The sequence below is a fragment of the Eubalaena glacialis genome, chromosome 1 (assembly GCF_028564815.1).
Source record: "Eubalaena glacialis isolate mEubGla1 chromosome 1, mEubGla1.1.hap2.+ XY, whole genome shotgun sequence".
Lineage (NCBI taxonomy): Eukaryota > Metazoa > Chordata > Mammalia > Artiodactyla > Balaenidae > Eubalaena > Eubalaena glacialis.
Window position 1 is genome coordinate 38,044,127 of NC_083716.1, and position 53,541 is coordinate 38,097,667.

A 53,541-nucleotide genomic window follows, 5' to 3' on the forward strand; every position below is an offset into this window, starting at 1 on the left:
AACTAGGAAAAAAAGCGGGGGGAGTGAGAGGGTTGAGGCTGGACAAGAGGAAGTGGGGCGTATAGGGAATGTGTTCCAGGCAGAGGCCCCGAGACGGGAGAGGATGCTGCATGTGCAGAAAAGAGAACACAAAGAATTGAACCCACACATAGACTTCAGAAGTACTACTATACTTGACTATAATTTTCCAAAGTAGAGTTCATAACATTTTCTCTGTGAAATGTCTGTCTTGAAATCAGACACCGATTACAAGCTATTAAGGCAACGCTGAGTGAGAACTTTGTTCTCTCTGATTCACTTGCCATTCCCGAGCATTTTCTCTTACAGGTTAATTCAATTCTTCATCTCAATTTCAGAAATGTATCTGGGAAACAAACACCCTAAAACCACCATCTCTCACTCTAATTTTTTCCTGATGGCTCCAGCTATTCCCCGTCTTCTGTTTTTTTTTTTTTTAATTTGTTTATTTAGTTTTGGCTGTGTTGGGTCTTCGTTTCTGTACGAGGGCTTTCTCTAGTTGCAGCAAGCGGGGGCCACTCTTCATCGCGGTGCGCGGGCCTCTCACTGTCGCGGCCTCTTGTTGCGGAGCACAGGCTCCAGACGCGCAGGCTCAATAGTTGTGGCGCACGGGCTTAGTTGCTCCGCGGCATGTGGGATCTTCCCGGACCAGGGCTCGAACCCGTGTCTCCTGCATTGGCAGGCAGATTCTCAACCACTGAGCCACCAGGGAAGCCCCAGACTGTTCTTTATGTGGCAACTTCATGTCCCTTAAAGATGGAAGGGAATACAAATGATTACCATTTGCCTGATTGGTTTTGTAACATGTTAACTTCAAGGAAAACAGATGATGACACAGGCTTCTCTGTAGCGTAGTTCATGACAGTTTTCAGGGGCCTAAAGCTCAGGGGTCCTTAAGCAGGTTTCCTCTTGTTGGAGAAAAAGCACTGTAGTCACACCAAATCAAAAGATGTCCTTTTCACATTCTCCTATTCCTCCTAGATCATGTCTTCTATTTCTTCCCCTCCACATTCAGTTTTTGAACCTTATTCCTCAGTCCTTTCCTTGGATCACTTCTTTCCTCCCCTGCTTTAGATCTCTCTGCATCTCCTACAATCTAAAACTCCTTAAGAAATGGCCTAAAATCATTTAACTTCAACCTTCCTTTACGAAATGGCATCACCTACTCAGACAAAAATATATTAAGCAGGCGAATCGTATCCTCCAAATTTAGAACTAGCCCTCATTCTTAAAAACAGAAAAAGTTGTGATTTCAGATGGATGTTCTGATGTAATCTTCTTGTGAATTCATACACCACTGCATTTAATGAAAAGCAAAAGTAGTATTTTAGAGCGCTATTACTGTGGCTCTAGTTGGTTGCAGCCCAAATAGTTGACCATCCTTGACAAAATAAAATTCTGCTTCTGAACTTGGTTCTAGTGAACTTGATAAAGGCCTGGGACTGGTCACCCACAATAAGAATGTGATGAGAGTGGGTTCTAGAAACCTCAGGTGCCTTCATCATATCACCTCTGATTTTATTATTAAAAGTTGGCTTTAAAAGAATTAACTTAATAATGTATTGCTCTGTCAAAACTACAATGAGATATCACATCACACCTACTAGGATGGCTATAATAATAAAAAAATAATGTGTTGGCAAGGATGTGAAGAAATTGGAGCTTTGTACATTGTTGGTGGGAATATAAAATGGTTTAGCTGCTGTGGAAAAGGTAAGCATAGAACTACCATGTGACCCTGCAATTCTACCGCTAAATATATACCCAGCAGAATTGAAAACATATACTGAAACAAGTACACGTTTGCACTTGTACAAACTTGTACAAACAAATAAGTACATGCATGCTTATAGCAGTGCTATTCACAATAGCCAAAAGGTGGAAACAACCCAAATGTCCATTGATGGATGAATGGATAAACAAATTGTGGTATACACATACAATGGATGAAAAGGCATGCACTGATATATATGTTAAAACATGGATAGACCTGTAAAAGTTTACGTTAAGTGAAAGAAGCCAGACTCAAAAGTTCACATATTTTATGATTTCAATTATATGAAATCTCTAGAATAGAAAAACCCATAGAAATAGAATGCAGATTGATGATTGCCAGGGGTTGGGGGAGGGGAATGGGGATAAATGGCTTGATGGGTAAGGGGTTTCACTTTGGAGAGATGGAAATGTTTTGGAACAAGATAGAGGTGATGGTTGTGCAACACTGTGAATGTACTAAATGTCACTGAATTGTTCACTTTAAAATGGTTAATTTTATGTTATGTGAATTTCACCCCAATAAATTACTTTTTAATAAAAAAATTAAAATTATGTATTGCCCTGGAAAAAATGTCAGTAAGTACAAATCTTTATTGCTGAAAAAAACCTGCAACATCAGTTAATTCACACACCTCATTTCTGTAGGTAATGAAACCTTGCCCGAAGTCAAGAATAGAGTAAATTTCTTCTGGTTGTTTGTTTTTCTTGTTCATCAGCCTTTATATTAGGAGGACACAAAATGGAGCTTATTTTTTGAACAACCTATAAATGCTTTTTCTTGAAAAATTGAAGAGAGGAATTTTAAACATCCTCTTGGGACTCAAGAATACAGATTCACCACTCATTACATTGATACATCTGGGACCCACCCAGACAATGACTAATTTGAGTAAACAATTTTAGTTTTTCACAGTCAACTCTGGTTAACTCGATGCAGATGAATAGTTAATCCTCCTTGATAGAGGTAAAACAAGACAAAACTAAACTATTTGTCTCCATTTGGTTTTAGAATGTCTTTTGGTCTAGATAATGCCCAAGACATTGACTTCAAACAAATTAAGTAAAGCCGGTCTGCGGTCTACAGTATTCTAATTCTACCATCTCTCCCCCAGGGTCCTTCTCCATTTTCCTGTTTTCTCTCCCTCATCCTCTGCATCTCCCCAGACTAACTAATGTTTTTGTCAGCTGCCCCCAAGAAAAATATATTCTTGCCTTGTGAAGAGCCAAGATGCTAGAAAAGGAAACAAGTTTCTTAAAAAAACAGAGAAGAGTTCTTTGCATATTGGTGTCTTCACAATAAATAACAAGCTAAAGTCTTCTAAGAATAAGGAGCTGAAAGTTTACCTTTCTTCTTTTATCTCTGCCAAATACATGACACTTCTCAAGCATCCTTTTCACAGAAGACATTCGCTTGCTAGAAAATTCTGCAAGACATGCTGGAAGAGAAACATCTGCTTTCCACATCTGGGACAACTGTAGCTGGTTTTGCAACAGAAATTTCGATATAAGTCCAAACCATTGTAATAAGGCAGTTTCCAGCACGACCAAAGTGGGTGCAGCAGGGCATGAACTGGGGGGAAAATACTGAACCAGTTCTAGGATGTGGCCTTAACTGATACTGTATCTCAAATATAATGCCATTTTTTCCACAAGTAAAATTCTACTAAAAAGAAACCAAGAATAACTTCAGTAGCTGAGAATAATCCACAGACATCCTGCTTTGCTCCAAGGTCTGTGGAGAAGAGAATGATTTCTGCATGACAACAAAGAAAGTCATTTCCATACCATCTCTGAGAAAAAAAGAAAACAAATTCAGTAAATATTTTTTGAGTATTATATTAGTTTGCTAGGGTGGCCATAACAAAATACCACAGACTGGTTGGCTTAAACAACAGAAATTTATTTTCTCACAGTTCTGGAGGCTGGAAGTAAGAGATCAAGGTGTTGGCAGATTTGGTTTCTTCTGAGGCCTCTCTCCCCGTAGACGGCCATCTTCTCCCTGTGTCATCACAGGGTCTTCCCTCTGTGTCTGTGTCCTGATCTCTTCTTCTTGTAAGGACACCAGTCACATTGGATTAGGGCCCCCTCTAGTGGCCAAATTTTAACTCAATTACTTCTCTAAAGGTTCTTTCTCCAAATACATTCACATTCTGAGGTACTGGGGGTTGGGACTTCAACACGTGAATTCTGGGGGGGACACAACTCAGCCCATAACAAGCACATACCAGGTGCCAGGCACTGAGTACAAACAGACTAGCATTCAAAACCAAAGGAAAATATGTTAAAAAAAAAAAAAACCAAAGGAAATTCTCAATACTCTGTAATGACCTATATGGGAAAAGAATCTAAAAAAGAGTGGATATATATATATATATGTATAACTGATACACTTTGCTGTACAGCAGAAACTAACACAACATCGTAAATCAGCTATAGTCCAATAAAAATTAAAAAAAAAAATACAAAGGAAGCTCAGGCGTAATTGGTTCATTTTCTACAGAAGCACAAATCTGAAAAGAAATGAACTATCTTTGCCTTCGAAGGTAAGGAAGTGGCAAATGGGGCTCTGGAATGGATTCATATTCAAAACAGGGAGCTGCACTGCCTGCTGGGAATGAGATCTTCCAGAGGAAGCTCTTCCAGGGAACGTCTATGGTCGCACACCCACCCACTCATGCACACACACACACACTCACACTCATACAGGCCTCCACGGTGACTCACGTGGGCTCTGCCCCCGGCCAGCCCAGCCCTCGGGGGCGTGGCCACATCCCTGATGGCTCCTCTTTCAGACACAGAGCATCAGGAACTCATTCTTCCACGCAGGGCGAGTCATAGGTTTGCAGCCTCCAGGAGTCCTTCAGCTCTGTGACAAGGTCCTCCTGGGAAGTCTGGTTAGTTGGGTTTGCACCTGGCAATAAGAAAACCATACGCCCTTCAAGAGCAGCTTTTCAAACTTTGTCTCAGGCCTGAGATTTTGCGTCCCCTTGCAAGGGAATAAAAATGCCAAGAATGCCCCACTCCTTTAAGGAATATGGTATATCTTTTTAATGAAAAATGAGTTCCCAGACTTCCCTGGTGGTACAGTGGTTAAGAATCCGCCTGCCAATGCAGGGGACACAGGTTCAAGCCCTGGTCTGGGAAGATCCCACATGCCGCGGAGCAACTGAGCCTGTGCATCACAACTACTGAGCCTGAGCTCTAGAGCCTGTGAGCCACAACTACTGAGCCCTCGTGCCACAACTACTGAAGCCCATGTGCCCTAGAGTCCGTGCTCCACAACAAGAGAAGCCACCGCAATGAGAAGCCCATGCACCGCAACGAAGAGTAGCCCCCGCTCGCCGCAACTAGAGAAAGCCCGCACACAGCAATGAAGACCCAACACAGCCAAAAATAAAATATGAATTAAAAAAAAAAAATGAGTTCCCTTCTAATTTGCTATTCAGAAGCGATATAATTGGCTCTGAATGCTCAGAGTAGCTCTTTCTATTCTCTCCAGAAATCTAAGAAGCCAAATGTTCTTGGCTTTCAATTGAGTCCTTTCTATCTCTAGGTACCATTCAATGGTCATAGTTTTTTCATCAGATACCTCTCATTGGACATCCTCTTGGTCTACTACTATATCTTTGGTTATCATTCATTTCTCAACTCTCCCTAGTCCCAACAGTCATTGTTACTTGAATAAATTACATAATCTTTTCCTGTGATCAAGTATGTCAGAATATCATGCTGTCCTTAAATGCTAAGACGTTGAGGACAGCATCACTCGGGGGAAAGTGGGCTGTCCGTGGAGCCAGGCTCGCAGAGTTAATATGCCCTTAGCTGTCGGAGACTATAGACTCAAGTCCCCATGCATTGGGCGAGCAAAGCTCTTGCTTCTGGAGTCTGGGACCTGAACTCTCCAAGCCTACAAGTTGTCATAGGCAAAAACAAGTCACTGAGCTGCCCACAGTAGGCTCTTTATGAATGAGAACTAGAGTAGAAGCTAGGTGACATGATACCTGTATTAGGGAAGAGACAAGTGGGGGAGGAATGTTATCTCGTCCAAGCACAGAGTGCAGGGAATATTCCTCCTAGGAATACAGAAATCCTTGAACTAAAAAGTGGATGCTAGTACGTGCAAACAAGATCATTTAGGCAACTCAGATATAATGCCAGGAGGAAAGCAATGTCTGGGAAAGCTGAGGTTGGCACACAAGACATTGGGAAGAGAGAAGATTAGATCGGATTAGCTTGACTTCCATTCTTCTCTCCTTTTATTTGGGCTACATTTTCTTCATAATGTTTTCCTACCAATTCAACTTGCCAACATACTCCATCAGTCCCCCATTCCTTCTATTAATCTATTATCTTTTGATCCAGGTAAATGCCTTTATTATCTGGGTACCAGTCACAAATTCCATTCCAAGCCTTGGTCATACTATAACTCTGTATTCATGATAACCTATTCAGTTTAAACATATTTTTCTTCCTATTCCCTGTGCCTTGGTTTATATAGATACTTTTAATTATGAATGTTCTTTCCAAATGATTTTATTTATTCTTTTTGGTTGAGAATTATCAGTATTTCCTATACCTCATTTCTTCTCCCTGTCATCCCTATTGACTTTCACAGAAATAGGCTTTACATTTCCATCTGAGCCTTTTTTTATTCCTCTCTCAAGTGTCTCTGCTTTTAGTCTTCTAAATCAAGTTAATGAATCATCGGCTATCTCAGGCCCTCTGACACCTGATCCCCGAGTAGAAGCTCAGGACTCTGGTCTCCTACACGAAGATTGACTACAGACTCTGAGCCAGGATTCGCTGACACTGAAAACACACGATGGGCTCAACTGTCTGCAGCCGTGTTTCTTCTCACATCCTTCTTCGACCACCACAGGGAAAAGTCTCAGAAACATATGGCCTGTCTTGGAAACCCCCTGGTACTCAGAATTTCTTATGTGGAACTACATTTTACAGGAATAAAAATAATACAGCAAAACATCTAAAGCTCTGAAAACACACGCAGAGACCTCTAAAAATACCAGACAGTATAACTTTTAAAAATTGTGAATCACTACGTTGTACACTTAGAACTTATATAATATTGTACACCCACTATACGTCAAAAAAAAGTTTAAGAATTCCAGACATATTGTTGTTTGTGGCACAATTTATTATCTGGTCATAGTATTTGGGCACATTAATAGGTATTGATTTAACTCCATTGTAACCTCTCTTGAGACAAAGCAACCCAAAAAGAAAGCTTCAAAATGTGCAAAAGTAATAAATATCAAACTTTCTGATCTAAAATGTATAAATATAAAATGTCAGTCATTTCTGGAAACATCTTAAGAAAATCCAGCAACCACAGGTCCATGGGTAAGTGTCTGGCGTGGACGGTGCTAATCTTCGGAACATATCACCTCAGATCCAGTACGATTATTTTTATGTCTTTTACCAACACATGTTTGCATATCTAGGAAAGAAAAAAATGGCTTTACCTCATGATGTTTAACATGATTCTCTTTAGGGAGGGAGTATGAATTTCCTAATTTTAAAATGTTTCTAATTTTAAAAATATTTCCACTCAGAACAAATACAATCATATGTATTCATTTTCGACAACAAGAAAATGTTTACAAAAGGTGCAAGTAATTTTCATTTTAAATAAATTCTAAGTTCAAAATACTGTTTCTCTGATGTCACAGCCAGGGAACAGCCAAGCAAACAGAAAAAGATGTACTCCAATAATGTTATTGGGGCTATTTGGGGCTATACAAAGCTAATCAAAAAAATAGGATTACAGTTTTCATTGAACTGTTATGAAAAACTAATTTGGCCATATCAAGCAGAAATAATTCAGGACACATTTAATATCATTTTCGTTAATAATCGTTTGCTTGCTGGAACCCTGGAGAAAACTGTTAATTGTTTAAGTATCACACAGATACGTAAATGGAAAGGAAACTTTATGTATAATCAACTCTGCTACAGAAATACTGCCATTCTTTTGTAAGTAAAATAGTAATGACAAGAAATCAGAAGAAAGTACAAAGATTGATTAATTTTATGAGGTAAGAAAATTCCAAACTAAGCAATAAAGTGTTTTATCCTATATTATATTGCTACTCTTTCTCTCCTTAAAAAAAAAAAAAGGAGGCTTATGTGTTTTATAACTGGAAGTCTCTACCTCTTAATCTCCTTCACCTATTTCACCTGCAAACCCCCTTCCCTCTGGCAACCACGCATTTGTTCTATTTATGACTCTGTTTTTTTTGTTTTGTTTTTTAGATTCCACATGTAAGTGAAATCATATGGTATTTGTCTTTCTCTGTCTGACTTATTTCACTTAACATAATACCCTCTAGATTCACCCACGTTGTTGCAAATGGCAAGATTTCATTTTTTTTATGGTTGAGTAATATTTCATTGTGTGTGTGTATGTATATATATATCTCACATCTTTTTAAGCCACAGGGGTGTAATATATAGCGTAAGAACTATGGTCAATAATATTTTAATAACTTAGTATGGGTACAGATGGTTACTAGACTTATCATGGTGATCATTTCATAAGGTATGAAAATGTCACTATATTGTATACCTGAAAGTAACATATTACATCAACTATATTTCAATCAAAAAAAAAAAAAAAAAAAGGAGGGGGTGAGAAATAAACACTATGTGCAAAAAATAACCAACATTGTCTACTCACACTGAACAGCCTGGGGTCCTTGGTGTGTGGATGAAAGCCCTTCTTTTTACAAGCGGAAACCTCAAGCATGCCAGCATTCGTGAGCCTGAAGATGCCGGTGCTAAGTTTCAGAGTGAAAAAAAAGGTACAAAAATTAAGGATCATTTGGGCTTTCCAGATGCTTTAATTTGAATGGCACAAGCATACATACTCTTCAAACGGAATGGAGAAAGAAACGACAAACTAAAAATTTTACAGTGATTTTTTTAAACCAGTGTTGTGCTGACAGCCTAGAGGAAGACTGGAAAGACCAATGCTACTGCCAAGTGCCTGAACTGCTGTGTGAGACCTTGGGAGAAAAGCTGAGACCCCACAGGAGGAAATTACAGGTGATGGATATTTCTAATTTCTCTAATACATGCATATCTCATTTTACTGTACTTCACTTTATTGCACTTCGAAGATACTGCATTTTTACAAACTGAAGGTTTGTGGCAACTCTGCGTTGAGCAAGTCTACTGGAGCCATTTTCCAGCATTTGCTCACTTCACGTCTCTTTGTCACATTTTGGTAATTCTCACAGTATTGCAAACTTTTCCATTATTATATTTGTTATGGGAAAGTGTGATCAGTGATCTATGACTCGCTGAAGACTCAGATGATAATTCGCATTTCTGAGCAATAAAGTTGTTTTTTTGTTTTTTTTTTACTTATTTATTTTTGGCTGTGTTGGGTCTTCGTTTCTGTGCGAGGGTTTTCTGTACTTGTGGCAAGCGGGGGCCACTCTTCATCGCGGTGCGCGGGCCTCTCACTGTCGCGGCCTCTCTTGTTGCGGAGCACAGGCTCCAGACGCGCAGGCTCGGTAGTTGTGGCTCACGGGCCCAGTTGCTCCGCGGCACGTGGGATCTTCCCGGACCAGGGCTCGAACCCGTGTCCCCTGCATTGGCAGGTGGATTCTTAACCATGGCGCCACCAGGGAAGCCCAATAAAGTATTTTTAAATTAAGGTATATGTACATTGTTTTTTTAGACATAATGCTACTGCACACTTAATAGTCTGCAATGTAAACATAACTTTTATATGCACTGGGGAACCAAAACATTCATGTGACTCACTTTATTGTGTCAGTTGCTTTACTGTGGTGATCTGGAACTGAACCTGCAATATTTCTGAGAAATAAATAGTATTTATAGCTGCAGGAAATATTTACTGAGTGCTGGCTGTGGTGCCAGGCACTATGCTAAGCCCTTTATGTAGACTGTCATCTAGTTTCACCTTCACGTCAATCTGTGATGGGTAAGTGTCACGGATGAAGAGACTGAGGCTCACAGTGGTCAGGTATCAAACCGGGATTCCAATATCTGTTTGTCTGACTCCTCTGCTCATAATTGTGCTACGATAATCATTGTCCTCCAAATTTAGGAAGGTTTTGGAGATAAATAAGCTAAGGCTGGGAATTTTCTTTTTTTTTTTTTTTTTTGTTTTTGGCCGTACCATTCAGCATGTGGGATCTCAGTTCCCGGACCAGGGATCGAACCCGTGCCCCCTGCAGTGGAAGCGCAGAGTCCTAACCACTGAACTGCCAGGGAATTCCCCAAGGCTGGAAATTTTCTCACAGCAGTAATCATACAATAGAACTAAGATCTCAGACTGCAAACTGGAATAACATCTGCTTTATCCACTTCAAGGTCATGTAAAGAAGGAAAACCAGTAATTCTACCACGGAAAGGACCTTAAGAAGCAAAAGATGGCAGACCTACAAGTTATGGAAGCCAGCAGGCACCAGTCTCTTTTTCCCAAGGGCATGGTTTGCCTACTTATCCAAGTGCTACAACCTGGTGTGTGGACACACTTGAACCTAGCAGACCCAGACAAAGCCTTACTTGAACCCTCTCAATAGTCACACTTACTCTTTATGCTTCAGTGAACAGACAATGGCAATGGCCTCTGGCAACATGAGCTGATAAGAACAGTGAGTGTGGAGATCAACACTGGATAAGAACGCAGTTTGGGTTGGATGTGTCTATAAAAAGAAAAGAGGACACTCTTATTGGACAATCAATAGCTGAGTGCTGGCCAAAGTCAGAGCCCATGCCAAGAAAAAACTCTAGTTATTTGCTTTTTCTGTTTTACCATCATTAATCAAATGAGGATTCTGAAAATGTCTTGCTGACATAATCCTTCCCTTTATGCATCTATGGAACAACTACGACTTTGAGAAGAGGCTCTTGGGAGTGTTTATGTACTTTCTGCTTATTGGGAAACGTAAAACTGAAAATTTGCCAAAGCCTTTACATAGATCTTCCTTTAATCATCACAACTCATCTGGGAGATACTTAGTGTCTCAGTTTTACGTACAAGGATCCTGAGACTCCTTTAAGGGACTTGCTCGCAAGGAGCAGAACCGTGACTGGAAACCCAGAGATACTCATATACAACACCGTGGACATAAAAGGAAGAGTTCGCTGAATATTCCACACTATGCTGCTATCCCTTCATGGATCCCCATTCCCTACAGATGAGGGAACAGAGCTCTCCGAGGTGTTGAAGATGTTTGGGACTCATCTTGCATGACGGGAGGGAAGGGGAGACTATAAATTAAAAGAGCTGTCTTCCAGGTTTGGGGCTATATACAGACCTGTGTTTAGGAGAGACAAACACGTTCACCCCCATGATGTGTAATTCACAGCAAACCCCAACCACCCTTGAAAAAGGGATGCGACCACTTAAAGCATGTATCCAACATCCCCGTCATGCTGGGTCCTGGCTCCATCCCTCCCTAGTCGTAAGACACTGCAAAGATTCCATAACCTCCTCATGCCTATTTCAGCAATTGTAAAATAAGGATAATAATCATTTTCTTCATGGGATTGTTATGAAACTTAAATGAGACAATCCATGTAAAATTCTTAAAACAGTGCCTAGCACAGAGATAGATAGGAATCAAAATCATTAGCTTTTATGATTGCTGTTGTTATTGCTGTTTTTATTGTAATGTTGTCATTTTTTAAATTTAATTTTTATTTTATATCGGAATATAGTTGATTTACAATGTTGTGTTAGTTTCAGATGTACAACAAAGTGATTCAGTTATACATATACAGATATCCATTCTTTTTTCAAATTCTTTTCCTATATAGGTCATTACAGAATATTGAGGAGAGTTCCGTGTGCCATACAATAGGTCCTTGTTGATTATTTTTTATATAGTAGTATGTATGTTAATCCCAAACTCCAAATTTATCCCTCTCCCCCTTTCCTCTTTGGTAACCATAAGTTTGTTTTCTATGTCTGTGGGTCTATTTCTATTTTGTATATAAGTTCATTTGTATCATTTTCTTTTAGATTCCATGTATGTGATATCATATGATATTTGTCTTTCTCTGTCTGGCTTACTTCACTTAGTATGATAATGTCTAGGTTGCTGCAAATGGCATTATTTCATTCTTTTTTATGGCTGAGTAATATTCCATTGTATATATGTACCACATCTTCTTTATCTATTCATCTGTCGATGGACATTTAGGTTGCTTCCATGTCTTAGCTATTGTAAATAGTGCTGCAATGAACATTGGGGTGTATGTATCTTTTTGAATTATGGTTTTCTCCAGATATATGCCCAGGAGTGGGACTGCTAGATCATATGGTAGTTCTATTTTTAGTTTTTAAGGAGCCTCCATACTGTTCTCCATAGCGGTTGTACCAATTTACATTACCACCAATAGTGCAGGAGGGTTCCCTTTCTCCACACCCTCTCTAGTATTTACTGTTTGTAGACTTTCTGATGATGCCCATTCTGACTGGTATGAGGTGATACTGCATTGTAGTTTTGATTTGCATTTCTCTAATAATTAGCGATGTTACACATCTTTTCATGTGCTTTTGGCCATCTGTATGTCTTCTTTGGAGAAATGTCTATTTAGATCTTCTGCCCATTTTTTGATTAGGTTGCTTGTTTTCTTGATATTGAGCTACATGAGCTGTTTGTATATTTTAGAGATTAATCCCTTGTCAGTTGCTTAATTTGCAAATATTTTCTCCCATTCTGTGGGTTGTCTTTCCTTTTGTTTATGGTTTCCTTTGTTGTGCAAAAGCTTTTAAGTTTAATTAGGTCCCATTTGTTTATTATTTATTTATTTATTATCTTTTTTTTTTTTCATTACTCTAAGTGGTGGATCGAAAAAGATCTTGCTGTGATTTATGTCAGAGAGGGTTCTGCCTATGTTTTCCTCTAAGAGTTTTATAGTATCCCATCTTACATTTAGGTCTTTAATCCATATTGAGTTTATTTTTGTGTATGGCATTAGAGAGTGTTCTAATTTCATTCTTCTACATGTAGCTGTTTTACACTTTTGCCAGCATGTCTTATTGAAGAGACTGTCTAATGTTGTCATTATTAACTAGAGGGCATAGGCCCATAGAAACCCCTTCATGCCTTTACACATAACTATGATCTGTTGAAGAAATGCAAGATTTCAAAACCCCTTTCTACTTTATTTAATAAAATGAAGGTAAAATCCATTGATACCTATTTATAGAAAGATAAATGTTCGGCAGGGAAAAAATAACTATTGGTCTGCAAAGACCTAGATCAACTGAAGAATAGAAATTAACTTTTAAAGCCCAAATCTTTAGTGAGGGCATGAGTGGGAGGGTCTGACTGCCTGTTACCTGATTCAGTGAAGACCTTCTATTCATACATAGAGACTTCTATGCCTTGATGAAAAAGTAAGAAGTGTTCAAAGAAGCTCTAGTGCCATGGAGGCAGCAAGCAGATTGTCAAACAGACAAATCACTCTCCCTTCAACTTATTTCCAGACTGAATGCACACTGTTAAGACATTCTGTTGTTTGTTTTTGTTTTGTTTTCATTGTTTCTGTTTTGTGTCTTTGTGTTGCACCTTAAGATATTCTGAGTCCTTCATTTCTGCCAAGAGGGATCACTGCAGCTCCAATAAGGACAGCTCTCCCATGGGAGAATGGTGCTCCAATCCCATGCCCCCATTCTATGGAGATAAAAATGATGATGATGATGGTAATGACGATGATGACAACATCAGCAGCTGATGCCATTTATCACAATTGAATAACATGCCAGGCACTGAACTAATCACTTTTCCATGAATTAATTTTACAAGATGAGATGAGTGCTGTTATTATCCCCATTTTACCAGATGAGGAAACTGAGCTAAGCAGAAGAGTAAATAACATGCTGAAGGGCACAGAGCTAGTTAGGATGAGACGTCTAAATTGAAATCAGGATCCGTCTGATGCTGATTCAACCTTTCTTTGCTATGACCAATTTATATCTGAAAAATATTAGCTCTGGAATTTGTTGCTATTGTTGTGCCAATAAAAACCATAACAAAAAGTCATTACGACCACTGAAGTTTAGAAATACAACGTGTTACTGATGTCATTGAACCACAACAATCTGACATGGTAAAATTTAAAAAAACAAAGTCTTAGGATTCTAAAATTATGCTAAATTCATTATTTAAATGACTTCATTATTGCATACATTATAGGTACATGTCATAAGGGAAAATCTTTTGTTTCTGATCTGGGAAATGTTTTATGAGATAAACTAACACTGACTTTTCAACGTAAGTGTAATTTAACTGTCATTCTTTCTCAGTTTATGTTACAATTGCTTTGCTACAATTTGTTTTCCTTTAAAATGCATCCTTGTTACAGAAAATTACATTAAACTAAATAATGCCTTTAAAATTACCCAATTCCTAAGCAAACAGTAAGGCGCATACTGGTAAGGAAAACAAACAGACATACAGAAAATTTTTGCAAAGTCTTCATTATAAATAATTTCTTGTATTTGAGAGGTGGTTTATAGTTTTCAAAGGGCTTTCACATCCAGTATGTTGCTTACAGCTCACACAAATCCGGTGAGGGAGAGAAGGCATTCATTAGCCCTACTGGATCAATGAGGGAACCTGGAAACAGGACGCTAGGAGTCCTGATTGAAGGACTGTACAGGCACACAGTAATTTGCAGGTGGAGCTAGGACTGGTCTCCTCTGCCCTCCTGAATTACAAAACACCAAAAGCTTGGTGATTGTGTGTGTGTGTGTGTGTGTGTGTGTGTGTGTGTGTGTTGAGGTGTGGGTGAGGATGTGTGTCCTGCTCCTCCTCAATACTTCTCTATAAAGCAAGTAAAATAAAAAATGGCTCCTTCTCACTCTTCAGAGGCCCTTGGAGGTCCCTAGGATGTGCCCTGGAAATCCTGACTAGCATCTCATGCCGTGAGATGACTTGTTCCTACCCCAGGCCCAGATGTATGAGACTGAACGGAAAAATGTCCCCAGATAGATGAAACCATGGATAGGAAAAGTACAGTATCATCACCAAATATCATCAGCTACAATATTCTGAGTTCCTAGAAAAAATGTGCTAAGAAATTCACTGACATTATCTCACTATCACATGAAGTCCATTATTATGGTCCCCATTTTATAGATGATAAAGCTGATGCTCAGATTGCTTAAATAACTTGCCAACATTCCTATAGTGAATTCTTAGCAGAGCTGATATTTAAACTCATGTCTTTTGATTTGTAAGCCCTTTCCTGCTCCTATGGTGGCCTGGTAGATGTTGGAACCCAGTGTTTTTGGCCCTACTCCGTGGCTGTTTATACAGCAACACGTACATCCTTGGCCTGTAGGGGAGGTGAAGTGGAGGGTAAGGTCCCTATTTGATATGTACAAACACCTTTTTAAAAGAGACCTTTTCAGAAATTTTCTTAAAATAATTTACTTTAGACCCACAACCATGGGAAAGAGAATGTTAATAATTGTCTAATCATATTAGTTAAAAATCTGCCTAGGTCTCCATTAGACTACATAAAATGATCAAAACAAGTCAGCTGATTTCCAGATGTTTATCTCTCTTTCAACTTGGGACGGTAGGAAAAAGCATACTATAGCCCTCTCCAAATCTGGATTTGACAGATGTAGACACGGCCTAACATTGAAGAAAATGCTTTAAAACGATGACATTTATTACACTTGAAAATTTAAAAAATAAGAAACTATTTCTTAAGCTAAACTTCCTCCAGAAGGAAAACAGCCCGCCAAAAAAAATAAATAAACTGAAGCCCAAAAGGTGAAACGTACATGGATCCATCCCAGAGTGAGGAGATTGTGTTGATCCTGAACACTGAATAATTCTTCTACATTCTCCACGTCGCAGTAGTCTGGTCCCGCAGACTGTTTTGGCACGATTAAGTGGGTAATAGTAAATTCATTATGCGTCTGAAAAACAAATAGCAAAGAGAATAATAAGCATCTGACAGAAAAAAAAAGCCTGAGTAGGAAGTATAATGTTTTAACAAGACTAGAAAGTGCCCATCACTTACATCCTCCTCCTCCCACCCCAACCCATCACAATTCAAAAACAAAGTCCCATACTTGAACACGGATCATCTGCCAAAAATTTGAGAGTCAGTTGTTTGGAGCCTGAAACCCATTTTCACAATATAAAATGTATCATAAATAGGAATTAGCATCCTGGGCTGGTCCCTGGAAGTTTAGCTAATAAATAATGGTGTTTTATATTACATCTGCAAAGGAAAAAATCAGAACAAAACAGCAGCAGGTTTATTTGGCGGGGAGATGCTAATTAAATAATGTTGTGGTTTTATTGAAGGACATTTCTAAGGTTTGTGAAGGTTGATGGTCTTGTTTTTAGTTTATTAATTGTTATTTAATTTCGCGTGAAGATTTACGACTTTCTTCTACTATTGGGGGGGGGTGGAATTCAATGGGATTTTCCATAATTAAGGTAATGTTTTGGATTGGCAATTAGATAAAGAGAAAGGAAAAACAAATTGCCCCCCTTAGGTAAAAGATAAGAGTTGAAAGGAAGAGGGTTGTAAAGTAGTGATAGGATCCTCAGAAAAAAGAAGTTTGTGTGATGGGGAGCTGTCCTTCCTTGCACAGCACCATCTTGTCTCTAGTCTTAGGGCACTTCCGCAGACTGGGCCCTATTCCTTTGGCCCTGATTACAACAGTTCTCTCCATCCCAGCCCCTCCTGTCATGGCTAACTTTATGTATTCTAAACGTATGTGGTATAAACATCGGCTTTCAAGGAACCCCTTCTTGACGCTCCCAGACAGGGTTTCCCAGTTACACCTTCCCATGATACCCTGCACTTCCACTGAGAGCACCCAGCTCCATTTATAATTAATCATCTCTCTGGTTCTTTATAAGCATCATGTGGCAAAGACTGAGGCTGTTGTAGGCGACTGAATGCCTGTCTGATGAAGGAATGAAAGAAGAAGGAATCAATGAATGAGTGAATCAAACTAAGTACAACATGTGGTCTTGGGGAAGAAGCATCCATAGCATACTGCCCCCTGCAGGGCAAAGAAGGTGGCTGTGGGGAGGAGATGGCAGGTCACTCTCCTTTGCTTGTCTCCTCTGTTTCTTCTGCCCTGGGGGAAACGTGATGGTGCAACACTGGAATACAGTAGGAGAATGTGTGTTGAATGAAACATCTTATTCAGTTAAATAACAGTTCCCAGGTAAATGTTCAGGGATGAAAATGTGCCTGGACTTAGAAACATAAACTGATACCCCACAGAGGGTACAGAGGCACTTCCAAAGAAACATTGTTCCTCTTTCTTGAAGTAGGAAATTAAATGTATCTTCTCTCTTTTGTCTCCTTCTAGTTTGATATTGTCTTTCATCACTTATTTCTGATAAAATCTTCCATACTTCAATATGACCTGTGCTATAAGATTTCAGTTTGTTGAAACTACTGCCTTAAAGAAAACAACAAAACCCTAGTTTTATTCTGCATGTATCTGAAAAAGGGTGGCAAGATTATACCTACAACAGACAAAAGCAGGTTGAGTTAATTATAGGAATATACGTGAAACTAACAATTGCAACGGAAATGTGATTCAGAAAACCAGATGGTTCTGGAAACCTGAAAATCTGAAAGCCACCCTTTTTCTAAACAAAGATTTAACTTATGGTTTGATTAGTTCTTTACAATAAACTTTTATAGTATCTCTGAAATTTTACAATCCATTTTCTAGAAGGATAATCCATTAATAATGAGAGTAGTTTTATGAAATTAATCTATATTAATTTCATAATGTTTACGAATCTTAGGATGCTTTTGTTCTGCTCAGCTTATCACAAGAAAGCCAGCTCTACTGAAAGTATCCTGTGCAGAGAAGACATGAAACAAAGATCATACCAGTTTCCCACAGAGTATTCCACAGGTTTCGATTCCTCTCACTGTATTAGATTCTGCCAGGAGCAGAAATCTGTGGCAAAGATCTCTTGATAAAACAACGTATCTCAGTCCTTCAACCACTAAATCTAAGAAACAGAAAAGGGAGAAAAAACAAAAAGAACAAACCTTACATCCCATCCTTCAAAACTGTTTTTAGCAAGTGACTGCAGGTAAATATAAATTTTAAAAATGAAATAATCAGGTGCTCCACTTCCTGTATTTCATTTTAAAACTTGTAAAAGTGAACATTGACTAGAAGGAAGGTAAAATTACCCCTTGCTTATAAATTATTTATATACAAGTGGGAAGGTGCAAGCACTTGTACATCTTTGTGCCTTATATCAACTATTTACTTGTATGTGTGTGTTTTCTTTTGGCACAAAGGGCACAGGCTGCATAAAATACATCTCATATTCTATAAATAGTAGGATAAATCTTTTTTTGTGTTTGCCATGTGTTACTTACATCTTACGAAAGTTGGTGATCATTAGGTAAAAGCACCATGTTTTTGGAAATAACTGGCAGTAGAGTAATTTATAAAATGGTTGCTTATCATAACTCTTTCAAAATAAATGGAAATATAAACTCCACTTAACAGTGTCTGCTGGGACATTTTCCCGTTTGGTTTTGGAAAGCCGCCAGCACTGATGTAGCAGTCCAGGCAGCACTAACTTTGGGCAGAAACACATAACCCCTTTGGAGGTTAACACCCATGTGTACAGATCCTCCTGGGCCAGGGAAATGCTAAATATTTAAATTTAATGACTGAACAAGGTTCTGAACAAACAAGTTTTCCAGCATCTTCTTTCCTCGACAGTGTGTTTACCTTTAGGATTCAGTGCTTCTTGGTCAAAATACGTGAAAGGAAAAAAAAAATGCTCGGAATTTCTCTCTTTTAAAATCTCTGTACCACGATCAAATACAGTGCTGTTTATTATGGAGTCTCTGTTCTACCAGGGGGTAAATCACGTTTCCTGAATTCTGAGGTTACATATAGCAAAAGTCAGGTGATATTGTCATTCACACCACATCATGTAGGGGAACTACCACAACTAACAATAAAATGAGGATACCCCTCCCAGATGTCACAGAAATATGGTTCCATTAGAGGAGATTCCATGTCTTGTGGGGTGCATTTCCTCACTTACTCTGAACAGCACTTAGAGTTGCAGCTGGCTTTAAGGCCCTGTTTACGGGAGGTGAGTGGCCAGCGTAATTGGTTGCATCACTTTTATTAGGCTGATCTGCAAATACATTCAGCAAGGAATTGTTCTGGTGTGTGGAAAAGCAGGACAAAGCACTCCCATCAATCTGCTCTGACTGTGCTGGAGGTTCCTGGCTTCGCATCTGACTCCGGGCTAATTCTTGCTTCTTGAGCTGATCTTCGAAAAACAAGAACTGCTCCGATTCTAGCTGCTGCTGGCGCATCTGAGCGATCCGCTTCCTTTCTGCCTCTATCAATCTCTGATGCTCCAGTTTTTTGAGAATTTCAGCTTTATATTTGTTCTAAAAAAATGTGGTTGCCAGAAGAAAAGGTTAGTTTCCAAGGCAAAAGCATCAAACTGGGATTACACAGTTTCAATCTTCTAGCAGACGGAGAGACACAGCTAGATACTGCGCTATGCCCACAGGGACACTCCTGAGACTGCCAGGAGAATATATAACATCGTGGCAAAAGCCCCTTAATCTGATTACGGGAGCAGTTCTAAATCCACTCATATTTTACCAGAGGCAGGCCAGGACAATCAAGTTCCCTCCACCCTCCTGTGCTTTTAAATATTAGTAAATCAAAGTCAGGATTGTCTGCACAGCCTGACTGATCAGACCATATCTCAGAAATAGTTATATCACCCTGGACTGCATTGTCCAATATAGTAGCCACTAGCTACGTGTGACTATCTAAGTTTAATTAAAATGAAATGAAATTAGAAATTCAACTCCTCAGTTCTCACTAGCCACATTTGAAGTACCACAGGTTAGTGCCTCCCATATCACAGAGTGCCAAATAGAGCATTTCCATCATCATACAAAGTTCTGTGGGACAGTGTCACCCTAGAACCTTTTGCATTTGACTCTACAACTCATACTGCTGGAACTTTATGGAGAAGGGGGAATCACTAACAAATGGCTCTCAAAATGTGGTCCAATCAACTCTATCAGAACAAACTACTAGGAGTTTTGTTAAAAATGAAGATTCCCAAGCTCCCCAGTCTTAACAAAAATATCCAGGCATTACTAGGTCAGAGAATAAATCTTTAACAAGCTTCCCAAATAATTCTGATGAAAACTAGACTTTGGGAGCTACTATAAGGCAGGGGTGGGGTGGGGGACAGAGCTTACAGTGGTGTAAGTTTACAGCATATCAGCTTACACTTTGATATGCACTCTGGGTCTTGTTATAGGGCAGATTGGCCTTCGGCGGGTCTGGGGTGGGGCCTGAGAATCTGCATTCCAACAGGCTCCCAGGTATTGTGAGTGTTGCCTGTAGCAAAGGCTTATCAGTGTGTCTGTTCATCTCTCCAAGGCGTAAAGCCTGCCATTCTATCCCCCAAAGGTTTCTACATGTCATATACTTGGGATCCTACTGTGGACTATGAAGTAATTGGTGTCACCAAAGGCAAACCAGGTAACAACTGCTGAGGCTCCTCCTCCCAGAGAGCTCCTGAGGGGACCAGCGTGCACATGGCTGAGTAGGGAAGGGAACTTAACTGGGCTGTTGTTAAGTTAAATCCCTTCCTGCAGTTCTGTCCAAGCCGCCAAAATCACTTTTATCTTTTATAGTTCAAATCAAATCATCAGTATCCACACTGGAGGAAATCTTCTCATTTCAACCTTCCTTCTGTCACTCAGTGCAAACAACTCACTCAAACCTGCCTTCTAGCTATACCAAAGGAAGTAGAGAAGGCCTGTGACCACACTCCGAGGTAACAAGATTGGACTGAACTGAGAGTCAGTAAAAGTGACAACTTCCAAAGCACATAAACACATAGCCAAACAAAGAAGCAAAACAACCTTTATCATTATGCTGTAAACATTAAGAGATCAAGTGTTGAACTGGAGTATCTTATAGACTGACGGGTCAGCTTCTTCCTTCAATGGCCTTCAGTCTCAGACATCATTTTCATTTTCACTCTCTATTTAATAAGAATCCAGGAGCCATCACCCCTTGGTGATATGATTACATTTCACTCATATGGTTAGCCATTATTCCATCTAGATGTTATACTGATTATAATATTTAAGAATCAAATTCACATTTCCAAGGCATACATAATTAGACACATCAGAAACCATATACTGTTCTCCCTACCTCTCTTACTGTCTCCTTTCATTGCTAGAGAGCAGCCATCTGGCTCAAGATTACATTGGCAAGAGTCGGTCAAAAAGCTCTGTTTAAATCACTGTAAGAAGTCTATTTTCTAATGCTTCACTTTATTAGATGTTGTCAGGAAATAAAAATACCACATCCTTGGTGCAAGTGCTTTAAGCAGGATATCAACATGAATTTTTTACGGGTTTTATATCACTGTATTTTTAATTTTTAATTTGAATGCATATGACATTTGAAAAACTCATTAAAACGAAATTCAAAAAATATTTGCACAGAAAACAGTCATGCAATAAATGTACCCATTGAACTTACTTCGCTTTGCAAATATTCTTGGTATTCTACGTTATATTTCTTTAAAAGGTCCTTTTTCAATTCATCTGTCCTTGGGAATGCAATCTCCTTCAGTTTCTTTTAAAAATATATATATACATATTGATTAGTGGGATTTTCAGTATAGTCAGCTTTCAGATCATCAGCTGAGAAAGAAAAACAGCTGGTATGTGCATTAGAAATCAAGACACAAGTAACCAAAGATGATCGTGGAAAAATCAGTCTTTTCTAGGGCTCCAAAATATAACTTATCAGTAGAGAAAAGAAAAAATTATCCCCTTTGTAAGACCTTTATTGACTTCACTGGTTAGATAAGCATTTTGTTTAGTAGGTACCTCATTTTTAGGTAGTGGGTTTGTAACTGCACATTCCATGGTAGGTAAATTTTATGGCATCATAGTTAGAAGGGACCTCAGAGAACACCATGAGTAGGGATCCCTAGGCTTAACAGACTGTAAAAAGCAGCTGAGGTACTTTTTATAAAAATATAGATTCCCAGGCCTAACCCAAGACCTACTGAGACAACATGTTCAGAGAAGGGATTGGGATCTGGATCTCAAACAATTTCCCAGTGATTCATAATGCAGGAAAATCTGATACAGTCCAAGCACCCACCAGCCCCGCCTTTGTAGAGATGAGGAAACAAAGGCCTAGAGAGATTGAAAGGCTTGTCCAATGTCATACAACTAGCTAATGGCCTCATTAGGACTAAAACTCCTAACTCTAGCCAATCTTTTGTCATCCATCCATCCATCCATCCATCCATCCATCCATCCATCCATTTATTCAATCACAAACAGAAAATGTATATGCTTTTGGAGAATTCTTTCCCTACAAGTAAAAATAAGAATAACCCTAAATTAGAGTAAAAGAGTCACCTTGGCAGCCTAAGACCTTGGTTTCCATACAGAATTTTCTGAGTTTACATGAACAAGAGAATTGAGGGGAAATGCTACTCAAAGGCCTGATAATGAATGACCCTTCAGACAGTGTACAGAAATTTTAAAATGTAGATGACCATTTGACAAAAATTTGTGTTCTGCTTACAGGCACCCCCAGGCCTGACATAGCTGGTAAGAAAGCTTTTATTCTGTTATGTGGTAAAATATTTTTTGAGAGTAATTTAAAATTTCATACTGTGATTGACTTTGTATACATTGTTTTATCTTCCATCATATAAAATCAATCCAAACTACTTAAGACAAATAAATGGAAAACATTTTAAAAATGTTATCTAAAAGGATATGTTCTTAGCTAAAGATATTTGAAACTATATATGCAGCAAATGTTGATGGTAAATAAATACATTTCAACAACCTTCCTTTTCCTTTGGAATATTTCAGGCCAGTCACTAAACACTTTATTGTCTCATAGGCTAGTACTATAAGAAGAAAATGACTAGAACTTTGTGGCTGCCTTAATAATCAACACTGATATTCAAATAGGTTTTGGGTTCAGAATTGTATGGAATAATCAAAACCAGTCAAAATGACTGTCTCAAATAAGTATGGGGAAATAGACAACCATTCTCTCAATCTCTGGGAGGAATCATAAAATAATTCCTTCTTCACGTCTTAAGATGATTAAGTACATTCTTGATCTTTTTCTTCTTCTTTTTTTTTCTCGTTTCAAGTAGACATCCCACAGTAATGATGATTAAAGGTCTAGGAAGAGATCGAAACATCATAGCTAATGGAATGAATCTTTTGTGCTTAAACTCTTGAGAGGATGAGACAGAGGAGGAGAGGAAGGGGATGAATCAATAATGGATGCTTGTGGAACATTTGAACCCCCCGGGGGAGAGTCTATCCCACAATACCTTCATAATATCCTGCTTTTCGGGTACTGCACATTGCTGGTAATCTCGATGGTTAGGAAGCTTTTCTACAAACAAACTGCAGAAAAAGAAAACACGTCCTTAGCATTATATGACAGAAAAAGCTCAATGATGGCTTCTGATTTGAGAATGAGCCTCCTTTTCAAAAAGGACATTGTTAATAACATTATTTAACCTATATTCTTTCCATTTGCCTTTCCATCCAAGGTTGGCCCAAGTATGATTTTGGCATTACAGGGTAGTTAAGCTCAGCAAACTAAGCACTGAGGTTAAGAGGGTTAAAGTTGGGATGCTCCCTGAAGAGACCACATCACTTTGGTTTTTCTCGGGTCTTCGGCACTAAATCCCACTTGAGCATCATTTTACTTATGTGTAGTGCTGGCAACACTGAGGATCACGTGAAAATGTAAGAGTCTGGAAAGATGGATGTAACCCCTTCTCACCATTGAAAGACTCAAAGGGCCACTGATGAATCAGTAGTGCCATGGTGTCTACATTAAAAACTCTTAAATGAAAACTCATAACTCAGAGAAATGTCAGACAGAATCCTTAACGGATTAGGAGGTGCTAATTAAGAGTTAATTATTTTTCATCACCTTTTGAGGAACAAGGGACAATAAAAATGAAGGGAAATCAGTACAGCAAACCAGGTACATTGCTTCCAGGTAAAGTGAAGATATTGCTTCCACAAGGGCAGGAAATTCTGTTTTTGTTTTTGTTTTTTCCTTATTGATGTATTCTTAGCCTGTAGAATGGTGTCCCTCTCATAATGAATGTTCAATAAATATTTGTTAAATGAATGAAAAGCTCTTAGAGCAAATACTATTTTTGATCAATGAATATGCTATACCTTACAGCTACTGATGTTCTGTTGTTTACAAATCACACATACACTGATCATCTCATCTATAGAATACAGAGGAATGGTATTATAACTCTTATCTCTCAAATAAGAAAATTAAAGCCTAAAGAAACTACATAAGGTGTGTCAGTTGCCTAAGGCTTTTGCAAGGAGCATAAAGTCATAGACATTTAGAGTTGAAGAGACCTCAGAGATTTTCACCCATAAGTCTTTCATTTATATAGGTGAGGAACTGAACTCACAGAGGATAACTGAATTACCTATGGTCATATCGTTAATGACAGGAGAGAATTCAAATATTCTGATTACTCAGTAACTCAGAGAGTGTAGTGGCCCTTTACCACACTTACGTGTGTGTGTACAAAACTCAGAAGAAGGTGAAAAAAATATTATCCATTAGTAACTTATAGTTCAGAAACTAAAATGGAAAATGTGTGCTATCAATGACAGTTTATAACGTCCAATTTCATAGTTATTGCTTAACTTTATAGAAACTCGATTTTTCCCAGGTAGGATGAATGTTGCCAACCATTCTCTAAATTTCCAAGAAGTTAATTAACTTGAATAAAGTGCAGAGCCCACTTTGCACACCATATTAACTGCCTTTAATTTCGCCCATGGTAGAATCATGGATGCAGTATTTAAAACAGTTGATCTTTCAGCTTCTCGAATGTTCTCAGGTTAAGTCCCCAACTAAACTAATACAATTAATCAATGTGTGATTTCCAATTAAAACAAAAATAAGGGGTTCAGCTCAGATGAAATAATTTTTGGTAAGAGGAGATCCTCCCAATCAGTAAGCTGGCAAATTGGTATGGAAAACCCAAATCCCATTTCTTTTAGTTCAAACTAGGATAACTTACTAACAAATATCTATCTAATGTGAAGTGTGATATTTTTACATGGCTGTTTTGATGGAGCCACTTTCACTCAATATTTTGGAAGCTCTTTTATACATACAATTCTTACACAGCTAAATAATTGCCTTAAAAAAATACTAACCACAATGTGAAACCAACTACTACACTCTGTCCCGGAATCAGTTCCTTCCTAGGATCGTCAGTTTATCCCCTAGTCTCAACCTATCAAATTAAATATTTAAAATGTTAATGGCACGTTCCAGGTGTTGTAGATGGAGCTACAATATGATGTCTGCTTTCATAAAGCTTGCATTCCTGTGAAGGAAGAATGACACAAAACAAGAAATTTTATTTGTGAAGAGAGGGAAGGGGCATGCTGGTTACTGCGCGGGCCTGTTGAAAGGTGTCTGACATCCCTGAGCTTCGCCCCATCCCTGATCATTCATCCCTAAGACTCAGAGATGGTGTAAGGCCGCCTCTGAGTACATGACTTGGTAACTTAAAAACCTGGACATCTCATGCTTTGGGAGACTGTAAATTCAGTCTGAATATGAAAACATGCCGGCATCTAAGCTGTCTCACCAAAATACCATGTAAATATTTCCCCCAATTTTCTCATTTCGAAGACCTCCAAAATAAAACACTTACGTTATAAATTTATTATACAGAACAAAGGCATTTTCCAAGTTTCCTTCTTCCAAATACACGGACGCCATCCTCTCCATTTCTACTCCGGATCTAAAGTAGCGGCGCGGAGTGATATCTTCATTGATGGTGATATTACAGCCCAGCTTGCTGAGGGCGCGGACTCGCTCTTCCGGGCTGAGGGAAACATCCCTGTGGTCCGGCATCGCAGCTAACTTTTTCTGCAAAGTCGAATTTGAATCTCTGGTTATAAGAAGAAATGAACATGACTGAAATTATACATGTATTTTCTGTACTAAATACCTGACATCAATACCTAAGGAAAGTTTTTCATAAGAGTTAATATGATAAAAATAAGTCTTTTTGCTTAAACGTGTGGTCTACACACCAAAAAGACACACATCTCCAGGGTAAACATACACTCTTTTGGACTAAGACCTCTTATAGGTTTCAGCTACAATTATGTGGCAGTTCCTGGGTATGCAAATGTTTTAGGTCATTTTAGGTAAAATATCATTGATCCTTATATCCTCACGGAAGCAAGCCAAGAGATGAATTCCTACCAGGGTAGGGATCATGTCATTATACTTGAAGGGCCTCCAAGAGATGGCTTGGATTCGAAGTTACTGTCAGGATTCAATTCTATTCCAAAACACATCTGGTTTTATAAGTAGCTTTCAGGGCCTCCCTGTATCTTTACCAAGTGAATAAAACCCCACCAATAATTCCAGGAAAAACCTTTTCAAGCATATGGCCATTCCCCCCACCCCTTTTTTAACATAAAGACACTCTCAGAGCTTGACATAATAGTAACTACACCATTAATTAGTCCCTGACTGAGAAAATAATAATAATTACTAAAAGAAAGTCTGTGATATTAATACATTTGTATTTTATTAATAAAAACACCACCTATACACATCTGAAAAAACATGGAACATATACATTCAGGATAATTATTCAATTCTTCAATAAAAAGTCAGTGCTTCTATGTGGCACATATATACAATGGAATATTACTCAGCCATAAAAAGAAATGAAATGGAGGTATTTGTAATGAGGTGGATGGAGTTAGAGTCTGTCATACAGAGTGAAGTAAGTCAGAAAGAGAAAAACAAATACAGTATGCTAACACATATATATGGAATCTAAGGAAAAAAAAAAAAGGTCATGAAGAACCTAGTGGCAAGACGGGAATAAAGACACAGACCTACTAGAGAATGGACTTGAGGATATGGGGAAGGGGAGGGGTGAGATGTGACAGGGTGAGAGAGTGTCATGGACGTATATACACTACCAAATGTAAAATAGATAGTGGGAAGCAGCCGCATAGCACAGGGAGATCAGCTCGGTGCTTTGTGACCACCTAGAGGGGTGGGATAGGGAGGGTGGGAGGGAGGGAGATGCAAGAGGGAAGAGATATGCGAACATATGTATATGTATAACTGATTCACTTTGTTATAAAGCAGAAACTAACACACCATTGTAAAGCAATTATACTTCAATAAAGATGTTTAAAAAAAAAAAAAAAAGTCAGTGCTTCTGAAAGGTGAAAGAGCCAAATTTTTTCTGTTAAAGGCCATATAGCAAGTTTCTTACGTTCAGTGGGACATATAGTCTCCATGGCAGCTACTCAGCTCTGCTGGTGTGAAAGCAGCCATAAACCCCACGTAAACAAATAATCTTGTGTTCCAAAAATATTGCTATTTGACCACAGGTAAATGTTTCAATGACATCAGAAAAAAAAAAAATCTATGGAAATTAGGGCATTTTCTAAAGCAGACTTCTAGCCTCCTGTGTGCACAAAAGTAACTTGTCTGTTTTTTATTACTATACAGTCTACCCTGAATTATAATTATTTGTATACAAGTATTTTTGACTCCTTATGAACTCCATGAGGGAAAGGAATCATTTTACACTCATCTCTGTCCTCTGGAATGTAGTATATTCCCTGCAACACAGATGATAACCAATAAATGTATCAAATAAAGGAGGAAGAGAGACAGGGAGCAACATGATTATAGATTATCTTTTTATCTGAAGGAAAAAAATAAGATTTATTTTCCCTTTATGGGAATCGTGCTACCCTTCCTAAGTTTAAAATTGATTTCGGAGATAAACTGGGAAATAGCCTAAACTCTTCATCAATCTGTAGTGTTTCATTTGCATATGAACTTCTTAGATGCAAATAAATTTTCCAGATGAAAAAGCCTTAGTGTTCATTTTTACACTGACATGTCCACTAAAATTTTAATTATTCCTACATAATGTTCTAGAAAAACACACAAGGCACTCCATAAGGATGACTCCTTCCTCTGCAGAGGTGGAAATGGGTCAGCCTTTATTATCCCACGGTGCCTTGACAATATGGGGTCAGAAAGTGAAAAGTTCCTCCAATTTTCTGCTCCTCAAACATACTCTCAAAAGCAACTGAGCATCTGTGAAGGACTTTTTCCTCAGAGAGAGAACACTAACCTATTTCAGAGCAAGAACCAGGCCCTGTATTTCCTTATGTTCTGGTGCTAAGCTTTGTGTGTATAGGGCATTCAGTATATTGCTGCTCCCAGGGCTACAGGGGTAGTGAGTGGGTTTGGGAGGGTCATCAGGAGGAGGGGGAGGGTAATGACAGCTTTCATTTATCAAGCCCCAAGGACAGGCTGGCAACATTAAAACTACGGTTTCCAAAAGTTGTAAGGCACAAAGTACAAAAACAGGGCCATGGAGATTATATAATGTTCCTATATTCACATTCAGAGACTGATCTGGGACACACAATAAGCTCAAGGGATCCCAAGGCCCCTGTTATTTCCTCTCCAGCACGTTATTTCTTCTAAGATGTAGCTCAAGAAGGTGTGTACTATGTTGGCTGTAAGGGGAAAAGATGAAAAGGATGAGAGTTTCAAGTATTCACACATTTACACAAAGATCCCAAAGCAGCATCTAGGTGTTAAATATAAAATTATTTCCTTGGTCATTACCGCACAAGGTAAGCCTCTAATTTTTATCTGGGAAGAAGCTGAGGCACAAAGAAGTTGAAGTACCTGCTACAATGTCATCTGTGAAATTCTTCTCCCCGGTGTTGTGCTAAAGGACTACACTCCTGGAATCGAATCAGATAAATTAAAATCTCACACTTTCATGGAAAAAAAAGCATTATTTTTAATTCTAGCAAAGATGGTTTTATTAATCACTTCCTCAAAGGAGAGGACCACGCAGATGGATGAAAACGGCAAGTGCTCAACTTCCTGAAGTAATTGTGACTCATTTCCCATTCGGTGTGTTTCTGTTCTTCTTTTTGGGTTTTCGGACCACATGTAAAATATCGGTTGGCGCCACCTACCAGGGAATTCACCGTTAACGGCGGATCCATGTCGTCCTGTCTACACAATGATGGTGTTTATTGTTTCTTCTCAATCATTTCATCTGTTTCAAAGACAAAAAGCAGAGCTATGGTTATTTCTTGAGAACTCAAGTCTCAAATCCCAAATACCAGGCTTATTTCTGCCTCAGAAAAAATATGAACAAATTGAAATAACTTATTTAATCTGAGACTATTGGAAATCTCTTCCTGAAAATACAAAACTGCAGGTGGTTATAAGGTTTCTTGAAGCAGACTTTTAAAAAAGGAAGTGTGAAGAGAATTAGTTATTGCCTAGTACCCAGTATGAATCTGCTGGGTGTTATCTTACTTAGAACACTATGCAAGGTTATAAAGTGGATTTACTTGCTTCGAAAGGAGAAAGAAGGTCATTGTGATTGACAGCATGGACTCAGCCCTGGAGCCCATCTGGGCTTAAACTAAGTCTTACTGGCTGTGGTAGGTAGAATTCTAAGATGGTGCCCTGATTCCCGCCCCTTGGAATCCACAGGTTTATGTAAGCCCCGCCCCTTGGAATCCACAGGTTTATGTAAGCCCCTCCCCTTGAGTGTGGCCAAGACCTGTATCTGGCTTCTCATCTCAGCAGAACATAGCAAAGGTGATGGGAAATTACTCCCATGTTTATTATATTCTGTCATATGGCAAAGATGAAGAGATTCTGCAGATATATTAAGGCCCCTAATCATTTGAGGTTCAATTAATCAGAAGGGAGATTATCCTGAGTGGGAGACCTCTCCTGCCGACCTGAAAGACTCAGCCATCCTGAGCTCCACAGCAGTAGGGAGATGAATTCTGCCAAGAATGATGTGCTCTTGGAAGAGGACTCCAAGCCTCAGATCAGATCCTTACCCTGGTCGATGCCTCCAATGCTGCCTTGTGAGACCCCGAGCAGTGGACCTAGTTATGCTGTGCCTAGACTCCTGACCCACAAAACTGTGAGATAATAAATGTATGTTGTCTTAACACATGAAGCTTGGGGTGATTTACAATGCAGCAATAGAAAATGAATACTCTAGCTGGGCGACTACAGGTAAATATCTAGCCTTTCTGTGCACCTGAATAAAGGGGGAAAATAATAGTACCTATGTCATGTCGTTGTGGTAAGGATTAAATGACTTAGCACATAAAGTGCTTAGAACAGTTCCCAGCACATAGTCAATATCATATCAATGTCCGCTATTATTAGAATCTTGATTTTGCAGTTGAGGAAACTGAGGCTCAGGGTTGTTAAGTGAACGTACCCAAGTTCAAATAATCACTCAATAAATGTTAGTCTCCTTCCTTTGTATGCTAGTTTAGGTCGAGCTCTGCATGATCACTTCCCACTTCTAAATTTATGTTGGCTTTTATATTCCACTAATCACTTATGCGACGCTGAACACATATTTTCTCCTCAGTTCCTCATTCATGAAATGAGGGGGTTAAGCTACGCTCTTTCAAGTTACAACGTTCTGTGATTCTCGAAAACTTCAGAAGTAGATTATTCAATCCTTCCGTGCTATTTTCTGACCTGAATCCATGGCTGGAAAATCCTTCCAAGGAAAGTCACTTAGTGTGTTCTGATCTTTCCCCTTCATCCTCTCCAGTGATCCCTGGAGTACACATCAAGCTGTAGGCCTGCAGGTTGCAGAAATGCCCAAGAAAGAAAGGACCTACAGAGGGCCCCAGTCACAGTGTAGTTTTAAAATACAAATTAATCCTGGGACCACTGAATGTAGGCAATCCCTTTGGGGGAATTACCACTTCTTGGTGAGAATAAAACAGAAAAAAAAGACGTTAAAAGAGTTAAGGAGACAGAACAAAAAGGCTTATGGAAATTTGAGGCTGGATGGGGAGAGAAGAGGACAAGGAAATACTAGTTACTCATTGATTAGGGTCTCCTAAAAGCCAAGAATGAATTCTTTTAGGTGTTACTCAGATCCTTAAACAGAGCACAAATAATTTAAAAAGTTGGAAACATTAGCACAGCAGTTCTAAAATCATATAACCCTGAGACTTGTTTAAAATGCAGATTCCTGGAACTCAAAAGGATTCTGGATCCACTAGTTTTAAGCCCACCGATAGGCATTGTTAGGGTGTGGTGCAGGTGATTTTGATACATGAGACTTCCAAACAATGCTTTGAAAGACACTGCATCTGAGAATGTATCAAGCAGGATTCTTAGTTGCAAGCAAAGCCACCGACTCTTGAATCCACAGAATGATAATGGAAAGGTCACAAATTTCCAAGAAGGCCAGAGAAATTGGACTTGGAGGCTACATGCCCAGGAACATGACCCCAAATCACACAGCAGCACTGGTCACTGATGGGCGGGGGAGCCAGCGGCTTCCATCACCAACACCAGCTGCTGTCTGGGAAACCACCTGTGGAGGTGCCACATATTTTTTCATGTCACTAGTTTCTATTTCCAAATATGAGATGGAGGTGCCTGACTGGCAGAACCTAGGTCACATGCCTGCAGCCAGGCTGCAAAGATGGTTAAAAATGCAAATATCTAGCACTTCACACTTCCATAGGAGGCAAAGTGGGATGTGCCAGGTGAGAAAAGGTAGATTCAGGGCTGGGCGGCCAAAAACAACGGTAAGTGCACACAAAAATCAAACTTGTCCGCAATGAGCTTCTAGACGTATAAAATGCTTAATTCAATATATCTTGAACACCAGAATTTATTAAATTCCTATAGATGAAAACCAATAGTTAAATCTCTCTTTAACTCTATTAACTCCCACACACAAATTTATTTATAATTCAGAAACAGAAACCAACTCCCCTCAAATCTAATATGAAAGAAGTTTATACATTGGTCAGCCAAATGCTTTTTTTTGGACCATTAACTACTCAGTGGCAGTGGTCCTGCCTTAATTCCTTTATTTTTCAATCTGCAGTCCTAGCACTTATCCCCTGCAATATAAACAATTACCAGTGTCAGCAAAAACAGGTTATGTTCTCAAGACCAGTAGCTGTCAAAGTGTGATACAGCGTCCCCAAGGGGTCTGCAAGGTCAATATTATTTTCGTAATATTACTAAAACATTATTTGCTTTTTTTACCATCCATCTGTATAGTGGAGAGTTCCAAAGGGTACAAGTTAATGGCTATGCTCACTTGCATCTTCTTGTAAATGTCTGCTACAATTTTTAATATGGTAAATAAAAATAGATATAACCCACAGAAACAAAGCTTTTTAGTGCCCTTAGTAATTTTTAAGAGTGTAAAGTGGTCTCATGACCAAAAAATTTGAAAACCCGCTGCTCTAGGTCAACTACACAAACAAACAAAACAAAACCTCTCCATGCTACTTCAATCTAACCAGAAATATAGTGGGCCATAAGAATCTAAAAGATGAAAAAATAATGGTCAAGTATCACCTTCCATTTGTACTACTAAGGTCTTGCTAAAATAATTAGAAAACTGAGGTCACAATAAGAGATACCTTACCTCACAGAACCCAAGACCCACAAGAGCAAATGTGGCAGACTCCTATATAATCTGCAATACCCATTCTCTTTTTCTAATATAAAAATATAATTTTTTAGTTGATACATAGCCACCCACGTAAAACCTACATTTCCAGGCTTTCCCTGCCCTAAGGTGGCAACGCATCTATTAGTGTGTCTGAGCAGGGTGAGAGGAGGGGACAGGGGTGGGACATGAAATCAGAGAGGCAAGGAAGGTAAGGAGGACATAAGTCCTCCATAAGGACACAAGATCACCATACGGACTTTCACTTTTATTTGGAGTGAAATGGGGAGCTATTTAGGGCAATGAGCAAATGAGTGACATCAATGGCACTACAATTTAAAAAGTGACCTTGGGGTGCTGTTGAAAATGCACTTTGGGAAGCACGGGAGGAGTGGGAGATCAGTGGGGAGAGGTGATGACGGCTTGTGGAGTACAGAGAGCTGGAGACTGCAGTGGATCAGCAAATGTGATGTTCATTATTTTCTCCATTTCCAACCGGAGGAAAGGCAAATGACTTAAGTGCCATAATTATAAGCAAATGGTACTTAAAGGAAGGACGTAATCCATGTAACATTAATGACAGGAGAGCTGGCATGACACTGGCAGGGCCATCTTCTCCAAATCCTCACCCTTCAGCAACTGTCATGGGAAGACAGGCTGAAGACGACTTCAAGTGCTAAAGATAAAGATAAACATTGCAATTTGGAGGATCAGAAATATACTGAAACAAGACACCCAGAGGATGCCAAAGGCGCAGGGGAAGGACTCAACATCATGCAGGAATAAAATATAAAATCCCTTTTCAAAGTGGAGGCTCCAGGAGCACATAGTGCAAAGACAGCCTTTGGCTTCAGCTTGGGTATGAGTCCCGGCTTCATTATCTACTTGCTGGTCATCCTCACTGGACCCTTCCAGGCTCACTTCCCTCATTCACAACTGGGATCATCACCACTTCATCAATTCAGAGTGGTTTACAACTAATGAAAAACATTCAGCAGGAATGCCTGATTTAATCTCAATCTACTCCCTACTCTCTGCCCCCAGAAGAGCCCATATTATTGCAGCTTGATAACATCTGAACTACAGCTTTGTGACACCTTTAACCTGTAATATACCTCTTGAGAATTCTTTTGGCTGTAGAGCTCCTGTCTTCTTGCCTTTATCTCCAGACCCTTTTCCTCACTGTAGATTTGAAAGACACACCATTTTCCTCTTTAAACTGACCTTTTAAAGAGTAGGGATAGTATCCAATTTCTGTTCATCCTCGCACACAAGGGCCTGGGGAAACCGGGCGCAGAAAGGTATCAGAACCACATATTCACAACGAGCACACGGAAGCCAAGCCCCGTCCCAGCGGAGCAGCTAACAAGTAGCTCCTGGAACCATCTGAGCAGCTCCTGACTGTGCCCAGAGCGGGTGAGGCAAAAATCTAGTCTCATTCAAGAGTGACCTGGGATGGGGCAGGACCCTCTCCAAACTGGCACTTCTCAGCTCTGCGTTTTAACAGTTCACTCTCTCTACGCCCTCTCGGTGCTATAGCCCAACAGCAGGATCCTTCTGGGTTCTGGGTCCCAACTGGATGTCTCTATGTCTCAACTGCCCCCAAGGAAATGTGGAAGCAGCTCTATGATTCTGCCCTTTAAAACCAGCAGCAAGTAATGCCAAGAACAAAAGAGGACAATATCTAACCCGTTAACACAGTGTTTCTTTTGTGACCTTTTTAGCCTTAATTATTAATTCCCTTAATTTTCCTTCTCTTTCTTTTTCTTTTCTTAAATACTTTTTTTGGGGGGCGGGGGGGAGCTAAGCTCAGAATCCTGACTTACTTGCATACACAGAGCCAGATTTTCCAGAATACAAAGACTAACCAGGCAGGAAACAGTCTCCTGAAAGACTGGGCACACAGGACAGCCAGTGAGACCATCGCCCAAACGTGTCGTTTTCTCACTGGTACTCCTTTCAGGCTGAGTGCTGCAGGGAACTGGATAAGCAGGGGCGGCAGATGAGAGAGGCCAGGACACCTCATGCCACATGCTGTAGTCTCATTTCTAATTGGCCAAAAGCAGCCTTTCTTCTCCCCACTGGGTCAGAGTTCAGGTTTTCCTGGAAGAACATGGTGCAATTTACTTAGCTGGAGATAAAGGAAATGATCATAACCTAGACTGTGGGCTGCAGTGACCTAATCTGATTTAGATAAAAGGAGGTTAAAGGGTCACTCTCACGCCTTAAATGACAGAGGCAGAAAGGAGCATCTCCTGAGTCACAGGAGGCTTACAGATTGGGACCTGCTTCAGGAAAAAAAAAGGGACCTAAGCCCATCCTTGCTGTTCATTTGGAAGGATTCAGACGTTAAAACCAAAGATTATTTTTTATACTCAAGAGATTATTTTTATATAATATTTGTAAATCAGAAATTATCATCTGCTGTGACCCAGATGATAACATTATTTGTACTAAAATATTGATGAGATAAATATGAAACTTGATCCGAATATTAGAAATAGCTTTTATTGTCTTTTTTATATACTTGTAAGTACTACATGTGAGTACCTGCTAGGTATCAGGTATTTGTCTCTTATCCCTAGAAGGATATCCCAAGTTAAACATACCTCAGCAGTGTAGTTAAGATTAGATCAATCAGCAAGAATGCAGTTGCTACAGGAAAGATTATTAAATAAATCACCATGCCCAATATATGTTTCAAATTATTTTGAGGTAAGTCTAGGCTACTCTGAGGGCAATCAAGTCACACTTTGGGCCATAAAAGAATTAATTCTCATAGTGCAGTACAATTTTTATTCTGACACCAAGATGAGATGGTTGGGTACCCTTAACCCCGCAGCTCAGGGTTTGGGGCAGTATACGTGTAGGAGAAACCAGCTTCTACCACTTGTGAGGTGGGAGTGCTATGGTGTCTTATTTAACCCTTTTGTGTACTTTATCTTCATCTATTAAATGGGGGGAAATAACACCCTTCCAGAAGAACTCAGTGGAAGCTTACATGAGGTTAAAAAAAAACCCCACAAAAAAGAGAACTTCCTGGCGGTCCAGTGGTTAGGACTCCACGCTTCCACTGCAGGGGGCATCCACTTTCATCCCCAGCTGGGGAACTAAGATCCCGCATGCCACGCAGCATGACCAAATTAAATAAATAAAGATCATTAAAACACACACACACAAATTCTATTACAGTTCCTGGCATGCAGTAGAAAACTCAAAGAAAATCAGTCCCTTTTCACATCAAATGGTTAGAAAAGTAAGATGATGTAGGCTTCTATTATAAATAGCAGAGATGACTAATGTTTAACTACTTGCTTCATTGCAATTAGTCTTTGACAGTCGCTGTCAGTTGTCTATCCAACAGCCGCCCACTCTCCCCACCCCCGCTTCTTCCTGCCAGCAGGGCCCAGCCTCACTAGAGATATTCACTTTTCCAGACTCCCTGGCACTCAGGACTTCACTAGCTGGCAAGTGACCAAATCTTGGACAATGGGACCAGAAGGGAGAAATCTATTGGGAGGACTCTGAGATACTTTCATCTCTAATACAAAGAGATAGTCTGGAGAATATGTGCCTTTTCATCAGCTGGACATGTGTCTTCATGTAAGACTTGAAATGCAGCAGCCATCTTGCAACCCAGACGGGTCAAGCCTAAGACCCAGCTGGATGGCAGAGGTGGAGGGTGGAGGGAGCCTGGCTCCTTGCAGACACTGTTGAGCTGCTGAGCTTATCTTGAAACCATTCTCCTCTGAACTGTTATCGTGTAAGACATAAGTACCATTGTTTAAGGCACTCTTAGGATTCTGTAATCTGCTGCCTAATTGATACAGGATTCCTCCGGCCACATAAGGAAATGTTTACCTATGTGAATCCAATGGTGAAAGTGGTAATTCTGAATACTAATACTAATACTAATACTAATATTGAGAAGAAGGAGAAGGAGAAGAAGGAGAAGAAGAAGAAAAAGAAGAAGAAGAAGGGGAAGAATTTTGTGAGATTTAACAATTTTCGAAGGAAATATTTCTATCATAATATTATATTCTCCTTTGATTAAAATATAAATGTTATTTAACTCTTTCTTCATGATTCACAGTTTTATTTCAACGTACCTGCCAACAGCAATGCTTCCCTCCATTTCTAATTTGCTTTCATCTAGAAAATCACTTAAAAAACAACTTCTTTACTAAACTTCTCTGACTTCAGTCTTTCTCTCCTTTTAGTCTATCTTGATTACTGATAAAATAATTTAAATTTATTTGTAAAATAAAAGTTTAACTGGGCATGTGTCTGAAAGGATCTCCTGTGAATAAACTATATGCTGATTACAGTGACTGCTACATGATTTCTAATTTGGCTGCTGAAAAATCATTTTTCTTACCTTTTTTTTCCTCTACTGTCTTCTACATAAGAGCAAGTTGAGTTCTGGGCAGGTGAGGTAGGACTATGTATATCACCTTTAATTCAGCAAAAGAGCTATTGTAATAATAATTATATTATTATGATAATATAATATCATAATATTATAGTAATTGGTTACTAATTATATACTAACCAAAAGCTTTCCTTCCCTGGTTATCTGAAGTAATGCATTGACCTCCATTCTCAGCCCTCACAACAGCCTTATCAAATAGGAAGCAGTTAAGTCTGGAGATTAGACATGCAGCCGCCAGGGTCAGACCACATGGGTTCAAATTCTGACTCCAAGCAATAACTACAGAATCACAGCTACCCAGACTGCAAAGTGGGGTTGATAATAGTAACTAAGGAAAGACCTGTTGAGAAGGTGAAGTGAGAAAATGCTTGTGAAACCAAGAGCGCGATGCTTGGTGTCAGGAAGCACTCAGCAAATGATAATGACCATTATCTCCATTTTACAGGGGAGGAAACTTGAGCCTAGACTAGGCAAGCAACTTAAGTAAGTGGTGGAGCAAGGACTCAAGACTAGGTGTGTAAGATCCCAGAGTTCATACTCGTAGTCACACAGCGATACTGGCAATTAATATTTAATAGCTGATGGTGAAATCAGGGGAAGGTCAAATTCTTGGGCTTTGGACAAGAGTGATAGGATTTATTGCAGAAATGAGACTTCAGTCCAGCATTACATCTGTTTCATAGTCTTCTTCCTGCCAAAGAAATAAAAGGGCATCCGTTCCCTCCACTTGTTTCTTAGGCAGAGTGATTCGATGTCTGTGGACTGACCACCTGGAATATGTAGTTAAGAAATTCAAATGCATAATTATTCGACCAAGACACAGTTTAATTCAAAATATGTGCTGGTTTTTAATGTAAATTCTAAATTGTGGTACTCAAATTACTTGGCCATAAAAAAGAATGAAATAATTGCCTCTGTAGCAACATGGATGGACCTAGAGATTATCATACTGAGTGAAGTAAGCCAGACAAAGACAAATAATATATGATATCGCTTATATGTGGAATCTAAAAAATAATACAAATGAACTTATTTATAAAACAGAAACAGACTCACAGACATAGAAAACAAAGCTATGGTTACTGAAGGGGGAAGGAGGGGAGGGATAAATTAGGAGTACGGGATTAACAGATATATGCTACTATATATAAAATAGCTAAACAACATGTATTTACTGTATAGCACAGGGAACTATAGTCAATGTCTTGTAATAACCTATAATGGAAAAGAATTGGAAAAAAATATATATATGTATAACTGAATCAGTTTGCTGTACACCTGAAACTAACACAATATTGTAAATCAACTATACTTCAATAAAAAAATAAAATAAATTCTGGTATTCAAAAGGCATTTCATATGCTCATAAATATACTAATTTATGATTCTGTTGTACATTTTAAATGAGGTGATTCAATTAATATCTTCATAAAACAATTAGAAATTCATAAAACATTTGGAATATGAATTTGAAGTGTTGGGGAGAAATTCAGTTAATTTGCCAAGATAGATTCATATGAGATTAATTGTGTTATCTTGCTGTTGAAATACTAAAATTTCCTGGAAATTATGCATTCTAAAGATAAGCCACCCATAAGCCACTAAACTCCAATATCCACTTGAACATACTTCCCTTTTTATTGCAATTTGCTTTTAAGAAAATACTATCCAAGGGAACACTCTTGCACTGTTGGTGGGAATGTAAATTGATACAGCCACTATGGAGAACAGTATGGAGGTTCCTTAAAAGACTAAAAATAGAACTACCATATGACCCAGCAATCCCACTACTGGGCATATACCCTGAGAAAACCATAATTCAAAAAGAGTCATGTACCACAATGTTCATTGCAGCACTATTTACAATAGCCAGGACATGGAAGCAACCTAGGTGTCCATCGACAGATGAATGGATAAAGAAGATGTGGCACATATAAACAATGGAATATTGCTCAGCCATAAAGAGAAATGAAATTGAGTTATTTGTAGTGAGGTGGATGGACCTAGAGTCTGTCATACAGAGTGAAGTAAGTCAGAAAGAGAAAAACAAATACCGTATGCTAACACATATATATGGAATCTAAAAAACAAAAAAAAGGTTCTGAAGAACCTAGGGGCAGGACAGGAATAAAGATGCAGACGTAGAGAACGGACTTTAGAACATGGGGAGGGGGAAGGGTAAGATGGGATGAAGTGAAAGAGTGGCATGGACATATATACACTACCAAATGTAAAATAGCTAGTGGGAAGCAGCTGCATAGCACAGGGAGATCAGCTCGGTGCCTTGTGACCACCTAGAGGGGTGGGATAGGGAGGATGGGAGGGAGGGAGATGCAAGAGGGAGGGGATATGGGGATATGTGTATATGTATAGCTGATTCACTTTGTTATAAAGCAGAAACTAACACACCATTGTAAAGCAATTATACTCCAATAAAGATGTTAAAAAGAAAAGAAAATACTATCCACAAGTTATCTAATTCAATGAAGCATAATGAGTCAGAAATACATTTTTTAAATAACATCATCTTCTTGCCTGCCAGATGCCTGAAGCCCAGAGATGAGGTCAGTCCTTGGGCATTAATCAATTTTATTTAATTTTCATAAATTTCCTAAGGGCAGTGCTTGAAAGACATGAATTTAGTCCAGCACTCCTTTCAAAAGCAAAAGCTGTCCCAGAATACCTCTCATACACTGCTTCTCCAGTGTTCCTCAACCAAAGGAAATATTCTAACTGTTCAACATATTTCAATAGACAGCTGCAGTCACATTTTTGGTTTTGAACTAGACAATCTCTTCAACGAGGTGGACAAAATCAAAACAGGCTGTGTCCCTTCATAACTTTCCCTGGCAGGTTACTTTTAAATGTTTAAAGAGCCCCCTCCCTATACTGCCAAAGTCGTTAGCAAGTGGCCATCCACTGTTTCTCTTTGCTCACCCCACTCACTTCCTTATTTTCCTTCCCTGCAGCTTATACCCCTCTACTCTGATGTAAAGTTTCCTGTGAGTGTGGTTCCTGGGCCACCTGCACCATAATTACTCAGTGGAGGAGGAGGGTGGTTGTTAATACGAAACAGATTTCTATGCCCCATCAAGTCAGAATTTCTGCCAAGGGTGCCCCACAGAGCTCTATTTTTATCAAGCAGCCTAGGAGATCTTTATGCACATTGAAACTTGAGACTCACTGCATCAGATAAAACTGCTCTAAGACAGTTACAAATAACCCCCTAAATACCCGCCTTGATCAGCTGAACAGTACCTACTTTAGAACAAACTCCTGCTTTGCTCTAAATGAAGTAGAGGCATTTCCTTTTTCCTCCCACTTCCCTCACCTTGCACCTAACCTATTAATTTTCTGTCTTTTAACATACTTTTATTCCATGGGACACATTTCTTTCAAGGCTTCATTTAAGGCTTAATCTGAGCACTGTGTCTTCACTCCATCCACTTTCACCAGGATATCCGACTGTGATTTCTCACTCAATAGTTCCAAGGCTAATAACTACTGTATATCTTTCCCACAAGTATCAGCTCCAAGTAAATTCATTCATTCATTTATTTATTCAACATTATTTATGAAGCTCCTACTTCCAGCTAGGAACTAGTGAGCAAAGACACAGACGATATTGATCTTATGAAATTTACATTCTGCTAGAGGCAGGAGGTTGAGCACAGAGGTACTAAGATACTAAACAACTAACTGCACAAATATATCAGTAAAACTGCGGTAAGTGCTACAAATACAAAATACAACAGAGGTGGTTATGCATTTTTTGGCAAAAATATCTCAGAAGTGGTGGTGTATCCTTCTCAGTACATCAGGAGACACTGATTTGCCCTGTTATCAGCGATGTTTACTTTGATCACCTAAGTTATGTCTGCCATGTTTCTCCCCTGTAAAGATACTATTTTTCCTTTTGTAATTACAAAGTGTCTTACAGGAAATTACTTTGCGAATATGCAAGTATACTTTTGCCCATTCATTTTAGCATCCAAAGATTATTCTTTTCTGAAGTGATTATTACTGTGGTGTTTGAAAATGGTAAATTTTCTATTTCTATCCTTCTTTCTATATTTATTAGTTTAGTTGGAGTTTTTGTTTAAGGTTGTTTAATTTTTTGTACAAAATTTTAAAATTTCAAGCTGTCAAATGGATCTTTTTTTTCTTTTATGGTATCTGGGTTTTTCATCATTCTTTAAAAGGTCTTCAAACTGACTGATGATAAAAAATTTTAAAAAATATGTCTACCAATCTTTTCTCCTAGTAATTTTATGGTTAGTTATTTTTGAATAAATACCGTTGATCTGTGTGGAATTTATTTTTATGTAAGGAGTATGACAAGGATACAGATTCTTTTTATCATTAGGCAAAATGACCCTGAATCTCTTCAATTTTGCTTAGCTTCTTATTTAATTCTCAACTCTGCTCAATAAGGTGATCTGCCCAAACTAGGAACTAAGTACATATTTATTAAATTGAAGTAGTCTCTGTTAATTATACCTCAATGAAGCTGAAAAAAAAAAGTCTGGGAGTGATGGATAAACTTACATAGAGAAGAAATATCGGCAATTCAGAGAGGAGGCAAGTATGCAACTGTGTTTGAGATACCCCAGGACTGGACTGAGAGTGGTAAAAAGAATGTAGAAGGATAAATAGCTATTGGGAGCGATTCTGAGGGAAAAAAAAACATAGAACCTGGAAGTTAAGTGGACAGACCGGAATATAGGAGCGTAAGTAGGCAAAGATACTGTAAATGTTGGCATCTAAGGGAAGTGGAGATGGTGATGCTTCTGACTTCAACAGCGAAAACTTCTCCTGTATCTCAGTGAATGGCATCAACACCCAATTACACACAACCTGGCAAAACTTGGAAACAGTCACCATGAACCTCCTCCCTCCCTCAACTCCACATCCATTCTACCACTTATAGTTGCTGAGTCACCCTCCAAGATAGCTCTCAAATCTGCATTTTCTCACCAACTTTCCTTACAGTACCCTAATCTGTGTCACTCTTTACTCTGTCTGCATCACTAGAATAGCCTTCTAATTGGTCTATTTGTTTTCATCATGCTCCCCTTTGTTTAATTCTACATACAACAGGTATGCTATTCAGATATTGTCATTTCTTCACTTAAAACCCTTTAATAGGGACTTCCCTGGTGGCGCGGTGGTTGAGAGTCCACCTGCCAATGCAGGGGACATGGGTTCAAGCCCTGGTCCAGGAGGATCCCACATGCCGTGGAACAAATAGGCCCGTGCACCACAACTACTGAGCCTGCGCTCTAGAGCCTGCAAGCCACAACTACTGAGTCCGCGTACCACAACTACTGAAGCCTGTGCGCCTACAGCCCGTGCTCCGCAACAAGAGAAGCCACCCCAATGAGAAGCCCGCACACTGCAACGAAGAGTAGCCCCCCCTCACTGCAACTAGAGAAAGCCCACGTGCAGCAACGAAGACCCAGTGCAGCCAAAAATAAATAAATAAAAACAAATAAATAAATAAATTTATTTAAAAAAAAAAACAACCCGTTAATAGCTTTCCGTCACTGTCAATATCATGCATCTTTAATAGGTCCCACAAAGCTGGGTCTGATCCAGCTGCCAACCCACCAGCCTTCTATTCACCCTCATTTCACACTTCTACTTCCTCTGTATCTTTCCAGTGTTAGTTTAAGCATCTCTTCCTCAGGCAGATATTTTTGACCACTTCCAAACTAAGTCACACTCTTGGTCATATACTCATGAAGAAATACCATACAAACCCAAACTGAGGGATTTTCTACAAAAAACAACTGGCCAGTGTTCTTAAAAAGTGTCAAGATGGTGAAAGACAGAAAGACTGAAGGAATGTTTCAGATCAAAAGGGACTCAGGAGACATGACAAAAAATGCCATGTGTGATCCTGTATGGGATCCTGGACCAGAAGAAGGACACTGGTGAAATGTGAATAAGATCTGTAGATTAGACAATATAGTATTGTAACAGTGTTAGTATCCTGATTTTGATAACTACCATGATTATATTAGCTGTTAATATTTGGGGAAATGGTTAAAAAGGATATACAGAAATTCTGTGTACTATTTTTGCAATTTTCTGGAATTCTGAAATTATTTTAAAATTAAATATTTTAAAAATGTTAAATTAGTACCTTAACAATCCCTTCAACAAGTAAAATGACAACAAAAGGAAAAAAGTTTGCATCATATGCAACATACATAATATTGATTATGTCTAAACTATAGGGCATATTTGCAGAACAGTAAGAAAGATACAAAGTTGAATAAAAATCGGCAAATGGAACGAACACGTCATGAGAGAAATCTAAATGGCTAAGCAGCACGTGAAAAATATAATTTCTCTAGTAATTAAGAAACTACGGATTTAAAATGGTATTTCCATTTATTTGATTGATAAAATTTACATGATTGGTCATACTTAATATTGATGAAGACTGGAAGAAAAATTGGCAATTAAAAAAAATAATACGCATTCCTGTTGACCAAGCAATTCTAAGTTTCCCCCAAGACTCTCCTGCCCAAATAATACACTAATACACATACACACACACTCTCACACACACACTTGCTCCCACTGTAGCATGGCTTAAAAATATTACAATTTTGGAAATTAAAATACATAGCCGTCAAAAGGAGGTTATTTGAAATAATCTCTACAGGAAATGAAGCCATTAGAAAAGACTTACATCTATATGTGCTGAACCAGGAAGTTGTCCGCGTTACAGCATTAAGTGAAAAAAAAAAAGCAAGTTGTAAAATAGCATATAACGTATGACTCCCACCTTGTAGTGCTAATACATATGTATTTAATGTATGTTGGCATTTGCAAGAAAGGTATCTGAACAACATGCACTGGATTTTTCTCAGCTGTTCTCTCAAGGATGAAATCATGAAGGATTACATATTTAACTTATTCATATCGGTACAATTTGTTACAAGTATGTATCACTTCATTATCAGACAAATTATACTTTTTTTAAAGCCTAGAAGTTGTCAGTAGGTAGCTCCAGATTTGAAGCCTAGCCCTGCCAGTTTCCAGATGTGTGGATTTTGATCAATTACTCAGAGTCTGTTTCCCTTGTCTAACGTGAGACACTTGCCTCACAATGTTAAGAAGGTAGTGGTAGTTGAAACAGTTACTCAAGGGCTTTCTAAACCCAGAGAGGCTATCTGGCCTGATGGCTGGGCAGCCTTGGTGTTACACACCATAATATGCAGCTGCTGGAGAGAGCAGCTGATTGGCTATAGACCTTCAGGAAAACAGCACGGGAGAACCCTGTTGCATGAGCCCCTCAGTCAGTCCTGCCAAATTCAAGGCCCCAAGGGCTCACCCTGCTCCCTTCTGCCTTTCCTTAATCCTCTCTTCTGGACCACGTACCATGTGTCCCTAGCACAAGAGTAAGGCTTGTTTGCACCAGGTTAGCCTCCTGCTCAAAAAAGCAACTGATAACCTAGTGTCTACCGGAAGAGGTCTAAACACCCTTGCTGGCCCTCAGTGCTGTGCCTTATTAGACTTTGCTTTCCACTGCTTCCCAATATATAAGGCTTCCCCTACTTTTCTTTTTGATCAAACCCTCTCTGCCCTATCCCAACATCTGCCATTCAGAAGGAGGTGCAACATTCTTTCCTGCCAACTCTGTGGTTTTCTGATTTCTTCCACCTGAAAACAGGTATTCATAAGAAAATTAAACACAGTGTTGGGTGCCATTACAAAAACTCCAAGGCAGCCTTGATGGATATGTTATTCCATAAAAATGTATATGAAAATCAGAGGAATAAATGCATAAAGCTTAAAAACAGAAACAAATTTGCAAATAAAATTAGATTTAGCTTCTAAATAGGTTTTTCTCTAAGTATGGTTTATTGACCACCTGCATCAGAATCCTCTGAAAAGGTTGTTAAAAGAAGGCTCCCAGGCCCTGCCCAAACTTACTGAATAATAACCTATGGGGGTGGCATGGAAGTCATTCTGGTTTTTTGAGACTAGTTTGAGATGCACTGCCCTAGTTACCTTTCTAAGTCTTTCAATAATATTACACTTGACAAAAGACGAAGAACCCTGATGCCATAAGAATGTGATGGTCATTTACATTTCTTTCAAAAGCCACATTTGAATTTCTTGAACTTTTCAATACTTGGACAAAAAAAAGTTCCACACCCACCAATGATTCTAAGTGATTTTCATCTTTTTTTTTCTTAAAGTACTGTATTGATTCAGTAAGCAGTTTCTCTGCCCCATTTTTACAAAAACAGGAACGTATGAAGGATTTATTCCAGGCTTCTCTTTTCTAATCTCATTCCATCTACCACTTCCAATTGTTCCTCTTGTTAAAGAAAATGTATCCTGTGGAACAGTTTATAAACCAACCTCTCAAGGACAAAACAGATTGGAAAAAGAACTGAAGTCAATCTATCAGAAGATTGAAGCATGAACCCACAGGCATAAAGGCCTCGCCATATTTCTTCTCAGTGGTTGAAATGCATACTTCCGGTGTTAAAAGACAGGGCTCTAGCAACAGGTTAAATAAAATTATAGGGTCCTTAGATGAGCTGAATTTAAACCTGATCACCATTACTGACTGCAGTTTTCTTTATGCCTTTAATGAAAAGGTGCACAGTTGATTACTGTCCTAGCCACTCAAGTTTGAAATGTAACACTCCCAAAAAAGACCCACAGTGGAGTTTCCCCCTGAGTACCTGCAAAGGCAAAACAGGCAGGCAGTGTTAACTGGGGACTGGAAGGGTTAAAAATGAGTCATCACTGGCCTCCTGTTTCCAATAAACCAGAGTCAAATCAAGTCAAGCAATCAAAATGAATAATTTGTGATGAGTCCCTGAACAGCTATCTCTTGTATGAGCCTGGGCTGAATCTTTGGTTCAGTTACTGTGAAAGCACTGAAACCTAAGTACAGCAAAAGTTTAAAAACAAAATAAAACACCAAATTCACCAAAACTCAAACTTAATCAAGTTTAAACTCACAACATTTTTAAATAGTTCCTTTAAAAGAAACTGGACTTTAGTTAAATAATTATGTAATTTGAACAAAAGGGTAAAATCAAACAATGCAGACTGTATTTTTAAAAATGAGATTTAAAAAATTTTCCTCAACTAAATAGTATCTGTGAACTTTACACAAGACCAAGAAAAGTTTTTGCCTCCTTAGAAAAAAACAATACTAGTTACAGATCTCTGAAATTTATTTATGAGAATAAAGAATTATAAGGACTAATGTAATGTTTAAAATATTGAAATCAGTGATGACATACTCCTTGCTAAAGAAGTTCTGGAGGAATTCAGAATTTTTGATTCTTTGTTGCTACAGCAGTCTTCCCACCTATAATTAAAATCTGGCCTCTCTCTCTTTTTTTTTTTTTTAAATTGAGGTATAGTCAAAGTATAATATAATGTTAATGGCAGGCCCAATAATAAAAATGTCTGGCCTTTTATAATTAGACGTAATTATGTCAAGTCAAAGAACAGCTAAAATTTACTCTGCTTTTACTCTATAAAATATTCTAAATAAAAATGGTTATGAAATGTCACCATAACTTCACCATGGCTTCTGAATGGGAGATATATAAGACTCTGAGAGTGTGGACAAAGGTGGATGGCATAGAAGTTTTTCAGAATACTGATACCTTTCCAATAATATAATGTACACATACTCATTTGTAACATCTCTCTTCTCCAGTGATTCTTTACATCTAACGTAAATGTCTCCCTAACATAATGTGTTACACAGTATGTATTATATTACATATAATATGTAGTATAATGTATATATTTTATAATACATACCTTATATACAATGTATACATTATATTATGTATACACGACATACACTGTATAAAATGCATCTAATATATATTATATAGTTAAATAATATTACATCACACAATATATATAAAACATATAATGTATATATTATACATTATATTAGGGAGACATATCCTGCTGCCTCCAGCGAAGGATCACTAGGTACAAGGAAAGATATTACAAATGAATATAATATGTATTGCATATGTCAACTGTTAGGCAAAAACAAAAAATAACCTATTTTTAAAGCATATGTGAAAACACAAATTGGACCCCTTCTTAAAGTATTTAATGAAACACATTTACAAAATACCAAAACATCAAGGAAAAATAGCAAAAATTTTGTACAATAATCTGGGTACTAATTCTATATAGGAGATGACAAACTCTGCAGTGGAAATGACTGGAGCCCGGGATCTCATTAGGACAAGCCCCCACTTTTCTCTCCCCAATCAGTGTCCCCAGCACCTGGCATGTGATCAGGGATACACACAAGTTAGGAAAGCAAACACCGGAGTCGGATTGTCTGGGTTTGATGCCCAGCTCTATCACTCTATCCCAGCCTATGACCCTGAGTGATTTACCTAGCCTTTTTGTGCCTCAATTTTTTAATCTGCAAAATGGCACCTATTCCATAAGGTTGTCTTATGAATTAATAACAATAGTAACAACTAATACATGTAGCAGTTAACCTTGTGCCAGACACTTCTCAGTACTTTTCATTTATACCTATCTATTCATTTAATCCTTCCCCAAACCTTATGAGACAGAAACTAATATCCCAATTGAAAGATGAAGAAACTGAAGCTCAGAGAATTTAGTAACTTACCCAAGGACCCACAACTCGTAAATGGCAAAAAGAATTCATGTTCCTAACCACTCCACCATCCTTGAGATAACAAATGTAAAGGCTGAGTACAGTGTCTGGCATATAGCACATGCTTAATAACTAATATTTATTAATAAGTATTTGTCAAACGTTTGCAAGATTCTGAGGTTACACCAGGGCTCGGCAGGAAAGAATGCTGTGGTCAACTGGTGAGGTGTCCCGTGGATGTGGAATACGTGTGTGATCACACTATGCCCCAGGTTTACGATTCCTCTTCCACATAAAACAAAGAATCCTGATGTCTGGCTGTCTGAAGTTTTCCCTTCTTCATCTCAGTGTCTCTGGGATCTTATGTCAGGCTGTCATTATCTGACATCAGATTTCACCTCCACTCTCTCTTTCTGTTAACCCACTCACTCCCCACACAACTGCCGAAGTGCTCTTCCAAAAAGATGCTTTCATACGTACTCCTTTCAAGGAACCTACCTTGAATTGGCTACTTTATCTAAATCAAAATTCCACCCCCTTGCTTTCAAGGGCCTTTTAATAAGACATGGAAGGAACATGCCTTTAACTCTACTTCAAGTGCTCAGGTACCTACTTATCAAATGAATACTTGATAAGAATGGCCATGTTTCATTATGCAAAGAATAGCAGTAGTGTTTGCGTTACTTCACAACAGTAATAAGCAATTTTAAAATTTTATTTATTTATTTTGGACACAGCCCAACAGGAAAACATTTTTAAATGTTTAAGGATCTCATTTGATTTTTATTCAGGATGAAACAAGCTTGATTGGAGGACAAAAAGGGAAGAATATCAGAGAAAAATCTGCATTATTATATGCACCATAATGTTAATATCCAGACAAATTTCAGTCAGCTTTCTAATCGTTCATCCTGAAATTAGATCATGAATCATAGGGTAAACCTCCAATGACTGGGGACAGAAAGTCAGAACTATTTTAAAAAAAAAAAAAAAAAAAAGGAAGGCATAACACTCTTCATATTCAAGATCATACAATGCGCTCATTTCCAAGAGTATTTTGAAAGGCTAGCTAGAGCTAATCAAAACATACGAATTACTGGTGCTTATATCAAGGGCCTGCTTTTAATAAATACAAGTTACTAAGGAGCCAGTGGTCTGAATTAATGTCTGTAAGCCAACCACATCAATGGACAAACATAACATGGATTTAATTTAAAATGTAGAAAGAAAATCAAATATGAACTTTGAAGACTTAGCAATTTGCCAAATGTTAACTGGCTTTTCTACTCAACATGAGGAGATGAAGGATTGTACTAGAAGTTCATCTAATTTGCTTAGAAATGCAACTAATTTCTGACAAAAGGCATATCCAGATGTAGCTACATCTAGATCATTCCTGAGTTGAACATTACGATGTCAACTCAGGATTTCTGAATGTACACTCAACACATCCAACTGGGCAATTCACATGTTCAGATAGCTGAAATAAGCAAGTCAGTAAGTACCAATACAGTGTTTTTTTCTTTGTTTGGTTTTGTTTTGTTTTAGCGGGATAGTTATTGTTCCTTCAGTTGAGGAAGTTGGTCTTAGTTGACTATATCAATTGGCTCCAATTTAATGAAACGTTTGATGATTCATATAAAGTTATGGCTAAAAATAATCAATACTAGAAGAGGTGATGTAGTAAGGTTGGGAAGATTCTAGAATTGGTATTCATTTAACAAATATTTAATGGGCAGCTGACATCCATTAGCCCTCAGGGGTAGAGAACTGACTCTCATATTTTCAAGGATGACCATGAGTCATTTCTCATAATTTCAATTGAAGTTACTCCTAAATCTTTCACAGGGGGGAGAAAAAAATGCTAGGATTAGACAGAATCATAAATCCAGTGGTTTATAAGTGTGTCTAATTGGTAAATGTATCCTCCCTGAAGGCACCTGGCATTTTCTGGGCAGCATCTACTATTTCTTCTACCCCTCAGATCCTGAGCAAGAATTACCAGGTTTTTCTTCTCTATAAAAGGCAACCTCGCTCTCTGGATTGTAGCTGTAAGTGGGCTTGGGAAGAGTCCTTGAAGGAGGAATGTGATTGAACTGTGTTAAGACCTTTGTGCCAAAAGTAAACAGAGGTAACTATTACTAACAATTCTTTATTTTTTATCAGTCCTTCTCAGAAGCCAATCCCCAAAACAGTCTCCCCTCCAGGAAATAATCTCTCTGCTGAGGACACCCTTGGGACCACGATGCTCCCATTTCTCCCTCCAAGCCTTTCAATGGGAATGAGTCCTATAAAACAGAGCAAAAGTATGCAAGAAACTGGCCCTGAAGACCACAATATGGGTAAAGGACTTGGATTCTCTGCCTGCTGATTTAAATGGTGCTTATGTTACAAAAGAGTGTAAGAAAACAAGTTTCTTCTTAAAATTCCCAAGAACCAGCTAATAACATAAATTACAGGTGAAGTAGTATAGTCAAGAGCCGATTCCCAAGAGGCAAGCAAATTGCTGCATATATGCTTGAACAGAAAACAAGCAGCCTGTTCATTTTCCAGGGAGATTCTAATAACATTTCATGCCTTTGAATGAAGATGTAATGGAGCAAACGGTAAACAAGAGGAACCTACTTCCCAGTGCCTTCCCAAAGGCATTGACTCAGTATTAAAAAGAAACATAGATATTTACAGTGTAGCTATAAAATGTCTACAATAATAGAGTCACAGAGTACATTTTTTATACATATATATTGTAAAACAGAGTACCTTTTTGAAGTTCAATTTAGCATCCATCCCACAAACATAAGACTGCCAACTGAAACAAGGTCTGGAAAAGCATAGAAGATAGTGGCTTAAACTCTGTGTAAAACAACCATAGAAAACTACTCCCCAAAACTTGAAACAGAAAATCAAACATTCACGTGTAATTGAACTGCTGGAACAAATCTGCCATATTGACCTTGACAGGGCCTTGAATCATGAGATCATAAATCAGCATCCTGGTGATATCCATTATAAACTTAGAAATGCCTTAAAACCTAGGACTTCTTTTTATTCTCCGTGATTAGCAGGATGTTTGGAAAGCACTGGGCTCTCTGGAGCTTACTTTGAAAGATTCAAAGATTCAAACACCGATTTCCAGAAAGCCACCCCCAAGCCTCCCAGACACTTAAGATTTTCTTCAATCCTCTCGATCAGGTTCTGTTTCCTGAATTACTTATTGTTTATTTATTTATTTTTAAATTTCAGTAATTACAGCACCTTAGGCTCTTGGCTATCAGCGGTGTGGGTTGTTTCAGAGAGTTCTGGAAAATTATGTTTTAGTGACATTCCACTTCTTTGTGCATTTCATTAAAGGCTCTCCGTTAAGGCTTATAAATTATTCAGGTGAGGGAAAATGCCTTATGAGTGGCTCATAAACGGCGTAACAGTAAGCATCATCTAGAAAGGCATGACACACGGTCCTGCAAAGACGCCTGTTTTTCCAACCGCCGCCCCTTCCCTCCCCACACCACGCACCTCCAAAGACAATGCGGGGGTCTCTCTGAACGCCGACACCATCTCCGAGGCCGCGCCCCAAGCCTAAACCAGAAACACCCGCGTGGAGGTAGATCACTGCCGGCGTCCCACCCCGCCCCCAGGAGCCACAGCTTCCTGCTTTCCCCATCAAGGTGAAACTAACCCCTCGGAGCCCGCTGCGGGGCGGACAGAGGCAACGCAGGCGGAGGCAGCCGACCGCAGGACTGGCAGGAAGGAAGTGAGCGGCCGCAAAGCGCATTTTCCTCCCGCGGAGCAAGCCCGGGACAGGACGTCGCCAGCGGAAGAGGGGCCGGCGCGCGCCAGGCCACCGGGCACACGCGCCCGGCGTGCACACTCGCCTGTGCCGGTGCGCGCTCACACTCACACACACACACACACGCGAGCGCGCCTACTCACCACCAGCCCCTGATGTCCGGAGCCCGCGTGGGATGGCGACTGCAACGGCTGTCCCCGCGCCTGCCGTGTGGCCTTGGCATCCGTCTGGCCGCTGCAGCCCGGGCCGCGGTGGCTTTTGCTGGAAGGCACTGCAGTTAGGGTGATAGGGCACCCAGCGAGCAGGCGCCCGCTCCCTTCACTCTGCCGACCCTCCTCCGCTTCTCTGCGGACTGATGGAGCTTTGCTACCTTCACTCGTTTGGCTTCTGTGCGTTCCTCTCCTCCTCCTCCCCTTCGCTGCCGTAGCTCCCCAGCGCCCAGCGCAGAGAGCGCCCTCGAAAACCCACGCGCAGGCCTGGCGATCCCGAGCCTGCAGCAGCCGTCCCTGATGCCGCCGCCGCCGCAGGAAAATAAACTGTCACTGCGATGGTCCCGGCCTCCTCTGCCCCGGCCCCTGGGTGCCGCCTCCGCCTCTGCCTCCGCCCCTTCCTCGGCGGCGGCCTCCCGCGTTCCGCAGAAAACGCTCGCGGGTGGAAGCAGGTCCCCGCGGTTCGGCCTAGAGCGAATGTGAAACAATCGGGTGCGACTTTCTCTTCTGAAACCCTGCCCGTCCCCTTCTCAGCCCAGAACCACCTGAACTCTCATTTCGCTCCACCATCAGTTTCACTGAGGTGGACCAGAGTGGGTGCCTTTTAAGTGTACACATGAGGTGATACAGCTGGATTTGACCGTGAACTCGCATCGCAGTCAGAGGAAGGATAGGGTTTTCGTGAAAACCCCACTTACACCGTATTAGGAATTCCACCTTGAGACTTATCCATAACCCACCCCCACCGCGAAACAGTTCAGTCCTCTTCCCCTCTCCCCGCTCTGTGTCCTGGGGTAATGCAGGCTATTATGATATCTTTTGGATATTATATTATTATCATGTGCGGTGTTTTTAGTATGGTCCTGGCACTGAGCCAGGCACTCTACATGAAATCTTATTTCATCCTCTCCACAGCCCTTATATAAGGTACTCTTACTTTTCCCATGACTGAGGCACAGAGAATCAAGGTAATTTGTCCCAGGTGACCCACCTAGAAAGTTGTAGAAGATTTAAATTCTGATCAGACACCAAAGGCTATTCCTATTGGCTTTTAATGTGTAAATCTCTGAATGTGTAAACATTATGCAAACACTACTACTTCTGGGTGAAACGCAGACATTTTTTTACTTTTCCTGAGTTTGGTTGAGAGGTTACTTCCAAGAGAGGGAAGTGACTGCAGAGAGAGGTAATGGAACATGAACTTTTTCTAACCTGCTTTTCTTCAGGAGACCAAACTTCCAGCCCTGGCTCTGTCACCAAATGAGCTGTTTGGCCTAAGGCATTTCACACTCTTAGGCCTCATCTCCCTGCACTGGTTTTTGAAATGGAGAGGTCTGACTATTACAGGCAGCCTGCAGCCTTGATTTTTAAGAAGCAATGGTGTCATTGTTTTTTCTAATTTTGAATTTGAGTCTAAATTTTAACAAAAATTCAGACTTTGGGCATGTGCTGGAAAGTTGGAAGGACTGGCAACTTTTGCTTCATGGTGGGTTCTAGCAGCCATCAGCTAGAACTAAGTAGTAGGTGTATCCTTTAGACTGGGAAGATGCTCTTCAGTTTTCCCCAGTCCCCACCACTCCTATATGCCCCATCCCCTGACACTGAGGATATGGTAGACATTTGAGTGTGTAGTTTGGAACTAGATAATCTCATGACCTACTAGACAATCTAAAATTCAGTGATAATTAAGAAGATTAATCAGGGACTTCCCCAGTGGTCCAGTGGTAAAGAATCCGCCTTCCAATGTAGGGGAGGTGGGTTCGATCCCTGGTTGGGGAACTAAGATCCCACATGCCGTAGGGCAACTAAGCCTGCACGCCACAACTACTGAGCCTGCGCGCCTCAACTAGAGAGACAGCGTGCTGCAAAACTACAGAGCCCACATGCTCTGGAGCCTGTGCGCCACAACTAGAGAGAGAAAAACCTGCGTGCCACAAGTAGAGAGAAGCCCGTGTGCTGCAACGAAAGGTCCCACGTGCAGCAATGAAGATCCTGCGTGCCACAACTAAGACCCTAGGCAGCCAAAA

The 53,541-nt window shown here is 39.4% G+C and overlaps 1 protein-coding gene across 8 annotated transcripts; it reads right to left on the reverse strand.

Moving 5' to 3' along the window:
- Positions 1-6,974: 6,974 nt before the first annotated feature.
- Positions 6,975-51,814, reverse strand: STAMBPL1 (STAM binding protein like 1). Of its 8 annotated transcripts, none has more exons than XM_061195451.1 (12): positions 51,195-51,290; positions 28,936-29,018; positions 28,637-28,695; positions 25,599-25,816; positions 23,211-23,286; positions 21,374-21,469; positions 18,879-19,236; positions 17,692-17,816; positions 15,599-15,736; positions 10,381-10,493; positions 8,492-8,591; positions 6,975-7,252 (listed from the first exon to the last, which is right to left on the reverse strand). In XM_061195451.1, exons 4-12 carry the CDS (start codon positions 25,799-25,801, stop codon positions 7,196-7,198), a joined length of 1,266 nt encoding a protein of 421 aa, XP_061051434.1. In that variant the 5' UTR covers positions 25,802-25,816; positions 28,637-28,695; positions 28,936-29,018; positions 51,195-51,290; the 3' UTR covers positions 6,975-7,195. The 8 variants fall into 8 exon arrangements, with proteins under 8 accessions (XP_061051434.1, XP_061051418.1, XP_061051403.1 ...); XM_061195435.1 differs by lacking the exon at positions 28,637-28,695 and adding an exon at positions 50,279-50,339; XM_061195420.1 differs by lacking the exons at positions 28,637-28,695; positions 51,195-51,290 and adding exons at positions 50,279-50,339; positions 51,032-51,165.
- Between the last annotated feature and the right edge of the window lie 1,727 nt (positions 51,815-53,541).

What these genes read in the sequence shown, in the direction of transcription:
- STAMBPL1 (XM_061195404.1), bottom strand. Translation starts at nt 28,965, where the DNA reads ATGGATCCGCCGTTAACGGTGAATTCCCTG. An exon ending in AACTCTAAGTGCTGTTCAGA is followed by an intron (nt 17,817 to 18,878) that starts GTAAGTGAGGAA and finishes TCTGTTTCTTAG; the next exon opens with ATTTAGTGGTTGAAGGACTG. An exon ending in TGTTCACTGAAGCATAAAGA is followed by an intron (nt 8,592 to 10,380) that starts GTAAGTGTGACT and finishes TCTGAAACTTAG; the next exon opens with CACCGGCATCTTCAGGCTCA.